The 57,860-nt window shown below is 39.8% G+C and overlaps 1 protein-coding gene and 1 long non-coding RNA gene across 2 annotated transcripts; one reads left to right on the top strand and one right to left on the bottom strand.

Moving 5' to 3' along the window:
* Positions 1-12,603: 12,603 nt before the first annotated feature.
* LOC133386589 (uncharacterized) lies at positions 12,604-15,781 on the bottom strand. The gene is made up of 2 exons (XR_009763202.1): positions 15,457-15,781; positions 12,604-13,181 (listed from the first exon to the last, which is right to left on the bottom strand). It is a non-coding gene; the product is annotated as an uncharacterized LOC133386589 (long non-coding RNA).
* A 6,667-nt stretch (positions 15,782-22,448) lies between these two features.
* Positions 22,449-57,349, top strand: PARD6B (par-6 family cell polarity regulator beta). Its single transcript, XM_061631274.1, has 3 exons — positions 22,449-22,906; positions 33,233-33,455; positions 53,802-57,349. The coding sequence occupies exons 1-3, from the start codon at positions 22,835-22,837 to the stop codon at positions 54,626-54,628; spliced, it is 1,122 nt and encodes a 373-aa protein (XP_061487258.1). The 5' UTR covers positions 22,449-22,834; the 3' UTR covers positions 54,629-57,349.
* Positions 57,350-57,860: the final 511 nt, after the last annotated feature.

The following is a 57,860-nucleotide window of genomic DNA, read 5'->3' as shown; positions in this document are numbered from 1 at the left end:
GAAAGTTCTGTTGTGCAAGCAGAAATCCTTGCACTAATGGAACAAGAAATGTACCCCTACTTTGGATTCAAGCCAAAGAAAGAAAGATTCCTGTGAGTCTAAGCACTGAAATACAAAAGAGGCTTTCTGCTGCAGTTCTACATGATTTAGTGTTCTGGCATCTCCTTGTAGTAAGCTTGTGCTCAAGCTGGGTCATTCTGCTGAATTTCTATACTGAATGAGACTGGATCATTCAATCACTTTCCGTGCAGAAGCGTAGCAGAGCTACCTGTTCTTAGAGGGGCTGCTTATTGCATCTCTGTATGAGTCACTGCTCTGCCTCCTTCATATCAGGAGGCATGTTCAGAACAGAATCTCACACAGGGATAAAAATGACAAAGGACGTTTGGCAACTGCCACTCTATACCCAACAATTTCTATATAGACAACAAAATAAGAGATAAATTAATCAGCCATAGAGGCTTCCACTCCCAGTTTATAAAAAAATGGGGACAATAGTAAATATCGTATTTATATTAAGCATGTTTTGTGGCTTTCATATGAGTTGTTTCGTGTAGTTTTTAAGGATGTTTTGTTGTAATATATTTTAAAGTATGTTTTTATGATGTTTAAAGTGGCTTTAGTGCTTTTGTTTGCCATCCTGGGCTCCTACTGGGAGGAAGGGCAGGATATAAACCTAATAAATAAATAATAGTTGCACAGAAAGAGCAAGTGTCATGTGTATCCCCACAAAAATGTTCCAATATCTGCACAAAAGTGATTTCCAGAAGTCCATGGAACCCAAGCAAGGATTAAGTGGTTAAATATAACAAATGCTGCTCATGGATCTTGGAATTTAAATTCCAAGCCAAGGTAAGTTAGCCAAGCAAACAATAATCATTGTCTGCATGATAATCATGATGATGATAGCAATGGAATGAACTTATAAAAGACTGAAAACCTACCACAAATAAGTTAGGACAATGGTTAGAGGGGGAAAAAAGCTGTTAACAGCAAAGCATGACTTCATGTCTTAATATTTGAAATTCTTAGTTCAAAAGCAGTGGGTGTAACCTATTCATGTCTCTTTATAAAATGCAGCAAGAAGGAATTTTTTTAAGTCATAGACTTGAACTGTTATTGTTTTATGTAAGTTTGAAAATTTATTACCTTCTCCTTTATTAAACACCAATAGACATTATACAACCATTAGTGAACGTGCAAAGAAATGTGTGTAGATGATTGCTATTACTGCATAGAAAATGGATGACATTCAACATCTGTCACAATAACCACATAATACAGAATTATTTAAAATTCATAGTGAATTTATTACTTGAATGATTTCACTCTTGTAAATCTGTTCTAAAATCCCAGAGGCCTGTGTAAAAAGGCATAGCGCCCTCTGCTGGGTTTTTGCTCTAATTTTCAACACTGTTTCCGTGCTATGGTTAAATAAATGCCTGCCAAGTCCCGTGTAGTGAGGACTTCCAAACTTTGCATTAAATCTCAAGGTAGTTTTCGTAGCAGAATTATTCCTTCCAGAAAGTTTTGGCTTTGCTGTACTGGGAGGCATTTGAAATCACATGCCTGTGGCTGACACAAGACAAAACACATTCCATCTTTAAGCGCCTGTGGACGCTCGTATCAGAGAGACACTAGCTAGCTCAGGTACGTAAGGAGAGACTCCCCTAATTTAATCAGAGTATATAACAAAAAGGTATATGGAGCAGTAGAGATTCAATGTGTGGTGAGCTGGGTGCAGGCCTGTTTAGCACGTAGCATCCTCTAGGAGGAATGTGCACAGGGCCCTAAGATTCACCTTGTATTTGTATGTGCGCATTTAAAAAAAATCCCTATCTGTTTTTCAGTTGCTTGGTGTGATATCCACTTCAGTCTGTTTCAGGTTCCAGTTATTCTGTGTTCCCCATTCACCGTAAATGAAATATCTTTTTGGCTAAAGGGGATGAAATTTACAGGTACAAGAACCCCTCCAGAATGGACCAAACCTGCCAAATTGCAGACAAATGGGTCCAGGGGCTTTTGGAGGGAGAAAGTAAAAAAATGATTCACTTTCCTCAATGAGGAGGAATGGGGGGGCTGTGTTAAACTCTATATGGGCTTAATATAGGATCAGGGATTTGTACCAAAAGGCCATCTAGCTTAGTCCTCTGCTGTAAGATGTGAACTCTGGTCTTTCCAGCTCACACTTAACTGGCCTACACCTTCACCAGCTCTAACATATGACTCTGAACAGTTCAAAAGTAGCTCCCAGCCACAAAAAGAAATGTTGAAAGGTATGTTGAAAGGAATGCAGAAGCATTCTTTGTGCATGATGACCAGAGACCTGTCCTCTCTCTTTACTGTAGCAACTTTATGGGAGCCTAGATACACGTGGGTAACTTGGCAGTGATAGTAGCACAACCTACCTATACCCAAAGAAGGAGTATTGGGAAATAATGGACTGAGTTGGGAGAGAGATGGCAGGAATCACAGTTTGGCTTGGAAGCAAGATCAGTGAGAATAGCCTGGTCCTCCTACAATCTGCTGGACCAGGATGGTGGTTTGAGGAATGCAAAGAAGCTGGGGATTGATGGGAAGGAGTGACTATTGAAAAAAACAAACACCTTGACAGCATCTCTTAATTCCACTGAATCACCAAAGGAACTTCAGGATATCCCCTTGGATTAAAAAAAAAAAGTGGCAATAACATTGTCCACAGGAGTGAACAAGAACTAATACTGAAGAGGTATCTTCAGGAAAGACCAATTTCATATATCCATTCAGATGTTAAAAACAAATGAGCCAAGCCACAAAAAACAAAATCTCTGTAGGGCTGCTAGCAAATCTGACCTAGGAGAACATTTAATCTTTCCAACTTCTAAAAAAGTTGAACTGAAGTAAAAGCCATCCCCCAAGACTCTCTCAATGTGCTTTCAGATGACCTTTTTATTGAGCATTCATCCTGATTTGCTTGCAGGGAGGTTTGATTATATTGTGTCAGAAAGTATTATCCCACACTTTCCAGTGCATTTTCCCATCACTTTGTTTATTACAAAAAAGTCCAATCTTTTGGGGAAGTATACTTGTTACACAAGACTTCCAAATCAACTTTAATTGAGCAACCTGAATTTGCCAGTATGTGATGAAATCCCACCCCAAAACAGCAACAGTCTGGAAACCCCTCTACAGCAAAATTCTCTTCCGGAAGAAATTCAGATAATAAATTTTCCTAACATTGCACCTCAAATGGTGGCAATCCCTAATATAATGCCTCAGATTAAGAAGAAAAACACAATGTCTGAAAAATCTTCTGACCATAGATGGGTACCAAGGATCAGTTCGAATCACAATTGAGGTCATGGTCCTCTAAGCAATTTCAACACATGCCAGCTACCTGCCTGTGGCCAGCCAATCGCATGCACATACATACTGCTGCAAGGAAGTTTCAGCTTCCAGCACATATTGACAAAATAGTATTTATGGTGGCATGTCAGTTCCTGAATTCCACTTGTGGCAAGTGGTGAACATATCTGGCTGGCAAAAGGCTTGGACAAACATGCAGGGAATTAAGAAGATGTCTTTTCACAATAGTTAACCCTTGCAGTTCTTAAATTTTTTAGTGTTTTGTATGTTTTTAAAAAAATTTGTTGTAGACTGCTTTGAAGTTTTTAACAAAATAACAATATACAAATATATTTATAAACAAATAAACATGCACAGCATTGTCAAGTGTTTTCCTCCAGTTTTTATAGTTAACCCCCCCCCCATGGTTGTGTGAATCAGCATCAGGAACTCATGTGACTGACTGGTGTGCAGATCATGTTGGGACAAATTCTATGCAAAATCTTGTTATGTGCCTCCAAGTTGACTACGACTTCTGGTAACTCTATGAATCAGCGATGTCCAAGAGCATCTGTCGTGAACCACCCTGTTCAGATATTGTAAGTTCAGGTCTGTGGCTCCCTTTATGGAATCAATCCATCTCTTGTTTGGCCTTCCTCTTTTTCTACTCCCTGCTGATTTTCCCAGCATTATTATCTTTTCAAATGAATCATGTCTTCTCATGATGTGTCCAAAGTAGGATAACCTCAGTTTCATCATTTTAGCTTCTAGTGACAGTTCTGGTTTAATTTGTTCTAGCACCCAATTATTTGTCTTTTTCGCAGTCCATGGTATCTGCAAAGCTCTCCTCCAACACCACATTTCAAAGGAGTTAATTTTTCTCTTATCCGCTTTTTTCACTGTCCAACTTTCACATCCATACATAGAGATCGGAAATACCATGGTCTGAATGATCCTGACTTTAGTGTTCAATGATACATCTTTGCATTTGAGGACCTTTTCTAGTTCTCTCACAGCTGCCCTACCCAGTCCTAGCCTTCTTCTGATTTCTTGACTATTGTCTCCATCTTGGTTAATGACTGTGCCGAGGTATTGATAATCTTTGACAAGTTCAATCTCCTCATTGTCAACTGTAAAGTTACATAAATGTTCTGTTGTCATTACTTTAGTCTTTTTGACGTTCAGCTATAGTCCTGCTTTTGTGCTTTCCTCTTTAACTTTCATCAGCATTTGTTTCAAATCATTACTGGTTTCTGCTAGTAGTATGGTATCATCTGCATATCTTAAATTATTCATATTACTCCCTTCAATTTTCACACCTCCTTCATCTTGGTCGAATCCTGCTTTCCGTATGATATGTTCTGCCTATAGATTAAATAAATAAGGTGATAAAATACACCCGTCTCACACCCTTTCCGATGGGGAACCAATCAATTTCTCCATATTCTGTCCTTACAGTAGCCTCTTGTCCAGAGTACAGGTTGCGCATCAGGACAATCAGATGCTGTGGCACCCCCATTTCTTTTAAAGCATTCCATAGTTTTTCGTGATCTACACGGTCAAAGGCTTTGCTGTAATCTATAAAGCACAGGGTGATTTTCTTCTGAAATTCCTTGCTCCGTTCCATTATCCAACGTATGTTTGCGATATGATCTCTGGTGCCTCTTCCCTTTCTAAATCCAGCTTGGACGTCTGGCATTTCTCACTGCATATATGGTAAGAACCTTTGTTGTAGAATCTTGAGCATTACTTTATTTGCATGGGATATTAGGGCAATAGTTTGATAATTACTGCATTCCGTGGGATCCCCTTTCTTTGGAATTGGGATGTATATGGAATGCTTCCAGTCTGTGGGCCATTTAGTTTTCCATATTTCCTGACAGATTTTTGTCAAAATTTGGACAGATTCCGTCTCAGTAGCTTGTAGCAGCTCTATTGGTATGCCATCCATTCCTGGTGATTTGTTTCTTCCAAGTATTTTAAGAGCAGCTTTCACCTCGCATTCTAAAATTTCTAGTTCTTCATCATACAGTTCCTCCTTGAATGAATCTGTCATCCTGTCATCTCTTTTACAGAGTTCTTCAGTGTATTGCTTCCATCTTCCTTTTATTTGATCTCGGTCAGTCAGTGTGTTCCCCTGTTGATTATTCAACATCCCTGCTCTTGGTTTAAATTTCCCTTTAATTTCTCTAATCTTTTGGAACAGGGCTCTTGTTCTACCCTTTTTGTTGTCCTCTTCTATTTCTATACAGTAACTATTGTAATAGTCCTCTTTGTCCCTATGTACTAGTCACTGTATTGTTGTATTTGGGGTTCTGACTTTGTTTATATCTCCTTTTGCTTTTGCTTTCCTTCTCTCTTTAACCATTTTAAGGGTTTCTTCAGTCATCCATTGAGGTCTTTCTCTCTTTTTAACTAGAGGTATTGTCTTTTTGCATTCTTCCCTGATAATGTCTCTGATTTCATTCCATAGTTCTTCTGGTTCTCTGTCAACTAAGTTTAAAGCCTCAAACCTGTTCCTTATTTGATATTTATATGCTTCTGGGATGTTATTTAAATTGTATTTTGGCATTATGATTGCTTTGTTGGTCTTTAGCTTTACTCTGATTTTTGATACAACCAGTTCATGATCTGTACCGCAGTCTGCTCCTGGTCTTGTTTTCGCAGAAAGTATGGAACTTCTCAATCTTCTGCTACCAATTATATAATCAATTTGATTCCTATATTGACCATTTGGTGATGTCCATGTGTACAATTCCTAATTCTTCTCTGTTCCATACTTTTGCATTCCAATCCCCCATGATTATCAGCACATCTTGTTTTGGTGTGTGATCAATTTCTTCCTGTACTTCTGCATAAAATCTCTCCAATTCCTCTTCTTCTGCATTTGCCGTCAGAGCATAGACTTGGATGATGGTTATGTTGATAGGTTTCCCATTTAATCTCATTGATATAACTCACTCAGACCTTGCATTGTAGCTCCTAATCGCTCTTGCTATATCACTTCTCACTATTAAAGCAATCCCATTTCTTCTTAACTTCTCATTTCCTGCATAAAATATTTTGTAGTTGCCTGATTGAAAATGTCCCATTCCCGTCCATTTTAGTTTGCTCACACCAAGTATTGTAATGTTGATGAGTTCCATTTCTTGCTTGACAATTTCCAGCTTTCCCTGGTTCATGCTTCTCACATTCCATGTTCCTATTGTGCATGTTGTACAACTCCGGACTCTCCTTTTGCATCTGTGTGCATCAGCCTCTGGGCTTCCTTTCGGCTTTGACCCAGCTGCATCATTAGTCACAGCACTACTCGTACTTGTCCTTTGCAAAATCTGGCATGTGCTAAATACAACTGCTCTTTAATACATGTCCATAATGCCATTCAATCATGTTTTAAATGTGCAAGCATCACAAAGCTGCTAAAAGTTGGTGGATGTGGTATGCAATAAATATTGGCTGAGTTCTAAACTGGGCTGCATGCTGAACCAATCCAACAATCTTATTACCAGTGATTTAGCAGAGAGGAAATACAGGAAAGGAGGACTCCAAGACTTTTTTCCAGAGTAGGAGCACTTACCATATATGGAGCAAGAAATGCCAGATGTCCAAGCTGGATTTAGAAAGGGAAGAGGCACCAGATATCATATCGCAAACATACGTTGGATAATGGTACGGATCAAGGAATTTCAGAAGAAAATCACCCTGTGCTTTATAGACTACAGCAAAGCCTTTGACCGTGTAGATCATGAAAAACTATGGAATGCATTAAAAGAAATGGGGGTGCCACAGCATCTGATTGTCCTGATGCGCAACCTATACTCTGGACAAGAGGCTACTGTAAGGACAGAATATGGAGAATCCAATTGGTTCCCCATCAGAAAGGGTGTGAGACAGGGTTGTATTTTAGCACCCTATTTTATTATTATTATTATTATTATTATTATTATTATTATTATTATTATTATCTTTATTTATACCCCGCTCTTTTTCCAAACTGGAACTCAAGGCGGCTTCCAGATAAAAACAAGTACACATCGTTAAGAAACTATAAAACTATAAAACATATAAACATATAAAATCAGCATTAATTTGTTTAATCTATACGCAGAACATATCATATGGAAAGCAGGATTGGAACAAGATGAAGGAGGTGTGAAACTTGGAGGGAGAAACATCAATAATTTAAGATATACAAATAATTGGGTGCTAGAACAAATTAAACCAGAACTGTCACTAGAAGCTAAAATGATGAAACTGAGTTTATCATACTTTGGACACATCATGAGAAGACATGATTCACTAGAAAAGATAATAATGCTGGGAAAATCAGCAGGGAGTAGAAAAAGAGGAAGGCCAAACAAGAGATGGATTGATTCCATAAAGGAAGCCACAGACCTGAACTTACAAGTTCTGAGCAGGGTGGTTCACGACAGATGCTCTTGGAGGTCGCTGATTCATAGGGTCACCATAAGTCGTAATCGACTTGAAGGCACATAACAACAGGAGCACTGAAGTCATCTGATTGAGCTCCAGGGTAATTGACAAACCCTCCTTGCCCTGGCAGGTAAATGAGGTAATCATGATTTCAAGTTTGTTTGTGAAAGAATAACATAGGGGAAGTCAGAGAATGAGCAAAATGATTAAGCAGAAGCTGGATACTTCTTTCTTCTTTGAAGGGGCACATCTTCACACCAGCAGTTTAAATTGGTAATGTTTCTTTACAAGATGGTTGATATTTCTAAGTCCAAGCACCTGAAGATGTTTTGTTAATGCTCAATGTCCAACCTGTGCAGTCAGAAGTAAAGACTCCAATGGAGACAAGGAAACTATGCATAGGACTGCAATCATGCTGATCCTAATAAATTGAGTGTTATGCTATGTACTGCTGCCCTTTGGAAAGGGGTGGTAATAATGGATCAACACAGCTGCCTGTAGGGTGTTGCTGCACTCAGGTCCTGTTTGTGAGCTTTCCTTGGCCACTGTGAGAACAGCGTGCTGAATTAGATGGTCATCGGCCTGATCCAGCAGGCTCTTCTTATGTTCGTTTTTGGAATTCCCTTAGGGATGTAGATATGTGGGCTTTAAAATGTACCATTATGTAAACTGTAGGTGATATTCAATGCTAGTTCTACTCAGAGCAGACCACTGAAATTAATAGACATGACTAACTTAGGTTCATTCATTTAAATAGGTCTATCCTGAGTAGGATGTAATTGAATACAACATTCGGTCACATCTTACATGCTCTCACTCAACACATATGCCATTGTCACCATACGAAGGGCCATAGCTCAGTGGTCGAGCATCTGCCTTGCATACAGAAGGTCCCAGGTTCAATCCCTGGCATCTCCAGGAAGGACCAGGAGAGAATCCTGTCTGAAATCCTGGAGAGCCACTGCCAGTCAGTGTAGACAGTGCTGAGCTAGATGGACCAATGGTCTGACTCAGTATAAGGGAGCTTCCTAAGAAGCCATGCACAGTGCTCTGCCTTTGATCCTAATAAGAATGACACTTAGTGAAAACTATGAACCTCAACTGATCCACACGCCTACTGTACCAGGAGGAAAAGAGCTTGTATGTAAATAGCCACAAACTCACACAAAACTCTTTTCTCTTAACATTCAGGGCGGAATTCCCTGAGGCTTAAGTTAACAGAGGATGAAAAAGCACTTTTGAGGATGGAAAGTGTTAAATGCTCTCTGTTGCCTGCAATCCTGCTATTTTATTTTTTCAAACTAAATTTTTTCAAACTAATTTCAAACTAATTCAGCAATAAAATTCTATACCTGAAAAAAGATAAAGGTAGTTAAGACATAAACAAAGGTGAAAGGCAGGGGCGTGTGATAAGCAAAGCTTTGAGAACTTGATTGTTTCCATTTTCAAGGAAATCTAGAGTTGCAGAATGTCAATTGGGGTAGGCCCCAAAACCAAAGCAAGGAGGAAAAATGTTTTAAAAGGCCCTGCCACCCTGTCACTTTCAAATAAATGCAATGGAAAAATCCCCTCCGTCCTAAGCCAAGCAGCATGAAATTGGGAGATTGGGACTCTTACATGTAGAATCTCCATTTGTTCTCCCATGACAAAAGGAAATATAAATACAGAAGTAAAAGGAAAAAAATGAACCAACTGCTGCTGGGATAGGAACATGCAAGCTTTAAAATTCCATGGAATTATTCACTGTGCAGAGTGGAAAGATAGGAAATTTTCAGAGAGCAAAGTACACAGATATAAGCTGCCATTTAAATTGAGAAAAAAAGTGGATTGTTCAAAATACTTTCTCCCCCCAACAAATATGATGCACTGAGATCTCACTATATTTACTCAAAAGAAAATTGCTTTAATTTGCCTAGGCCCTAGACTCTTGCAAGAGTAGTTGCCAGGCATAGTTGTGTGTGTGTGTTATGTGCGTTCAAGTCAATTACAACTTATGGTGACCTTATGAATCAGCAACCTCCAATAGCATCTGTTATAAACCACCCTGTTTAGATCTTGTAAGTTCAGGTCTGTGGCTTCCTTTATGGAATCAATCCATTGCTTGCTTGGTCTTACTCGTTTTCTACTCCCTTCTGTTTTTCCCAGCATTATTGTCTTTTCTGGCTAATCATGTCTTCTCATTACGTGTCCAGGGTAGGGTTGCCAGGCTCAGGGCCTGAGACTGATCCTGTATCTTTAGAAGAAGAGAAAATCAGCCAAGTGCAGGTGTTCTTGCAACACTGTAATGGGAAAAACCACAAGGTGGAATTCTCCCTTCCCCCTGCACAACTTTTAAAGATACAGAAGACCTCTTGGTTGCTCCAATAAAGTTGGCCTTTATTTTTACTGTATTTTTAATGGTATTTACTGTACTTTTTTTTTTGCTTGTTGTAAACTACTTTGATGTTTTTAAATGAAATAGTGGTATACAAATATATTTATAAGTATAACTAAATGTTGGAAACAGTTTGTAGACAATTTAGCTCTGCCTAGTTTAGCCTTCCTTCCATCAGTATCAGTTAATTAACTGTGCACATTTCCCTGAAACACAATCCAGGCTCCAGATTCTCTGCTCCTTCCCTTTCTTTCTTTGACTTAAGAGAAGCCTTGCTGCTGGTCTGCACTGAGCTCCTCTGGGGAATGGTATAAACCCTTGTTAGGCTGAAGTCCTATGTACATGTAACTAAAAACAGTTGGGGACCTACTTCCAAGCAAACATCCATAGGATTGCATAATTAATAAATATGTTAAATAATCAACATGTGTGGAACCTGAATCCCATAGCCAAGGGGCGCTTCAATAGACCACACATGTTGTTGGCCATGGGATGGCTTTTACATAGATCAGTGAGAAATGTGCCTCTTGATGATTTTGAAGCTGGAGAACTAACTGCAGTAGATGGAAGGAGCAGATTTTTGCAGGACCAGAATATGATCAAATGCTCTTCAGCCTTCACTGTAGAAGCCAATTTTCTAGCATGCATTGATCCAACAAGCACTTAGGGCAGGGACATCTGCAGAGCCCAAAACTCCAGTGGACGAGATTACAGAGGCAGACACAAAAGATAACACACGAAGGGTATAGATATTGCAGGTTGAAAGGGGGAGCGTGGGGTGGGTGTTCAATGTCAGGATTTTGACAGATGGGCAAGGCAGCTCACCTATCAAACTTGTGATGACATAACCACACCATGTGATTGACAAGTGGGTTGCTTCACCTACCCATTAAAGTTGGCCCACAGGTTGGGGCCAGATAAATATTTGGCCCCCGGAGCTGAAAGGTTCTCCACTCCTGGTATAGAATAAAATACAGTAAAGCAGGCCCAGTCCTCAAAGACCTCATCTGGGGCAAATCCCTTAAGGCTGTAGTTGAGAATCTACTTATCTGTGCACTTGTTACTTCTGGATTGCAGCCTAACATCCAGAACATATTCAGTTTTATAGATCTTCATGCTGAAATATCATGAGCATCACTGCAAAGGAATGTACTCAAATGGTTATGCGGGAGACTACATTTTTCACATTTATGAACACATGTCGTAATAAATGTGCTTCTTTGTCTCACTGATTTCTGAGAACAAGTGATTCATAGGAGGTTCCTAAAATCTGTAATTAGCTAAATGTACATAAGGTTTTGATCGCCAGTTCATACGTCCCTTAAGAGCAGTGCATAACTGCAAGAAGAAAAAGATAGGAAGGTGATATTATAGAGGAAAATAGCTATGCATCAAAACTGTAAATGCATGTTATATATATAGCATTAAAAATCTGCATATTTCATAAACTTCTTTTTATTAAAGTAAGCTTGGAAACCTGTTGGTCAGACCAGCAGTCACTTGAAAATTTGCACTAGGCTGTGTCCAGTGAAGTGATACTCAGAGTAGAACTACTGGAATTAACGGCTAGGCTCCAAGTATGACTTAGATGGAAGCAACTTGTTTACTATGCATTCATCCTGATTTGTTTGCACAAAGTTTATAGAGAGATTATACCACATCAACTGTTTATTGAGCATTTGTTCCGATGTGTTTACTGGGAAGTTATACATTGCCACAGCTAGCAATTGTTATCCCACAGTTTCTAGTCTGGACACAGCCCTATTTTACCAAGCCCAACCATCTTATAAATAGGATTTTCTCTCCTTATTTACATAAAGAAATTCTGTAATGTTTGGGTTTTGGATAAGAAGATAAAGTTTTAATTTCTCAGTATCTTAAATACTAAACATAAATAACATTTTTTTGAAAACAAAGGCACAAAATTACACCACCATGCTTTTTGTTCTTTCGACAGTAGTAAAGGCAATTCACACTAGCTGAGTAAGGTTTTCTTTCAATTCAGTGAGCTATACTTACTCCATAATCCTGACTTGTTTAATCCGTATAACATTGGAGGAAAGATCACAAAAGTTAAGATATGATCTAGCCAACATGACCTAGCCAACAACAGTCCTATTATGGGAGAGGCGCAAACATCCTTTGGGAGGAAGGGTGGGCTATACATTCAAATAATAATAACAACAACATGTGCTTAACTTATATATCCCATTATAATCAATGGGTGGTATTCAGTGCTAGTCCAACTCAGAGTAAACCCATTAAAGTTAATAAACATGACTACAGCTGCAATCCAATACATACTTACCTGGGAGTAAGTCCCATTGAGCCCAATGGAGCTTACTTCTGAGCAGACATTTATTGGATTGCAGCCTAATTTAGGTTAATTAATTTCAATGCGTCTATTCCGAGTAGGACTTAGTTGACTACAACCCAATGGGAGAATTAATAAGACTCAAAAGAGCTTAATGTTTGCCAGCTTTATTAACCTTTATTTTATTAAATACATTTCAGAAAAACATTAAAATCATTAAGGAATATACAAATACATGAACAATATCGTTCCCTACATACAGACCATACCTTCAAAGCAAACCTCCTGCCCCCTAGAATCCTAGGAACTGTAATTACCTCTCACAGAGTTATAATTCCCGCACCCTTAACAAACTACAGTTTTAGTAACACTTAGCTGAATAGAACCCCAATTTTATAGGGCTGCTTGTCATGAGCATTGTGTATGTGGCAGCTTCTTGAATTATTGGCATGAGTTAAATCAGCATCTGAGTAAAGTGGTTATGCTAGTTGTGTGATGTGATCCATGTGCAGGATTGTTGGCATACCACTAATGTAAATGTTATTTCTGAGCAACTATCTTAATCTGGTTCCAGAGGGGTACCTTTATTAGTCCATTGCAGCAAAAACAAGATTCTTGCGGACCAACCTTTATTAAGGCATAAGCTTTCATGGATTGGAGTATACTTCATGAGATGCAGTCATCAGGTGTCATTCTCCAGCAGTGAATATCAATGGGAACTTCACCACAGAACAGCTGAAATTAAATGAATAACAAGGTTTGATTCTGTTCGTGTGGATCTCAACTGGGTGCTAGGTAACATAGGAAGCAGCCTTATGCTGTATCAGTCCATTGGTCCATCTAGCTCAGTATTGCCTATGACTGACAGCACCTCTCCAGGATTTCAGACAGAGGTTCTTTTCCCCATCTGACTAGGGGTTGAATTTGGGGCCTTTTGCATATTATGCATGTGCTCTACTACAGTCTTTCCCTATAGATGCAGTGGTTCCCTTTTATTCAGCCAAAATGACTGCATTATCACAAAAAACTGCTGTTGTGAATTATCTCTATAACTATTTTGTATTTCCATTCATTTGCATGTCATTACTGTCTAGCCCCATCTTTGCCATTCCCCTTCCCCTTACACATGTGTATATTGAAAGAGCCAATGTGGTGTAGTGATTAGAGTGCTGGGCAAAGGCCAAGGAGACCTGGGTTCAAATCCCCACTTACCTTTGATGTTCACTGAGTAATCTTGGGCAACCACTAATTCTCCACCTATCCTACCTCCCATGATTGTTGTGATGCTAAAATGGAGCAGAGGAGCTATGTGTGCTGCCTTAAGTTTATTGGAGGAAAGGAGGGATATAAATGTAGTTTATAAACAAATAGTTTAACAAATAGTTAATATGCAAGTGGGCTATAGTTCACAAAAGCATATGGCATAATAAATCTATTAGTCTCCCAGGTCCCATATGACTCTCTGGGCGATGCTGAAATTAATTGGCCTGCTCTAAGTATGACTTAGTTGGCTAGCATTCTTTGTTGTTATAACTGCAACAGAATAACATGGCTACTCCTCTGAAAATTCTTACTTGTAATAACAGAATCTTAGCATCACTGAGGAAATGCACAACTGTAGTGATTCAGGAAACCATTGTCTCTATTTAGACCCAAATGAACAGAATAGAAATTTAGCAACACTAAGATGATTGTGTTATCACCAATTATTGCTGCTGAGTGGTCGTTTTGCATATATTTAAACTCCAATGGAATGATAAAAACTGCACTTTTGTTTTCTATTGTCACTTAACTGCAGCCTTTATATTCCTTCCCCCATGCCCATGGGTATATAAATCTGATAACTGAGGATCACATTCCATGCATATGTTGAAGTGGACTGTAGTTCACAAAAGGTTGTGCTGGATTTGTTGGTCTTTAAACAGTACTAATCTTCCCGAAGTTGAAATCATCAATTTGCTTGAAGAGCAACTGGCCCACTACAAGCAAAGAGCAGATACAATCTATGGTTATGACCACGATGACTGGCTTCATACTCCTCTCATTTTTCCTGAAATATTGACTTAACCACAGGGCAAATAGAAGAGACACTGAAATATTTCCATCTTCCGGATGGCCCCTCCCTTCATCAGAACCTATCTTGTTTATTCCTGGGGGACCAAAGAATTTGAATGTCTGAAAAGGAAGAACCCAGCTGACTGTGAAAATGATTAGTAATTAGACTGATAATGAAGAACACAGTTGCCAGCATTATTCTTGTTCTTGGCTTGTGGACATGTATATACAAGTATTTAAAGTAACACTTGCTCAATAATTTGTTTTTAATAATATTATTTGTTATTTAATTTTGAGAATTGTATTATTTTATTGATGTATTATGTTCTATTGATGTATTGTTGTATTCATATTTTTTTGTAAGCCACCTTGAAGGCCTTTTGGCCATAAGGCAGGGTATAAATTTAATAATAATAATAATAATAATGCTACAAATCCTTTTGTTATCTTAATCTGGCATATGGAAAAGGTCATGTGTAGTCAGTTGGCCTACCCAGGATTTTCTGGGCCCAAAATAATACTTTCTAGTTCTGTAAACTAAGGGTGTAATCCTAAACTCATTTACATAGGAATAAGAACTATTATACTCAATGGGGATTATTTCTGAGTAGGCTCTTATAGGATTGCATTGTAAAAATCAAACTTTTTCAAGTGTTTGAAATTTACAGTGCAATCCTAGGCATGTCTACTTAGAAGTAAATCCCACTGGATTAAATGCAATTTACTTTCTGGTAAGTGGGTCTAGGATTTCAGCCTTATTGAGGCAATATTAATATGCAATAAAATACAACTTCTCTCCAATAAATTCCAATCAACTTTGGTACTAACAAATTGATTTTAAGAATGACCATGGTAAAGTTTTGCATTAGGAGAAACCAGACCTCCTGCTCTGCCTCTGAACAGGTTGGTAGAAACAGAACATTCCTTTCTTTGGAGGAAGTAAAAAAAAACAAACCTTTGAGTAAATCTTGACTCACGGGTTTTGCAGAACACAGAGCCTCTGACTAAAATAGCTCTCTAATCTTGTACTTTCTCTCCAGGACCAGAAGACTTGCCCATTTCTTCACCATTATCAGAAACTGAACTGTTCCTTGCTTTCCTTCCTTGATTGGCTACCAAATCATTTGTGTTACGTAAGCAAAGTAGGGTTTAATATTTTTTGACTGAGTTGGCTCTAACCACTTTATATCAATGTACCTTGCTGACTTCAAGAAATCTTTTCCACACCCTCCTTTTATGGAACTCCAACCATTCCAGGAATGCAAAGGGAGAGAAATAAACTTCCGTCATAGAAACCTAATAAATCTGCAGTGATAAAACCAGTCACATGATGGATTTAAGCACCCAGAGCTCTGCTTTTGCATCTCAGAAGCAGGTTGGTTCAACTGACATGCAAATCCTTCTCAGTGTGGCCTGTGATCTCCTCTATTTTCCATTGTGCTGTCCAGCAAAAAGTTAGCTTTGGGAAATGGAAGCAGAATCAGCCTGATTCTTCTCTTATGGATTCTGGTAATCTAAAAATGAAATGGATTCAGACCTCCATGCTTCCTGCACTCTCTGCCATTAGACTGATTTAAATGGCAACATATGATAAGCTTGAAGTAAGCATCCAGAATGGCCAACCCACAAACCAGTTAAGCCAAAAATATTTGGATTTTCAATATATTTACAATGCAATACTATGCATATTTGCTCAGCGGTAATAGGACTGCAACCCTATAGGACTGGAGAAGTGGTGTAGCTCAATGACAGAACATCTACTTCGCATGCAGAAAGTCCCAGGTTCAATCCCTGGCATCTCCAGTAGGAGTGTGAGAAATCCTGGACAGCCAGTGCCAGTCAGTGTAGATAATACTGAACTCAGAATAAGGGAGCTTCCTTTTAAACTGCTGCCCCAATATAATGTTATTTATTCATTATAGGTATCAAGTTCATCAAATACATTCTCAATTACTTCACTTGTTTTACTTCACATAACACAACTTGTAAAAGTAGAATAGACGTGGAAAAAGCTATATGAAAAGGCTGCTATGTACAGCCCAGCAGACATTTTACAGATCTTAACTTGTTTATGTATCTGATGAAGCAGAGTCTGGTGCATAGTATCACAATACATCTGTCAGACTTTAAGGTGCCCACTTTCAAGAGGGGCAGCCATATATTAATATGTTATATAAAAAGGTAAATAAATTTGTAATACCTTAAAGGGGAAATAGAACTTTCAAGAACTAGAGTGTTAAATTTCAGTTGTATACAAAATAAACACAGTGACCATTCACAACAGTAATACAGGCCTTCTATGAAGGAAGTTTATAACTTGTTTAGAATGGTTGCCTGACCCACTACAGGTGTTAATTAACAGAAAATCTAGGATGATTGTGTTATCACTAATTACTGAAACCACCATCATCCTAGATTTCCTATGTTAATTAACACCTGTAGTGCAGTAGGAAACCATTGTATCTTTTCAAGTCCAACAGATAGAACCAAAGGTCTAAATGTGTTCTAAATTCAGCTATTTCACCCTAAAGTCTCCCTTTAAAAATCTTTTATTGAAGAAGAGCACCTTTTGGCAAGTTGTAGAAAGCTCAAAGAGACTGAAATGTTCTCCCATTTTCCGAATGTTTCTGGTTAATCTCTTATGTCAGATTTGTTTCCATATATTCTTTCGTGTAGGGATTGCCTTGTTTATCCTATGGAGAAAGCATAGTGGCATTGCTGGCAAGTGATCACATATATCATACTGGAAGAGAGCAAGTAAATGAGTCTCATATGTTGTAGGTAGCTGATGTTATTAGATCCTGTAATATTCTGGCTGAGTGGAAATGAGAAGACTTAATTGTTTTAATACAAAACATACATTTTAATATACATTATTTTAGAAAACACTTCATTACTATTTTTCTGAAGGACTTATTACAATATACACTATATAAAGACTTATTTTTACACTCTTATTTTACACTCTTAAGTAGCACCAAGAGCAATAATTACAACCCACTGGGAAAATTCAGTGGACTTGGAGGAGGCCATTTTTTAACGGGCAAGTTCCCCTACCATATGAAGGTAGTTAGAAGTCATGCAAAACCTAAAACATTTTATGCCCATTTTGTTGTATGTCAGTCATACATCACAGACCCAACTTTCCTCCCCATTAACCATTATATGTTTTTGCTGGTCTACTAGGAGAAATAATTCCAACTCAAAGAAAGTAATTCAAACTCAAAGGTTGATGGTTGTGAATTCTATGCATTCTAACTAATGTATTTATTATTTGATTTATATCCCACCCTTCTTCCCAGCAGGAGCCCAAGGCAGCAAACAAAAGCACTAAAAACACTTTAAAACATCATAAAACAGTCCTTAAAATACACCAACACAAAACTACTTTAAAAACTTTTTTAAAAAAAGCTTCAAAGACATCTTTAAAAGGGGGTTAAAATATTGTTTTTTAAAAAAGGTTTTAAAAAAACATTAAAAAGCAATTCCAACACAGACGCAGACTGGGAACTTGCTTGTGTATGATTGCTTTCTTAACTTTCTTAAATTCTTAACTGTTAGCCCAAGTTATCTATACTGGAAAATTCTGTATTTATTTTAAAAATTATTTTAAAAAATAAAACATATAAGATCTTATGAACATAAGGGAACACAGGATGCTGCCTTATGCTCAGGTCGACCATTTGACTGGCAGTGGCTTTCCAGAGTTTCAGACAGGGATCTCTCCCAGTTCCATTTGGAGATGTCACCTGGAGAGAACTGACCGTGGAACTTTCTGCATCTTTGATTGAGGCCTCTCTCCATTTGCCTTCTATTTTATATTGTTATGTTACTTTAGTCCTGCTCTGTAGTTTTTAATAGTGTTGACTCTCAGTTTGTTGTTTGGTATGAAGGTCACACTTTTATTGTATTTAATGTAATGTATGGATACTTTTATTAAAGCTTATTGTACACGGTCCTAGAATCACTGGAATGAAGAGCAGTTCAAGAGACTTTTAAAAAAAATAAAGTATTATTTTTCTCTGTGTCAAGAAATACTACAGTTAACCCTCAGTTCCAGTTTCATCAGCCAAACTGTTGGGTGCACCTCCATGGCAAACCTGAAAAAGAACATGAAATTCTCAGGAGCAATAAGATAATGAGGTATTATTCTTCCGTCCAGCAGTGGGAGTGGGTTGAATGTTCTCTGGTAGAGGATTCCCACTGATCCACATTGGATTTATTGAGGTGACTATCTCCCCTGCTCCCATTTACTTTCTCCCGCGTAAGTAAATGGTTTCTTAATTAAAGAAAAAGCAAAAGACTGTATTTGAGGACACTGCTACAGCAAAGACCCAGCTCTCTTTGTCAGTGGATCAGCTGGATGGATTAATGTGCCCATATACAGGGTGCCCTCAGGCATATGGCACATACATACATATACTATAGATAGACAATCCTGTCCTTCCACAGCCTCCACCCTCATAAAGACAAGTCATTTTACTAGAATTGAGTAAATACCAAATCACTTGTATTATGTTCTCCACACTGTACAACCTGCCTTAAATCCAGTCATTGTTTCCCATTTCTCTTTCCCCTCCACCTCCATTCAGATCTCCAGAGACTTCTGCTCCCCTTTCAAGCAATGTTTGGTTTCATATCATATCTAGGAAAAATAAACTAAATGCACAGTTATAATATGGGGGATACTGGCTCAGCAATACTACATGCAAGAATCTTGGGGTTGTTATTGATTACATGCTGAATATGAGCCAACAGTGCAATGTGGCTGCAAAAAAGGCAAATGCCATTTTAGGCTGCAATAAGTATAATTTCTAAATTGTGTGAAGTACTAGTTCCCCTCTATTTGGTACTGGTTAGGCCCCATCTTGAGTACTGCATCCAATTCTGGACACCACACTTTAAGAACGATGCAGACAAACCAGAGCAGATTCAGAGGAGGGCAACAAGGATGATCAGGGGACTGGAAACTAAGCCCTATGAAGAGAGACTGAAATTTATTTATTTTATTTATTTATTCAACTTATTAGTCGCTTATCTGGCTGAATTGTCAGCCACTCTAAGCGACGTACAAAGCAGAACATGCAAACATCAAAATATTAAGAGACTAACAATAAAAACTAACAATAATGGAAAAGCTAAAAAAACAGGAACAGCAAACCAAAAACATTCATCTTCCTGGTAAAGGACAGTCCCCAAACAAATGTCACTAAGAGCAGGGGTGGGGGGCAAGGTAGGTGGAAATGCTTGCCCCTTGAAGGTCCCAGCACAGTCTCATCCCTGCAGCAGCATGACTCAGCCTGCAGCTCCTGATAAGGCCCAGGCAGAGGGGTGGGGCAAGACAGGTGGAAATGCTTGCCCCTTGATGGTCCCAGCACAGTCTCATCCCTGCAGCAGCACGACTCAGCCTGCAGCTCCTCCTGATACGGCCCAGGCAGAGGGGTGGGGCAAGGCAGGTGGAAATGCTTGCCCCTTGATGGTCCCAGCACAGTCTCATCCCTGCAGCAGCAATGGGATAGTTTCATTTCTTCTCTACATCCTAGTAGAGGATGGGGTGAGGACTGCAGAAAACAAGCTATAGGCAGTATTTATTAGAAGATAATATATTAAAATTGCATGATTTTTGCCATTAGCTTTGGATGCTAAGTTGGTTTTTGTCTGAGCAGGTTTTGGATGGAAGACCACCTGGAAACACTATAACTGGCACCTTGATTTTCATCATGGAAGGAAGGTGGAATATAAATGTTCTGATAAAAGTCAGATCCATTATTTTGCCAGAGTGACAGCAGCTTAAGAACACTTGCACTATTAAGACAGGGATGGAGAATCTGTGGCCCTTCAGAGTTTGCTAGACTCCAGATACCATCAGCCCCGGAAAACATTGGTGATGTTCTGGGATGATGGTAGCGGTTGACCAGCAGCATCTGGAGGGCCTCAGGTTCTCTATCCCTCCTGAAGGACAAAGCTGTGCATAAAATTTTAATTCTAGTATCAATTCATTTCTGCCATGAGAAGCACATTCATCACAGTGGGCCCTTTTGGGAGTTTGGGGGGTGATGGCCCAAGAGAAGGCATTTACTGTGGCAGCCCCTAAACTGTGGCACTCTCTCCCCATTGAGGTGCAACTTCATTGTACAACTGTCGGCGAATGCTGAAGATACGCCTCTTTACCCTGGTCTTTAACACATGAGATGTATATTTTTAGGACCCACCCTATTTTCTGTGATGATGTTTAGGTTGTTTTTAACTGTTTTTAATTGTTGTAACCTGCCCTAGGACCTTTGCGTGATGGGCGGGTAATTAATTATTATTATTTTTAATGGTATTAGCCCCCCCAGTCATGTGTATTACTTCAGTTGAGAAGACACAACCAACATTTCTCTTCTCCCCTCTGTCATTCCATTCTTTAGAACTGATTCTACATTATTATGTTAGAGCAAACAAACAAATACCCCAAACAGTGGGCTGCATCCAATTTTAGTCCTTCTCAGAGCAGACCCATTGAAATTAATATACATGAGACCACATAGAATACAAAAATGTATATAATAAAAACAACCAAGGAGGCCTGTAAACACCTAACATTATCTGGTTACCAGCAATAAAATTATCATCAATAGTTAACTTGGTATAATCCAAATGATTTAATACCTGTAAAATAAGATTTATATGGAAAATGCCTTTGGGAGTTTTATGTCATAAACCAAGAAGACACATTTTAGATTCAAGTTATTGATCATCAGCTAAAGCCATCCTAACTAATTATCTCAAAAATTAGCACCAGGCTTTTCTCCAATACATATATTCTTAACAAATGAATTTACAGAGTAATAACTGTGTTATTAGTCCTGAGAAGACTGAGGGGAGATGTGATAGCAGTCTTCAAGTACTTGAAAGGTTGCTACACTGAAGAGGGCCAGGATCTCTTCTCAATCATCGCAGAGTGCAGGACATGGAATAATGGGCTCAAATTGCAGGAAGCCAGATTTCAACTGAACATCAGGAAAAACTTCCTAACTATTAGAGCGGTACGAGAATGGAATCAATTATCTGGGTAGGTGGTGAGCTCTCCAGTAATGGAAACATTCAAGAGGCAGCTGGACAGGCACCTGTCAGATATGCTTTAATGTGAATTCCTGCATTGAGCAGGGGGTTGGACTTGATGGTCTTATAAGCCCCTTCTAACTCTTTGATGTTATCTTCATGGAGTCTTGAACTAGAATCAGAGATGTGGGTTCAAATCCCTGTATAGCCTTAAGGTTCACTGGGTGACCTTAGGACAAGTCAATAACTCTCAGCCTAATCCTACTTTGCATGGCTGTTGTGAGGCTAAAAAGAACTGTATACTCCTTGTCTTGCGCTCCTTTGATTAAATATGGGATATAAATGGAATAAATAAACACAACACATTCCATATTATGAAACACCCAGCAACTCTTTTAATTAGATGGGGGATGGCATTATTCCTTGTGCTTTGCTAGAAAGAAAGAATTATTCCTTCTGTACAGTGCCCCCCATATCCACAGGTTCCACTTAGTGGTTTCTCTCTCCCCCAATAGGGATTTCACAACAATTAATAAATAATACTGTGGGTTGTTTTACATTATTTGATTGGTTTTCATTATTATTAGATGCCCTCGGGGGTGCTAAAGCACCAGAAAGGCAGTATATAGTTTTTATATAAATAAATATATTAAACATTTCATTCCCCAGCCCTATCCCTCCACCTCAGAGGGTGGCTAAGCGCCCTTCTACTAAAAAACAAAAACCCTAACCGCCAAGCGCGCATGCGTTCCCTCCTTTCTTTTTTCCCTCGACATCCAGCCCAGCAGGTATTCCCCTCTCCTCCCCCGCGCTGCCACTGAGCGCGCAAGCGCATTCATAGGCCACTGCCGCGCCTACAAATAGCAGGTGCTGTTTTTTTTTTGTTCTTCCTCCTCGCGAAGCAACAGGTGCGCATGCGTACTAGGGGATCGCAGGTGCGCCGGGGCTTTCCCTCCCTCTTAGTTCCGCGGGCGCCTTCGTGCGCGCATGCGTTGTCGTGCGTGCCTCTCGCTCCGCTCACTCCTCCTTTCCTTTCCCCCTTGCCGGAGCTGCAGGTGCCAGGAGGAGGCTGCAGGGCGGCCCCTCCTCCCACCCCCTTGGTTTTACGAGGTCGGGCTCACGACGATCGTTTCTCAGACGAAGACGAGAGGCGGAAGGTTAAGGTTGAGGGGGCGTCGGCCGTTGTGCTCTGAGGTGTCCTCTGACCTACTCTCTTCATATCGCTGAGCAGTCCTGGCCGACCGATTGACTAACCGACCGACCAACCAACGGACGGACTCGTCCGCGGCATGAACCGGGTCCAACGCGGAGGCGGTGGAGGAGGAAGCCGCGGCCTCGGTACCATGGAAGTGAAGAGCAAGGTGAGTGTCGTCCTAAAACTAGTCCGTGCCTGGAATGAGGCGATGGGCGACGGGGACGGGTTGGCGTCCCGGGTTTGCGGACAGCTTAGTGAGGAATATTCGGGGGGGAGGGTTTACGTCTTGAGGGACTTCAACTTTTGTGGGAAGAGGCGTACTGGAAGGAGAGTAGGCACCCTTTCAGAGTTTGTATGTTTTCCGGGGAAGCTGCTGCTGCTGCTGGTGGTGGTGGAGAAGGTTACCAACGAATTGGGTAGCCGTACTTAAATAAGATTAACCTGTTTTCAGTAGCAGGTTTATAAGCTTAGAGAAGCGTTTCTGAGCATGTACAGAGGATATTTCTTTCAAGACTGAGTAACCATAGCTAATCTTCCCTCCCCCTGCAAATCGCCACCACACACCTGAAACTAAGTGTGGGAAGGTATTCTGGCTTTGAATAGCGGCCACAGCTAGCAGGCGGTTGTGAAGCCCCAGCAGTTTTTTTCTCTCTTTCTAGATTTTAAACGGAAAGGCATCCTGATATGGGAAACGCATTGCTATGCACATTTTGCTGTCTTGCTTGTGTGGGGGAACGATGGGGGAGCTTGTCCTCACGATTTCTGTTTTTTTGGTGAGGGAACAATCTCAGGGTTCTTTTAAGGGTTTTATTTTTTCTTCTCTGGCCCCAACAGCATGTTAGGTGACATTTATTTCTGATTAGATGTTAGATGGAACATGACCTAAAGTCAAGGTGGTAATTTTGCTTCTAGAATGTGTCATTAGGGTTAAGTGAGTAGTTACAAAAATGCACTGTGAGGAGGCATTTGGATAAGATGACATTGTCCATGAGTTACCTATTAGTGATGTTGAGCTTACAGTTGGGGTGTGCTTACAAAATTTTATCTCTCCCCCATCTTTTCAAACTGTATAGTTGTAAATAGTTCTGTTCCGAGTGCAATTACAGAATTAGGGGGCAATGGTTATTCGTGATTAGCATGAATGAATAATAGGGTGTGATCTTGCGCAGGCATTACCTGATTGTCTTGGCTTGGCTTTACCAGTCACCCCCACCCCTACCCCACAAGTTACAGCACTTTCCCCCCCTTGTGTTAGTAACTTTTGCTTTACCCAATCAAAAGGATCCCATATGGTCTAGGCATTTGTGTTTCTGCTGGTACTCGATAAATGAGGTTATAAAACTCTTGAGGGACTGTTGCCCTGTGTTTGAATGTTGTCTGAGAAAGTGGTCTTGGGCTTGGTTTATGTGAAGTATATGGTGACTGTCAACTATCCTTTTCCCATACATAATTTGAGTGGCGATTTTTCATGTCCATAAAAGTCCTACAGTGTGCAGTACAGTTGTTACCGATGGAGTATTCTGCATGGAAAAAGTGATTTGCTGTAACATCCAAAAGCTGTTATTAGTGACTGCCTAAACACTTGTTTTTGGTGTTAGTGCATTTATAACGTGATTGCAAGTCAGAATAGCATTTTTAAAGTACTTGCTTCCAATTTCTTATGGAGGAGAATGCCATTTTTGAGCAAATGAAACAGCCTTTTGTTTCCTGGAGCCCCTGATTTGTTCAGCCATGTTATTTCAGCTGTAACTTTGGCATTGATCACCAGGGCAGCATGAGGACTTCTCACATTGTACAACTTTCCTGATAGGAACCAAGAGTAGATAATAGAATATAGGTGGAAGCTAAAGAGACCCACACATTGTACTGGCGATAATTTTGGGGAATCATAGGCTGTTTTACACTGTTGGAATGTTCAGAGTACCTCTAATTTGGCTAGTTGTGTTTATACAAAATGCTTACCCTGGGGTGTTTTCAGAAATTCTTTGTCAGTGAACACACCCTGGTGTACTTTGTTATAGATTAAAGTGCTCTTTCATTATTTGTATAGTCATGCACACATTAAATAGGTGAGCTATGCTACTGCATGGCCTCTGAGTAACAGGATATGTCTTACCATAGACTGTGGCTGTAAAGAAATGTTTTATCACTCATTTAGTACTACTTGCTAATTATTAGTGAGCATCCATGTATTGCTCAGGTCTTGTAACTTGCCATTTTTCGTAAACATTTATGGAAAAACTATACTTCTGATGGCTAGTTACGTATGGAGGGCCAGGGTCTCTTGATCATCCTGGAGTGCAGGACACGGAATAATGGGCTGAACTTACAGGAAGCCAGATTTCGGCTGAACATCAGGAAAAACTTCATAACAGAGCAGTACGACAATGGCACAAATTACGGAAGGTGGTATGTTCTCCAGCACTGGAGGCATTCAAGAGGCAGCTGGACAGCCACTTGTTGGGTATGCTTTAAGTTAGATTCCTGCATTCAGCAGGGGGTTAAACTCAATGGCCTTATAGGCCCCTTCCAACTCTATTATTATTCTGTGGCTGTAATTGATATGCTTTATATTAAATGCTGCCCTGGGCTCCTTCTGGGAGAAAGAGCAGGATATAAATCTGATAAATATATAAAAATAAATTAATTAATTAAAATACTTTTAAATGAAAATGGCTGACAAGAAAGAGGAGAGTATCTTTTCTTATTCTTAGGTTGAGACTTGAAAAAATATTGATCATGATTCAATGGTTTAGATTCAATGTAAAATAAACTGTCCTTGCTCATTTTCCCTGTTTTTCTTGATCTCCACTTGGCATTCCTCTCTCTTCACTAAATCACTAGATCCATCCCTACCCCAGTTGGTTCATATTTTCTTAGTGCCATAGTTAGTCCAGTCTTCTTTACTCATATAATAATTCAGTGCTCATCACAAGCCACCTAGAAAATTCTATACCTCATAGCTAAAACCACACCCTTGTATTCCATATGGATGTGCACTACCTGCCATTCTACGTTCTATACTCAGTCACTGATGTGGATGAGAACTATCCGTTTATGCATAATAGCAAATGCCAATCTCTTGAAGTTCTGACATTCTTTAACCGCTTGGATTGTGAATACAGCAGGGTGATTAAGCAGCATTAAGGGTTAACTAATCTGTAGTATGCCTTTAGGTATACAACCTCAAGCAGTCTCTAGTGAAGCATAGTGAAATTAGACAGGGAAATTCCTTATCAAAATAAAGTAAGGAACTTAAAGCAGACAACTGGTGCTCAGTTTTCCATATACATATATTTAATTCTGGGATATTTGAGGACTCTCAAATGTTACCAGCAGTTTTTTCAGCAGTTGATGACTTTAGAAAAGATAATTCTGTATTACGGATTTGAATCAACCAACATTCACAACATAGTATGCATGGGATTCTTCAAGAAAAATAAGTTCTTTGTTTGCAGTCTTAGGTTAATGATACGATATAGAATTGTTTTTATGCTTTTGTTATCAATACAGATCCTTCCATTGCCTTTAATTTGTAAGGCTTGTGATTTCTAATTGTTGATTAGTAGGGGTGTAGAACCTGTGGCCCTCCAGTTGTTGGACTCTTACTCCTGTCAGCCCCAGCTATCATGGCCAGTGGTCAGGAATTATGGGACTGTCATCTGGAGAGCCACAGTTTTCCATCCCTGCGTTAAGGTATTTTCAGACTGTTTAGGTAATAGTGTGACAAGCATTTTTATTTTTATTTAGTGGTTGAGTGTTTCATATTATACCCCTCAAGCATGGAAATGCTTTTGTTGCCCCTTTAGTTAAAAAAAAAAAAAAACATGGCAAGGACCCCTTGTGCAGCAGTGCCTCTTCATGTATTAATGAAGGAGATTTGGGCATCATATCTCTCTGCCCCCCAACATGCCCCAGTTCCCCCCACTTTGCTTGCTGAACATCTTTTGAGAGGGGCCTTGGCTAGTGCACTGAGGAGACTTCCAGTGACATAACTGTCCTGCTGGTGGAGTGGCGCTTATAATGCTTTCTGAGGCTCCTCAGTTGGCTTCTGGCTGAGGTTAGGATTGCTCCCTTAGATAACTTTAAATATTTAAGATAACATTACAATAATGTTTAAAAACATGTAGGGTTGTATTCAACAAAGTCCTGCTCACAGTAATGCCATTGAAATTAATGAACCTAAGTAAGTCATGTTTATTAATTTCATTGAGTCTACTCTAAGTAGGACTAGCATTGACTACTACCCTTAAACAGCATTGGGTTAGTCCCCCACATCTGCTATGTATGCACTTATCCATTACATATTTATTATTTATTATTACATTTATATCCCACATTTCCCCCAAGGAGCTCAAGGTGGCGTACAAACCTTCCCATTTTATCCTCACAACAACCCTGTAAGGTAGGTTAGGCTGCAAGACAGTGAATGGCCCAAGGTCACCTGGTGAGCTTCATGGCCAAGCAGGGATGGCCAAGCAGTCTAACCACTACAGTCAGGATATTGCATTCAGTCAGGCACACATAAGTATAGTGCTAAAGATAAAACTAGTTTTACAATGCCTGGAAAGGCCCTAATCCATCTTCTTAAGTTCTTGCTCCGTGCTTCTCATATTAAAACAAATATGTCATTCCTTGCTCTGGACAGTCAGAATTTCCTTTTCCTTCTTTATTGTGATAATTTCAGTCTGTACTTATTTGGACCTGAGAAGTGTATAGTTAATCGTTTTGAACTATATGTTAATCCTGGAAAACTTCAATAATGTATTTTATTTAAAATATTCATGGCAAGGGCTAAGTTCCCGTAAATTTTACAATTCTGAAGAAGCAGAATGCAAACAGAAAAGACAATGTTACTCTGACATCATAAATCCTTTACTTTTATGAAGGAAGTCAATCTTACAGCACGTGTTTAGTTAACTTTGTGATGCCCAGGTGTGACGAAACAAAATGACTCAATGTAGGCTTAATAGAATATACAGAGAACAGAAATACTTGTGGTTAATTCCTTATGTCTCTAGGCTAATGTGAAGTATTTGTGGATTATTTTAAAACTAACCCCATTTGATGTGTTAACAGTGAATGAATAAAGTGCTAGAGAGCAAGAGGGTAGCATGCTCTATTTTTAAAGGCCAACATAGTTCCAAATAGGCAGCACTTTCTTGCTCTTTGATGTTAGAAATGAAGGCAGAATAGGATATGAGCAAGTACTATAGTTGAAGGTTACATGCTGAACGCCAACAGGTTCATGGGAGTTACTTTATGTTTCCTTGACCATTTCATCAATATGTTGTGCTTCTTTTCCAAAATTGGTCATACAGCTTCAGTCCTACTTGGCAATCTGCAATTTTAACTTTTCTATGGTCTGTGTCAATTAAATTTTAACTTGAATCACCTCTAGTTTCTGTCAAGTGTTTGTGTCCTTTAAAAAGTATATCTTTTAAAATAGCCCACTTAAGTAAAGATAATACTTTGTTCTCAACCTCCTAGTTGCTTCTTTGTATTATTTAACTTTTAGTCACTCATCATAGAATAGTAGAACTGGAAGGGGTCTATAAGGCCATTGGGTCCAACCCCCTGCTCAGTGCAGGAATCCAAGTTAAAGCATACCCAACAAATGGCTGTCCAGCTGCCTCTTTTGTTGTTGTTATATGCCTTCAAGTCGATTACGACTTATGGCGACCCTATGAATCAGCGACCTACAATAGCATCTGTTATAAACCACCCTGTTCAGATCTTGTGAGTTCAGGTCTGTGGCTTCCTTTATGGAATCAATCCATCGCTAGTTAGATCTTCCTCCTTTTCTACTCCCTTCTGTTTTTCCCAGCATTATTGTCTTTTCTAGTGAATCATGTCTTCTCATGATGTGTCCAATGTATATATAGTAACCTCAGTTTCATCATTTTAGCTTCTAATGATAGTTCTGGTTTAATTTGTTCTAACACCCAATTATTTGTCTTTTTCACAGTCCATGGTATGAGCAAAGCTCTCCTCCAACGCCACACTTCAAGAGTTGATTTTTCTCTTACCCTCTTTTTTCACTGTCCAACTTTCACATCCATACATAGAAATTGGGAATACCATGGTCTGAATGATCCTGACTTTAGTGTTCAGTGATACATGTTTGCATTTGAGGACCTTTTCTAGTTCTCTCATAGCTGCTCTCCCCAGTCCTAGCCTTCTTCTGATTTCTTGACTATTGTCTCCATTTTGGTTAATGACTGTGCCAACGTATTGATAATCCTTGACAAGTTCAATGTCCTCATTGTCAACTTTAAAGTTACATACATCTTCTGTTGTCATTACTTTAGTCTTCTTGACATTCAGCTGTAGTCCTGCTTTTGTGCTTTCTTCTTTAACTTTCATCAGCATTCGTTTCAAATCATTACTGGTTTCTGCTGGTGGTATGGTATCATCTGCATATCTTAAATTATTGATACTTCTCCCTCCAATTTTCATACCTCCTTCATCTTGGTCCAATCCTGCTTTCCGTATGGTATGTTCTGCATATAGATTAAACAAATAAGGTGATAAAATACATCCCTGTCCCACACCCTTTCCAATGGGGAACCAATCGATTTCTCCATATTCTGTCACAGTAGCCTCTTGTCCAGAGTATAGGATGCACATCAAGACAATTAGATGTTGTGGCACCCCATTTCTTTTAAAGCATTCCATAATTTTTTACAGTCAAAGGCTTTGCTGTAATCTCTAAAACACAGGGTGATTTCCTTCTGAAATTCCTTGCTCCGTTCCATTATCCGACATATGTGTGCAATATGATCTCTGGTACTTCTTCCTTTTCTAAATCCAGCTTTGAAATCTGGCACTTCTCGCTCCATATATGGTAAGAACCTTTGTTGTAGAATCTTGAGCATTACTTTACTTGCATGGGATATTGAGGCAAAGTTTTATAATTCCCTGGGATTCCCTGGGATCCCCTTTCTTTGGAATTGGGATGTATATGGAACACTTCCAGTCTGTGGGCCATTGTTTTATTTTCCATATTTGTTGACAAATGTTTGACAAAATTTGGACAGATTCCGTCTCAGTAGCTTGTAGCAACTCTATTGGTATGCCATCTGTTCTTGGTGATTAGTTTCTTCCAAGTGTTTTAAGAGCAGCTTTCACCTCACATTCTAAAGTTTCTGGTTCTTCATCATACGGTTCCTCCGTGAATGAATCTGTCATCCTTGCATCTCTTTTATAGAATTCCTTAGTGTATTGCTTCCATCTTTTATTTCATCTCGGTCAGTCATTGTGTTCCCCTGTTGATTATTCAACATCTTTACTCTTGGTTTGAATTTCCCTTTAATTTCTCTATTCTTTTGGAATAGGGATCTTGTTCTACCTTTTTTGTTGTCCTCTTCTTTCTATACAATAACTATTATAATAGTTCTTTGTCCCTATGTACTAGTCGCTGTATAGTTGCATTTAGGGTTCTAACTGTGTTTCTATCTCCTTTTGCTTTTCTTCTTTTTTCAACCATTTTAAGAGTTTTTTCAGTCATCCATTGAGATCCTCTTTTTTTAACTAAGGTATTGTCTTTTTGCATTCTTCCCTGATTATGTCTCTGACTTCACTCCATAGTTCTTCTGGTTCTCTGTCAGCTCTTGAACACCTCCAGTGTTGGAGAGCCCACCTCTTCCATTGCTTCCATTGTTGTATTACTACAAAGTAATACTACAATACTAAAAAATACTACAAAAAAGTCTCTAGTTGACTTTAAAAAAGATTAAGAGACAAAAGCACAACATAAAACCAAGAAACAGTTCATTTCAGTAACCCATAAACAAACCCAGCAGAAAAAAACAACAAAACCTAAACAGACACGAGAAAAATGTAGCAGAAAACACCACAAAAAAATCAGTAGCAAGATATTCCATCAAGTAATCTACTGTAATGTTTTGTGTTTTTATTGTGTATTTTATTATGTATGTATGCTTTTTTATTGTAGCCGCCCTGAGTGCCCTATTGTAGGGTAGAAGGGCGGGATAGAAATATTTTAAATAAATAAATAAGCAATTGGCCAGCTTGACATAAGCTGTCAAATACCTGGGAGAAGAAAGAGGTCTTAAACTGGAATCTAAAATATGTTAATGAAAGTGCCAGGCAGCCATCATTGGGGAGAGTGTGCCACAAATGCAAAGCCACAACCGAAAAGGCCCTCTCACTTGTTGTAACCCTCTGAACGTCACCCAGGAGGGGGGCTTCAGATGAAGACTGAATGTTCCAAATAGATTCACATCAGGAAGGGAGCTCCAAAAGATGTTGGAAATATCAATTGCATTACATTCTGTTTCAGTGTTAGTCTGTGTTTCAACTAAATAGTTGAGAAGGGACTTGAGCACACATTTGTAGATATTTTAAGATGCATCAGTTTTTGCACAGTAGCATTTATTAAAAAAAATCGAGCACAGGCCAGCCTTAGCTTTGTCAACATATTTTAATTCCATGTTTGCTTGAATTTTAAAAAAGCTTCTGGCTTAATTCGTAGGATGCATGCATGTAGGTCTTTTTGTATCACTAATGCCATTCTTGCTCCTTTTGATCATTGATAACTTCCATCTGTTTATCTTTTTGTATCTCTATGTTTTCCTTTCTTTGACTATTTGGGTTTTAAAGGCTGAATGATACTAACACATTGCCTTACTTTTAAACTTGGGTGGACTTTGCCTATGGAATTAAACCCAGCTGCTCCCAGTTATTGCTTCTGCACAGAAAGAATGAGGTGTGTAGAAAAATCAATGCATTTTACTGAGTGTTCACAACTAAAATATTTAGGCAAGGAAGCAACTAAGCAGGCTGTCTTATATTTGCAGTCACCTCTCCCCTATAAGTGCTTAGGATACACAAATAAGTAAACGGAATAGCTTGAATGTCTGTTTCATTGCTGAAGTACCTTCTTGGGATGAGGTGTGTCAAATGTACAGCCTAGTCTCAGGCTTTATGTGTGGTGCTATCACCATCACTACGCTCTGTTTAATAATTTGTGAATTGTTCAGAGCTAGAAAACTGCCAAAGAAAGATGAAAGGTATCCCTTTGGCATTTTCTTTCTATTAACAGCATGGATTTTAAGGTATGTAATGGAGCATTTTGCGGTAGAACTGAGTATGGAAATTGCAGTTGCAGTGGAACTAGGAAGGAGTGGTGGTTGTGCCTTGTAAATTTTTGTGTGTTTATTTTAATGGCAGGAATGTTTTTGCTGGTGAGAATGGAAAGAGGAGGTCTTTTGAAGTAGATAGGATTTGGAAAAGCATGCAATAGCATATGGTAAGGGAGCTTCAACAGTGGATCGTTGGCATCTGCAGAAGGGTGGGCAGGTGGTGATACTGATTAGGAGGCATAGGCTATGTTAATGTGATGAGTGTCATGCACTCTCAGTGTTGTTAGACATGAGTTATATCTACATGTTCCAAGGCCATGGCTGCAATTATGGGCTATACTGGGATCTATTTATTTTATATTTTTCATTTTTATAATGAGAACAACTTTACAAATAAAATAAGCAATTCTCACAGCTAACAGTATTTTGTTTGTCTTCAATTGCAGGTTGTGTATGGAGCAATTACTTGGATATGTATTACTGGGCTCCTGCTGGGAGGAAGGGTGGGATATAAACCAAATAATAAATAAATAAATATGTTTTCAATAGTTGTCTTTTTGTGATGGATGTTAGCCCTCGGAAGATTGGATTGTTTCCTTTTCATGGCATGAAATGAAATTTGTGTTGGGTGGCATGTAGGGTTCTTTGAGGCAATTCTTGTTTTCCCATGGGTTGATGGTTAGCTTTCCATGCATAGGGAGAAAACTTGCACTTGGTGGCTATCTTTGGCAGTGTCTTATATATGTACCTGTGTGCATGTTCCCCACAGTCTCCTCTTTGATGGCTGTCTGGAGAGGGGGAAAGCGCACACTCTTAGATACTCCCAGAACACAGCAAAGCAAATTCATATGCAAAATACTTCTCAATTCATGTTACATTTTTAGAATTTGTATCTGAAATGGAACTTTATTACATTCATATCCCAGCATTCATCCAAAGAGGTCAGATGGCATCCACTTATTTTATCCTCACAAGAACTTATTGGGTGGCTTCTTAAATGAATGAGGACTCTAACCTCAGTTTCCCGAGTCCTTTTTCAGCCTTATTCACTATACCACATTACAAGGACCGTGAGATCTTCAGACTATTGAGTCATAGATGGTGGGTGTTTGTCCTTCCACCCTTGCAGTATTAGCCTCTTTGTTTTTAAATTGTTTTTTTTAAGTGTTTTTAAATTTGTATATTTGTTTTTAATATTTTTAATTGTTGTAAACTGCCCAGAGAGCTTTGGCTATGGGGCGGTATACAAATGTAATAAATAATAATAATAATAACCTGGCATCAAATTGTGTATGTGTGTGTGTCTGTGTCTATGTATGAGGAATTTGTTATGTGAAAACTTCCTATTATCAGCTTCGTCATTAAATTCATCTTATTTTTTGTAGTTTGGTGCAGAATTCCGAAGATTTTCTTTGGAAAGGTCCAAGCCTGGTAAATTTGAAGAATTCTATGGATTACTGCAGCATGTTCACAAAATACCCAGTGTTGATGTCTTAGTTGGATATATAGACATTCATGGAGATCTCTTGCCTATCAACAATGATGACAATTATCACAAAGCAGTTTCTACAGCTAATCCTTTGCTTAGAATTTTTATTCAAAGAAAAGGTAAGCATGTGTTTAGTCATATAGCCTTTAATAACCTACATTTCTTAATGTTTTTTTTCCTGATCATTGCTAGAACTGCAGTTAATACTGGCTTGAGAAGAGGTACATCATAACATGTATTCGCACTGGTGAATTGTTTTGGTACCTCTTTATTGTGGAAGAATATTGCAGTTATGTAGTGTACAGTGGGATTCCATCCTGTTTTATTTCCTTTGCTGTGCCTAGTGAAGAATTGGGAGGAGGGGTAGAAGAGGAACATCATTTAGAGATGGTAGCTAAATCTGCCCATGTGTCTGGCTGCATGTACTTATTCCTCTATCACTTTTTTAAAAAAAACTAAACTTCATTACACCCAAGATCATGCATTTTAACTTTGCTGAGAATCTTGTTGCCTAGTTTATCATGGAGATAAATGGAATCTGTTAGTGTTGAAATAGAGATGCTTTAATAAAATCACCAGCAGTGCTTACCCAAAAAAAGCATGTCACTGATAAACTAGGAAATGTAGATTTACTCTGAAGTCTTCACAAAATTTTAGCACCTTCTACTAGCTACCACTCACTAGAAAAGACAAATGATGCTGGGAAAAACAGAAGGGAGTAGAAAAAGAGGAATGCCAAATAAGAGATGGATTGATTCCATAAAGGAAGCCACAGACCTGAACTTACAAGATCTGAACAGGGTGGTTCACGACAGATGCTCTTGGAGCTCACTGATTCAAAGGGTCGCCATAAGTCGTAGTCAACTTGAAAGCATATAACAACAAACAACAACTAGCTACCACTCATTGTTCCTTAAAACTAATAGAGATCTAATTTCTCCATCCTTGTGTTCTCACCTTCAGAAAAAAAGTTTCATGGTTTGTTAAAGTCAAAGCTTCCTGTGTTTATCAAATTAGGAAATTGCAATTTTAAGCGTTTACAAACCAAGATTGATACAGGATGGTTGAAGGAAGACAAAATGTTCATTTTTGGTCTGGAAGAGCATAATTTATTGGACTGAAATCTTACATCTGAACTGAGCCACTGTTTGTCCACTTTATTATCCTGGAAGTCTTTGCTCTGACAGGCAGGAGATATGCTACCCAAAATATGAGGAGGGTAACTGGGCATATTTGGAGGATTTGCAAGCAATTGGCAGTGGGAGGAATCCACCCCTCCAACCACAACTACATAGCAGCACAATATTGCTTTGTCTTATACTAGAGGCAGCCGTGCATAACAGGCCTAGAAACAAATCAGTGAAGAAATATGTGGACATACAGAGTTAAGCATCAGCCAGCACAACTGCTTTCTGGAAACACAGTGAGTGACAATGTAGGACTTGTGGGATCCGAAACAAAGGCAAGGATATAGAGGGAGGGAGGAAAGAAGCAAGCAAGAAAGCACCAAGGAAAATAAAGATGGTGCAAAGCCAGATGGTGGCAGACCAGTAAATAACATAGTGTCACTAGCAAACAAGTTCCATAATTCGGGTGCTGCCATGTGAAGGCCTTATTACCAGTGACCACCCACCTAGAAACATAGGAAGAAGCTCCCTTGAACTGAGTCAGACTTAACGGTCAATCTAGCTCAGCATTGTCTACACTGACTGGCAGTGGCTCTCCAGGTTTTCAGACAGGGAGTCATTCCCAGCTTGATGCTGGGGATTAAACCTGGGAGCAAGGCAGATGCTCTACCACTGAGCTACAAAGGCAGGAGCACACGGGAAGGAGCCTTGAAGGGAGCACAGGATTCTTCTGACTTATTTTAGGGCAATTTCCCCTTCTCACTACAGCCTTGGACAGCACAGCCCACAGTATTAAGTAGGTCTCCCTGACCCTTTGGAGAGACTTTTCAGGTGACATAAGGGGGCTACAGGGAGGGGGAGATCTGTTGCACTTGCTTGCCTTCTGCTAGCTCGTTGTTTAACACTACTCATATAATAATACAAGCAAATTAAAACACTGATGCACTCTTGAAAGCCAGAATAGACTGCAGTAACCTTGTTCAGTGTACACATGGTGGCAGGTTCACTTGGCTGCTATGAAATACCCATTGGATATCATGATGGGAATACCCAAAGAGTGAATGGTGACTGTACATAGAATATCATGCCCAGGCACTAAACAATGAATAAAAATTCCATGACCTGTCTTTGTGAATAGCCAGGACCTTAAGTCATTGTATTATACCCTGAAATCCAATAGCTTAAAAACACCCAGACAGTGTCATTCCTGGGTTTTCCAGGATCACAAAGGCTCTATTCTGGTTTTGAGAGAAGACAGCAGTATGGCATTACCACACTGTCCCTCATACTGTTGCAGATCGTACTTTCTGTATTTGGGGGAGCATAGTCCTTTTCAATTGTTTTATATAACATATTTTAAGGCATTCTATTTAAAAGGTCATATTCCAACAATAGCACAAAATGGTATTTCTTCTGCTATAGGCTTGCTTCGTTTTCAGCTGTCTTTTTTCTGCTCCCTTATATTTTGTAGTATTTATTAAAAAAGACAGACACTGGGATAGAAGTAGATGGACTGATAAGGTCAGGTTCAGCAGTTTTGCTTAAGCTCTTTAAAACTAAAACAATCTAAAACCAATAAAACAGTATAAAAACACAAAATCACATACAAAAATTAAACAATTTCATAGGACTCAAACACATAAAGCCAGGGTTCAGTCTTAAGGGTTAGCTAATGATACATTCATATTTTCCATACATTATCTTAAGATACAGTTTTATAGATTACCCAATTTCCCTTAATCATATCAATTACTAATAAACAAAGCAGGAACAGCCACTGCATTTCTTCCTATGGTTCCAGAGAGAGAGTGGAGTTTTCTCTCACCTTTAGGGTGTGTGTGGGGGTGGAGGTGTATATTCCTAAATATGATAACAGGCCCCTTGTAGTGTATCAATTTAGTAGCTTAAATTGCAGTGTTTGTCATTACTAAAATGCTAGTGTATTTCTTTGGCTTAACACATGGCAAAAGTTTGTATTTAGTTCATTGCCTGTGGGATACTTTGTAAAGGGGTTTATAATAAATCTGAATCCAGTTTTTCAAACCTTTGGAACAGAAAACAGTTTCAATCCTGTTCATAATTATTTTTTGTTCATTACATACTCGACTGTCTTATGCAGTAGACTATGGATGAGTGAGAGACTTGCCATAGGGATATGGCTAATTTGGAATGCTGTTGTGATACTATATCTAGTATTTATTGTATATAGATAATTGGAGAAAATGTAGACTAGAGTCCATACTAGCGTAATTGAATTATTTAGTTACACTGGAATATTATGGAGAAGGTTAAATAGATATTGCATAGTTTTGGAACAGGTAAAAAGGAATTTAGTGGCCAGGCTTCTGTAGATTAAATTTAATCTAGATGTATGGAATTGGTCATTCTGCAGGAGAAATCTGACCTCCATGATTGTTTCAGAAATACTTTGGGTTGTATTCAATTAAGTTCTACTTAGAGTAGACCCATAGAAATTAATGAACCTATGTTAGCTATGTCTAACTTCAGTTGGTCTACTCTGGGTAGAACTAGCATTGAATACCACTTTCTTTTTTTAATATCCACGCAGTTGTCATGCCCTTTAGAGCAATGCAAGAAAAAAAATGCTTGCCAAGCTCATAAGATTGAAATAACTAGCTAGTACAGTTTCCTTGCTAAGAAACATCCTGCCTTTAATGTTTTCAAAAAGGAGTCTAAAAATCTCCATCAAAACTAGCTTCTGCAAACTTATATAGCCTTCTTCTTTTCTAGTTTCAATAAGCAGCATTATCCAGGCAGACTCAGGATGTTTTTGGCAGACACATCTGGAAGACAAGGTGCATATTACTAAGCATAATAGATCATTTTCAGGTGGTGGATGGGGTGGAGAGAGATAATATTGGGAAGGGACAGAAGTGTAGTGCTTAGAACATGTGTCTTAAGAAAAAAGTGCTGTATCTTAAAAATTTATTATACAAGTAGTAGAACTAGAAGTTAGTTCACTACAAAACAAGCACAAAATCCATGAGGTTCTCAAATCCTGTATATGCTATCACTAGCTGGCTAGCTGTGTGTTGTAATCAGTTATGCAGAACATTAAGCAATATACTTTAACAAGTTCAAATAGTATTTGTGTGTTCACAGCAAAAGCTAGTAACCACCACGCATTAAATAATAGTTCACAGTGTAAGTGATTGTATACATAACCATTTTCATCTATAAAGTTCCAAGGGCAATCTTTCTTTGAATAGGTATGACAGGTATACTCTGTGCTTTCAGAAGAGCTAAGTAACTGGCAACTGAGCATAGACAACAGAGCACAGTTCTATGCTTGATAAAGGCTCTTGTGTGGGTTAGGTCACTAGAGTTGTTTCAATAAAATCTTTCCCTAATGTCCCATTCTTTGCGTCCAGCTTGGAAACATGCTGATTTGGTTTCACATCAGTGAGCATACTTACTAAAAGCAGTTCACCTTTGTGCTATATAGGCATTTACCTTATTTATGGTAACAATTTTCTGGTTTCTTGCCAAAAGGTTTTCATTGCTGTAAACTGATTGGTTGATGTCAGAACAATTGTCCCTCTGTACTGAAGGATATTGCTTAAAAGAATTTATTCAAGGGTTATTGAGAGGCTGAATAGTCATGCTGCCTGACTGAGTTTACAAAGATCAGGTTTATGATCAGGCTCTACTCTTTCCCATTTTTTGTTTATACTTGTGGCACAATCTCAAAACTAGTGTTATAGTAAGGAGTATGTGGCAACTAACTCCTGTCCAAAGGAAGTTACAGTGCTATGCCTAACATAGCAATTTTATTGCAAGCTCTGCTAAATCTTTATTTAGAAGTGTCATAGTACATCAGTGACTCCATTCACACATTACAGTGAGTCATGGTCTGCAACAAAATATGGCTTATACCTTGAATGAGCAGCAGACTGATACATGCTGATCAAATTGTGTCCACCCCACTCTTCCCTTTGCTGAGCCAAGAGAAAACAAACCATGAATCATAAGCCAAGCACAGACATCTGCTTCTGCTCATTGTTTGGAGAGAAGCAAACTATGAGCACTAGCTTGCGTTAACACTAAGCCATCACCCTCATTTGCTTCCTCCCAGTTCAGTACAGGGGAGGAGTGGGGTAGACATGATGCAGCATGCATCAGGACCCAGCTTATTAATGAGAAACCACAGTTTGTTTCAGGCTATGGATTACCATGATGTGCAAACCAGGTCAATGATTTTGCAAAGGTAGAACTGGACAAACAGGGAACATTGATTTGAAACGATGTTCTTGTAACACAGAAATGACCTGAGATAAAGTGAGAATACAATCTGCTATAATGGGTTTCACCAAAGATTGTGAGAAGTTCTGTAAGAGTAATGTTGGTCAGCTATGAACAAAATATACTAGCTGAGCAACATTTACTCTTGCAGAACTTCTCACAATCTTTGGTAAAACCCATTATAGCAGGTTGTGTTCTCAAGGCTATCTACTCTGTTTATACTTATAATACCCTTCCTTCAGCTGTGTAGTCCTTGCATTGCTGTAGTTTAGAAACATGGAATATACACACAGATGCCACATGATGGGTATCTTGGTCTCTGTTTTTAATGCTGCACAGCATTTTAAAAACTGTTTCCTGACAAGTGCATTATCCTAGCAAAATGAAACACCACATCTGTATTTTTGAGAATATGAGAATCTCTCTCAATGTATAAATAAATTGCTCTTCCTTAATTCTTAATCTAAAAGCTGAGTAAAATTAAGAATTAAAACACAAGAACCTTTGATTTATTCAACTTGACTTTTTAGTTATCTTGCTCTTAAAGGGAAAACTGCTACTCATAAAGGCAAACAGTGAGTGAACTTTCAGCTTGGGCTGAAGTTGAACACTGGGAAATTGTGTTTATAGCAGCAGATTTAACTTTAACCAGGGTTAAAAATTCTCTTATTAGTGCTATCTTGGAATAGCTTTTATAAGTGTGTATTTCATTCAGTAGCTGCTTTTCATGTACTTCTACTATTCATTCCTCAAGATAATATGTAGCAAGAGATTTGTGGATTAAATATCAAAATGCTGAGATAAAATATTCAGTTAATTTTTGGCTTTAATATGGGTTCACAACTCATTTCCAATTAAATTGGGAGAATGATAGAAGTGTAAGCATTTAAATTTCAGACTACAATTTTTTTGCTCTGGCTTGCCAACTGTTGTGACCCAGCTGAGAGAAGAGTTAGATCAGGGAGGGGAGTCAGATGAGGATGAGGGTCCTTGGGAAGCTGAAGAAGGGAAGACGAGCGGGGAGGGTTCTGGCAGCCCCCAAACTCCCCTGCCCAGCACTTACACCGAGGAAGCTCCTGCCCCACCTATGAGTCCAACACCCAAGCAGTTGGGAGGTGACTCTCCACCCACGCTATCTACTGCCGTGCAGGAATTCCCACCAGGCACTTCAAACGCTTCCCAGCCAATCAGCATCCTGCTTCCAGAGACTGTGCCATCACCTAGCGAAGCCCCGCTGTCAGATGGGTCATCTAAGACTCACCCCCCCTTGCCCCATACAAGGAGGTGCAACAAGAGAGTCTTTCAGAGGGTGGAACTCAGGCGGAGCTGCCGTTTACGAGTCAAAACCTTCCCTACTTAAGCCAGTGTCTCCCAAGGCACAAGTGCTGAGACACTCTCCTCAAACGCTGCAGAGACTACTTAGCCAGGCTAGTTAGGGAAAGTAGTGAGTCAAGAGTAGACAGGTATACGAAGTGCACTGCTATGTAACTATAACACTAATAAAAAGAGAAAAAGACATCACCTCGCAATAGTCTGAATCCATCACCTTTGGGCAGGACACCCGCCAGCCTTAATCAGTTCCTGTCCTTCCTGCTCAACTATTGAGAGAGCTGTACTTGGAAATCCTTTCTTGTAGAGGAACATAAGAAGAGCCTGCTGGATCAGGCCAGTGGCCCATCTAGTCCAGCATCCTGTTCTCACAGTGGCCAACCAGGTGCCTGGGGGAAGCCCGCAACACTCTCCCCTCCTGAGGCTTCCGGCAACTGGTTTTCAGAAGCATGCTGCCTCTGACTAGGGTGGCAGAGCACAGCCATCATGGCTAGTAGCCATTGATAGCCCTGTCCTCCATGAATTTGTCTAATCTTCTTTTAAAGCCATCCAAGCTGGTGGCCATTACTGCATCTTGTGGGAGCAAATTCCATAGTTTAACTATGCGCTGAGTAAAGAAGTACTTCCTTTTGTCTGTCCTGAATCTTCCAACATTCAGCTTCTTTGAATGTCCACAAGTTCTAGTATTATGAGAGAGGGAGAAGAACTTTTCTCTATCCACTTTCTCAATGCCATGCATAATTTTATACACTTCTATCATATCTCCTCTGACCCGCCTTTTCTCTAAACTAAAAAGCCCCAAATGCTGCAACCTTTCCTCGTAAGGGAGTCGCTCCATCCCCTTGATCATTCTGGTTGCCCTCTTCTGAACCTTTTCCAACTCTATAATATCCTTTTTGAGATGAGGCGACCAGAACTGTACACAGTATTCCAAATGCGGCCGCACCATAGATTTATACAACGGCATTATGATATCGGCTGTTTTATTTTCAATACCTTTCCTAATTATTGCTAGCATGGAATTTGCCTTTTTCACAGCTGCTGCACACTGGGTCGACATTTTCATCGTGCTGTCCACTACAACCCCGAGGTCTCTCTCCTGGTCGGTCACCGCCAGTTCAGACCCCATGAGTGTATATGTGAAATTCAGATTTTTTGCTCCAATATGCATAATTTTACACTCGTTTATATTGAATTGCATTTGCCATTTTTCCGCCCATTCACTCAGTTTGGAGAGGTCTTTTTGGAGCTCTTCGCAATCCCTTTTTGTTTTAACAACCCTGAACAATTTAGTGTCGTCAGCAAACTTGGCCACTTCACTGCTCACTCCTAATTCTAGGTCATTAATGAACAAGTTGAAAAGTACAGGTCCCAATACCGATCCTTGAGGGACTCCACTTTCTACAGCCCTCCATTGGGAGAACTGTCCGTTTATTCCTACTCTCTGTTTTCTGCTTCTTAACCAATTCCTTATCCACAAGAGGACCTCTCCTCTTATTCCATGACTGCTAAGCTTCCTCAGAAGCCTTTGGTGAGGTACCTTGTCAAACGCTTTTTGAAAGTCTAAGTACACTATGTCCACTGGATCACCTCTATCTATATGCTTGTTGACACTCTCAAAGAATTCTAATAGGTTACTGAGACAGGACTTTCCCTTGCAGAAGCCATGGTGGCTCTGCTTCAGCAAGGCTTGTTCTTCTATGTGCTTAGTTAATCTAGCTTTAATAATACTTTCTACCAGTTTTCCAGGGACAGAAGTTAAGCTAACTGGCCTGTAATTTCCGGGATCCCCTCTGGATCCCTTTTTGAAGATTGGCGTTACATTTGCCACTTTCCAGTCCTCAGGCACGGAGGAGGACCCAAGGGACAAGTTACATATTTTAGTTAGCAGATCAGCAATTTCACCTTTGAGTTCTTTGAGAACTCTCGGGTGGATGCCATCCGGGCCCGGTGATTTGTCAGTTTTTATATTATCCATTAAGCTTAGAACTTCCTCTCTCGTTACCACTATTTGTCTCAGTTCCTCAGAATCCCTTCCTGCAAATGTTAGTTCAGGTTCAGGGATCTGCCCTATATCTTCCACTGTGAAGACAGATGCAAAGAATTCATTTAGCTTCTCTGCAATCTCCTTATCGTTCTTTAGTACACCTTTGACTCCCTTATCATCCAAGGGTCCAATTGTCTCCCTAGCTGGTCTCCTGCTTTGAATGTATTTATAGAATTTTTTGTGGTTGGTTTTTATGTTCTTAGCAATGTGCTCCTCAAATTCTTTTTTAGCATCCCTTATTGTCTTCTTGCATTTCTTTTGCCAGAGTTTGTGTTCTTTTTTATTTTCTTCATTTGGACAAGACTTCCATTTTCTGAAGGAAGACTTTTTGCCTCTAAGAGCTTCCTTGACTTTGCTCGTTAACCATGCTGGCATCTTCTTGGCCCTGGCGGTACCTTTTCTGATCTGCGGTATGCACTCCAGTTGAGCTTCTAATATAGTGTTTTTAAACAACTTCCAAGCATTTTCGAGTGATGTGACCCTCTGGACTTTGTTTTTCAGCTTTCTTTTTACCAATCCCCTCATTTTTGTGAAGTTTCCTCTTTTGAAGTCAAATGTGACCGTGTTGGATTTTCTTGGCAATTGGTCAGTTACATGTATGTTTAATAGCACTGTGGTCACTGCTCCCAATCGGTTCAACAACACTTACATCTCGCACCAGGTCCCGGTCCCCACGAGGATTAAGTCCAGGGTTGCCGTCCCTCTGGTCGGTTCCATGACCAACTGATCTAGGGAATAGTCATTTAGAATATCTAGAAACTTTGCTTCTTTGTCATGACTGGAACACATATGCAGCCAGTCTATGTCCGGGTAGTTGAAGTCACCCATTACTACCACCTTTCCTAGTTTGGATGCTTCCTCAATTTCATATCTCATCTCAAGGTCTCCCTGAGCATTTTGATCAGGGAGATGATAGATCGTTCCCAGTATTAAGTCCCTCCTGGGGCACAGTATCACCACCCACAACGATTCTGTGGAGGAGTCTGCCTCTTTTGGGGTTTCGAGCTTGCTGGATTCAATGCCTTCTTTCACGTATAGAGCGACTCCGCCACCAATACGTCCTTCCCTGTCCTTCCGATATAGTTTATATCCAGGGATAACTGTATCCCACTGGTTTTCTCCATTCCACCAGGTCTCCGTTATGCTCACTATATCAATGCTCTCCTCTAAGACCAAGCACTCCAGTTCTCCCATCTTGGTTCGGAGGCTCCTAGCATTAGCGTACAGGCACTTGTAAGCAGTGTCTCTCTTCAAGTGTCTTTGGCACTTGTGGTTAGGCCTGTGGTAATTTTGCTCTTCTGAATTTATATCCTGTGCCCCTGCTCTCACAATGCCTACTTCTAGGCCTACCCCTTTTAAAATTTCATCATTTCTTTGGTTTTTATCCCAGGGGGGAGGTTTATTCCGAACCGGACCTTTCTCAGCTCCTGTCGGGTTTCCCCCCTCAGTCAGTTTAAAAGCTGCTCTGCTACCTTTTTAATTTTAAGTGCCAGCAGTCTGGTTCCATTCTGGTTCAAGTGGAGCCCGTCCCTTTTGTACAGGCCCGGCTTGTCCCAAAATGTTCCCCAGTGCCTAACAAATCCGAACCCTTCCACCCGACACCATCATCTCATCCACGCATTGAGACTGCGAAGCTGGGCCTGTCTGTCTGGTCCTGCGCGTGGAACTGGTAGCATTTCAGAGAAAGCCACCTTGGAGGTCCTGGCTTTCAGCATCCTACCTAGCAACCTAAATTTTGCTTCCAGGACCTCACGGCTGCATTTCCCCATGTCGTTGGTGCCAACGTGCACCACGACCACTGACTCCTCCCCAGCACTGTCTACCAAACTATCTAATAGGAGTTATTAGTATTTGCATAACTTCGCACTTCCAGGTGAATTTTACTTACTGCTTTTATTCCCATATTTGTTTAAGGTTAAATTCCAGGAATCATTTTCTGTTTTTTATTTATTGAATTTAAATCCCACCCTTCCTCCTGAAGGAGCCAAGGACGGCAAACACAGCAGCACAACATTTTAACAAACAAAAGAAGCAATCAACAATTATACACAAAAACATCCTGAAAACAGTTACAGATAAAAATGTGCATGGCCTCACAGGAGCTGCCTCTGCCCAACATTCCCCACATCCCAGGCCATTCCTGGGATCCTCAGGAGCAGCTTTGGGGGGCACAAAGAGTGGTGGAGGGAGACAGGGAATGTCTTGTGTGAGCATTTTGTTGGATACATCACATCCTGTTATGTTCAACTAGTAAAATTTCCACCAATGGTAAGACTGGGTATATAGCTGTGCAAATGTCTGCATATCCAAACTCATTCTTGTCCATCTGATATATAAAGCCCATAACAACTTGGATACCATAAGGATTGCCTGAGCCCTTATATCCCAGCGCAATCACTGAGGTCATCCGGAGGAGCACTGTTTGTTGCCCCCCATGTTACAGAACCCTGACTGGCCTCAGTCAGAAGGCAGGCTTCTAAAGTCACTGGGCATACAAGCTACAGTATTTATATAATGGGGCAGGGCACACCCTCAACTTGTGCTTTGCTCCAGATGGGGAAGGGTGGTCTGGAGATAGTGGGGTGGATGTCACTGCATTGTCATGGCAGACCAGTTCCTGATGAAGTTTAGACTTACGGCTCCAATCCTCCCCGGTAGCGTTGGTGGACAGATTAAGATGGTCTGCCCCTGGAGACTAATGGAATCCACAGGATACCTGAAAGCCTTGGGGGAGTTCTATGTAGATAGAGCAGGTGACCCTGTTGAAGCCTTTGTCACGCTGTGGAACAACGAGGTGCATTGGGCTCTTGACACAGTTTCCCCTGACAGTTCTCTCTGGCATTGGAGAGCCTGGTTTGCATCTTGGTACACCAGTGACCTAAGGGCAATGAAACAGGCTGCACAACGGCTAGAGCGCAAGTGGTGTGAGACTGATTGGGCACAAGAACTGTCCCTACTGTGTGGTGGTAAGGACGGCGAAGAAGGCCCACTTCTCTGCCACCATCACATCCTCAAGTAGCCATCCAGTGGAGCTTTTCTGTATTGTCAGGGGTCTGTTGACATCAGCTCCAGGAAATGGAGTTTTAGATCCTTTGGAGGCCCACTTTGAATTGTTTGCAAGGCACTTTGAGGGTAAAATTGCTCGCCTCTACAGCGGACTTGATGCCCCATCCACATCTACTGTGTAGTCCCCAATGAGGTGTCCAGGGCAACATCTGCTGCAACTTCTTGGGAATGGTTTCAGTTGATGCAGCCTGATGACATAGACAAGGTACTTGCGACGATGCGGGTAGCAACGTACCCCCTTGACCCTTGCACTTCTTGGCTTATTAAAGCTTGCTGAGGGGAGTTGACCGAGTGGATCCAGGGTGTGGTTAACACGTCATTGAGGGAGGGAGTGGTTCCAGCTGCCCTGAAAGAGGTGGTGATCTGACCGCTCCTGAAAAAGCCCACCCTGAATCCATTAGTTTGTGACAACTACCATCCAGTCAAAATACCCCCTTTTTTAGAGGGTTGTGACGCAGTTGCAAGTACTCTTGGCCCATTCCAGTCTGGGTTCAGGCCTGGTTATGGGACAGAATCTGCCTTGGTCTCCCTGATGGATGACCTCTATCGGAAAAAGGAGAGGGGGATTGTGACCCTATTATTCTTACTTGATCTTTCAGTGGTTTTTGATACCATTGACCATGGTATACTTCTGGGCTGACTTGGTGAGATGGGTATCGGAGGTACTGTTTTACAGTAGTTCCGATCCTATGTCCAGGGTCATCTTCAAAGAATAGCACTGGGTGATTGTCTTTCGCCCCCTGGCAGTTGTGCTGTGGGGAGCTGCAGGGTATCATGTTGCCCCCGTGCTGTTTAAATCTATATGAAGCCCTTGGGAGCAGTCATCAGGAGATTTGGGGTGAGATGTCAGCAGTGCACTGACGATACCCAGCTCTATTTCTCTGTGACATCTGAATCTGGAGAGGCTGTGCAAGCCCTGGACCGCTGCCTGGACTTGGTTGTGGGCTGGATGAGGGCCAACAAACTGAGTCTGAATCCTAGCAAGACGGAGGTGCTGTGGGTTGGTGGTTCCTGAGTTCGGATAATTGGTCTGTTGCCTGCTTTGGATGTGGTTGTACTCCCTCTGAAAGAGCGGGTCTGTAGTCTGGAGGTGCTCCTGCATCCATCTTTGTCACTAGAGGTGACCTCAGTGGCTAGGAGTACCTTTTACCAAGTAAGACAGCTGCGGCTGTTTCTGGACTAGGATAGCCTAACCACTGTTGTCTATGCACTGGTAACTTCCAGGCTGCATTTCTGTAATGTGCTCTATGTGAGGTTGCCCTTGAGGTTGGTCCGGATGCTGCAGCTGGTGTAAAATGTGGTGGCAAGACTGCTCACTGGGGCAGGGTATTGCCAACATGTCGACCTGCTGCTGAATGAATTGCACTGGCTACTTATTAGCTACTGGGCTAAGTTCAAGGTGCTGGTTTTGGTTTACAAAGCCCTATACAGCTTAGGACCAGGATACCTGAAAGGTTATCCCTTATATGCCAGTTAATTTCTGCTCTCTGCAGGTGAGGGCCTCCTGCAGATACCATGTTATCAGGAGGTCCATTCTGCACAACATAGGAAGCGGACCTTTGGTGTAGTGGCACCTACCCTTTGGAATTCCCACCCCCCCCCCGAAAATATTAGACAGGCACCTTCCTTCTCTGTTATCTTTTTGGTGCCTACTGAAGATCTTCCTCTTGCAACAAGCTTTTTAAGTAGAGACCTTATCCCAGTCTGTGTCTGTTGGAATTGCTTCTTAATGCCTTTTTAAAGCTTTTTTTTTAAACATGTTTTTAAAGCTTTTTTAAGGAAAAGATGTTTTTAAAGATGTTTCGTTTTAATATATTTTAAAGTCTGTTTTTATGATGTTTTAGAGTGTTTTTAGTGCTTTTGTTTGCCACCCTGGGCTCCTACTGGGAGGAACGGTGGGATATAAATAAAAAAAAAATAAAATAGGATAGTATCCTCTGTGTGTATGTGTGAGAGAGATTCCATCATTTTTACATATTTAACTAGTCTTAGAAAATGTTAAATGAAGCACTGAGTAGATAACTTTGCTCAATATGTGCATCAAGTTACAGTACATTAGGAATGATAGCTAGGAGGAAATTGCATACAGATTTTATTAAAGAAAATGGGCTCAAATGTTTACAAACTTTCTGCTTTATAAAAGTCCTATTTGTTCCATAGTTCCATAAAACAAGTAGTTATTCAGTTCTTCCTCCAAGCAAATTTTTATTCATTTATTGGAACAGATTACAAGTTTTCCTGCTTAAAGACAGCTACAGGCCCACAACGTTTCAGAGCCAAAAGCTAGTAGTTAGTGAACAGAGCATTTTCATAATATACAGTAAAAAGGAAATGACCTTGTTTATAGTGTAAATATTTGTAATTTGAGAACAGAGCAAATTGCAGGCCTCAGATAGTTAAAGATAATAAAAATAGCGTACAAGATCTCTTAAGTAGGTACTATGGATAATTCTCATTATATTAGGATGATCTCCTAGAGCAAGAATCTGGATCCCAGTGCCTGTGATGACTGCCCAGTCCCTGGCCAATTTTATGTAATTGGCCAATTATTTAGCCAATTTTAGCAGCATAATATATGGCCTATTGTATCATATTTATAATGCTTGACATTATATGATTCACATAGAACACAGCCTTGAATTCAATAATCCAGTGTGCATGTAACTGTGAGCCATGATCTAAAATAAGCCAAGGTTTACTGTGAATGAGCAGCATACTGGTGCATGTTGCTCCTTCTCCCTGTGTTGTGCCAGGAGGAATCAAACCAGAGTGCAGGCTTAGTGTTGTATGTAAACAAGAATTTGTAGTTTGCATCTTTACACACAAACCACAAGTGGAAGCCAGGTTTTGTTTTGGGTTTCTGCCCATGGTTTGTTTGAAGAGAACACAGCCGTGAGCACTGGTTCATGTATAATGCTAAGCCAGTGCTCTGGTTTGTGTCCTCCAAGCAGTCTCAGGGTCAAAAGCTGGATGAAAGCCTGATTGAAATGAATCCAGAAAATCATTCTTATCCAAGAGTGCCTAAAGCTGGTTGGCAACCACCCAAGCTCTCAAGAAATTTGCCTAGGAAAGGGACATAAGTGACTAGTCTATACTTTATTTTAAATTTAAACTAGTTTTTAAAGTCTTTTGCTCTGTCTATTCGCTTGTCAAATAACCCATGGGGTGTTCCTTTTCATTCTAAAAGTATATCACAAGTATACCTTCCTTTTTCAATTTTTTAACTTGCAAATTTAACAATGAAAGAAAAGAAAACAAATGTTAAAGATACAAAAAATAAAGAGCATATATGAATACTTATAACAATAATAAATCTCCATCAATTTACATTATGGATACAGTACCCATCAGTTCATGCATCTTGAGTTAAGCATAAATTTGAACCTTCCAGATGTCCAAATAGGTATCCATTTGAAATTGATAGGTATATGAAATATGTTCAAATGTAGCCAGGGCAGTGAAGTTTTCAGTCTATTAAGTAATAGATGGTGGGTATTTATCCTTTCAGGCTCAAAGTAGTCTCTTAGCAAACATAAGAGCCCTCAAAGTCCATTTCTGTTGTCCTGCTGTTAATCTCCATACTACAGGAATATAATTTAACATTGTTTGAACATCTGCAAATATCAGGGATTTCATCAGTACAAAATTAATATGGACAACTTCAGAGCAGAAAAAATATATCACTAGACAAGCCCACATCAACTCCAACATCTGTCCGTACTAGACAGTGCCTTCGTATACAAATGTTGTGGAGTCCAATATACCCACTATATTAGCTTTTGCTGAATCAGTTTCAGGTATAAGGAAACATTTGTATAAATTCTACAGCAATTTTCTATTGTTTAGGCAGTATAATACATTCTAATTTCATACTCCACACTTCTCTGAGTTCCTGAATTTCTACTTTACAAAGATCCATTAAACACATATAAACGACTGTTATGGGTTTAGCTTTCTGTAAGGATAAATTAATTACCTCCAACAATTTAGAAGATGCTGAAGCACTCAACCCAGATGAGCCATAAATAGATACTAGCAAATGTTGTAATTGAAGATTACATTCCACTGTCATCGGTAATTTGTATTTAAGCTGTAAAACAGGAAATGACAAACATTCTCCATTCTTCAGCTGATCTAATGTATGTATCCCACATTCAAGCCATTTCTTCCACAAAAGCTGCCTCTCTTATCTTCAAATCTCAAATACCCCATAAAGTTAATTTCGCACAGGCATATTGTAGCTCAGCGATTCCCAATGTGGGTGGTAGCGCCCCCCTGGGGGGCGTTACAGCCTTTCAGGGGGACGTTGGCATGCCTACAAACTTTAGGTGGGCATTTGGGTTCATTAGGCGGGCATTGACATTTGGCGGTCTGATGCGACAGTTGAAGCATTTAAGTTTAATTTTATTTAATACACAAATCATTAATATTTAAACTGTTTTGTCCCCAGTTAGAATGTATTTAATAGTCTCAATTCATGGAAATAACACTATAACTTAGTGTGTGCTCTTTAGTAAAGAAATTCTGAATAGCGGCCAGTGTCATATCAAGGAATGAGGATATTAGCCACGCCCTGGCACTAGGTAATGTTCCGATGCTGTCTTGAGGGATGTTGGAACCAATCACAAGAGAGTGTTTGATAAGCTGGGTGTATTAGTGGAGGGCACATTCTTCCAATGGATGAGTGCCGTGTGCAAACGGGTGACACAGACACTCAGTTATTCGCTGGTTTTCTTCAGGAATGAGACACACTCGCTACCCGTTGTTTCTGTGATGTTTAAATGAACTTGTTTAACGAAACAATGCCGGTAAACTGAATGAGTTTGTTGTTAAGTAACACAGTGTATTCTATTGGTTCATACTGTGTGGACTTAATTAGTTCTTTATATTGCCTTTCCATCTTCTTATCTTGTTGAATGAGGATTTAGTGCAGTGAATCGCATACTAGTGAAGAATCGAAACCGTTTGGATATTGTTAGTTGTGGTGACTTCAGACTATTACTATCCAAGTGTATACTCCAGATATTGTGAAGTTAGCCAAAACTCATCAAGCTCAAGGATCACACTAGTATTTTATAATAAATCTAATTTTATTTACTTTTCTATAACTATGTGTGTATATTAATAAATCCTACTAAGAATTTATTGTGTAATCTTAGTGCAATAAAAAGGCATGATAAAAACGATCAGTAATAATAATTGAAAATACCTTTTATGCATTACTCATATTTTAAGGGAAGAATAGGAAGCATTGGCATATACTTAATCTGAGGGGGGCGTTGGGCATAAAAAGATTTTGCAAAGGGGCGTTGGGTCAAAAAAGGTTGGGTAACGCTGTTGTAGCTGATGAGCCACTATATGCCACGTCTCTCTAGTTGCTAAAATTGAAAGTGGTATCGATCCTTTCCTTTCATTATACATAGACCCCCAACACTAGCCAAAGAGTGTGTTAAATAAGCCAACTCTATAATTACCCAAACTGGGGTATTCATAGAAGGAGAAACTTTCTAGTCATTTGTACATGCTAACAAATGTGCCTTATGATATAAGCATACTTTCCTAATAGTGATTTTCAAACTCTCAGTTGTCTTGAAATATTATCTGAGGTCCTTTAAATTAGAAGGCCACTAATGCCAGACAAGCTTGCCTGAAAAACAGCTTGCCTAGTACTACTGATCTTGCCCTGCAATCTGTAGCCACAAAGTAGGATGTTATTAGCTTATACAGAAAAACAAGTGAGATGCAATGAGTCTCACAAGTGCCTGTCATCAGCTGAGTATGCACTTTAGAACAGAACCAGAACGCTGACTGGTATGTAATTCAGAGGCTCTTTGCCAGATAAATTGTAGAAAGGGTTACCTGAAGGTATAACAACCACAGTTATGTAAAAAAAAGCGCTTTCTGTAATGGGAACGCTGCTCAAATAATTCACACAGTCACTTTTAGGGCTTTTTTCTGTGCAGATTTTTTTTGACTAGATATAGAGAAGGAAGCAAGTTGTAGATTTTTTCTCAACAATTTTATATGAGTAGAAACTGGTGGTATTTATACTGGTAACCATATGGGGAAGGACTTTTATTAACTTGGGAGGCAAATGTATAACCAGATCAGTAGATGAGATTTTCAGTTGGTCCTTGAGGAACCAAACTTTTTTTTCTGATGTGGTACTTCCCTTAAAATAGAACTTCTAGTTTTCTAAATTAAATATGTGTAAATTCAAGCAATGGATTTAAATGAGGCTTATCTTGAAGCACCTTTTAAACAAGCCTTTTGCTATAATAACTATATAAAATCATTGGAAGAACATTCTTCAGCTTGAGTTCCAGGAGACTGGAAGTACTAGTTTGTGGTTAAACCACTTGTATCTTCCAGTATTTAAATACCGTATATTCCGGCGTATAAGACGACTGGGTGTATAAGACGACTGGGCGTATAAGATGACCCCCAACTTTTGAGAACATTTTCCTGGGTTAAAAAGTCATCTTATACGCTGGAATAACAGCCCCCCAACCACAGCCACAACTCTTCAACCCGCTTGCCCCCATAGCAACCCGCCCCCAGCCGCATGAAACACCCTGATCCCCGTTTGAAAAGCCAGCGTCCCTCTCCCCTTTCTTCCCTGCGTGGCCAGCGCCCCCTCGCCCCATAGCCCGCACCGACCTTTGCCCACCAAGAAGTGGATGTCGCTGAGCACCTCGTTCTTGAAGAGGAAGGCGAAGCGCTCCTGCACCGTCGGCTTCGTCGCCTGCCAGTTGTAGGCCGGCTCCTGCGGCGCCAGCAGGCCGGAGGCGGCGGCGGCGGGCGCCGAGGAGGAGGCCGCAGGGGCAGCTGTCAGCAGCGGGTTCCCGCCTCCGCCGCCTCCCGCTGCTGCTGCCACCGCCCGGTGCTTGTGCGTCAGCGGAGGTGCCGGCGCGGCCTGCGGCGGCGAGAGCAGCAAAAGCGGCCCGCTGTTGGCTGCCCGAGGAGGAGCAGCCACCGCTCGCCGGAGCAGCCACCGCTCGCCTGAGCAGCTGCGGGCGGAGGAGCAGCAGCAGCGGCGGGAGGCGGCGCAGGCGAGGCCGCCACGGAGGAGAAGGACGCGGGGAGGCGGCGGCTGCTGCTGCTCCCCACCCCGGCCGCCATTTTGCGGCGGAGGAGGCCGCGCAGGAGATGGCGGGAACGGAGGAGCAATGGGGATTCCCCTCAGGGGAGGGGATGCCGGGCCAGGCTGCAAGCAGGAGAAATTCTGACGTATAAGACGACACCCGGCGTATAAGACGACCCCCAACTTTTGTGAAGATTTTCCTGGGTTAAAAAGTCGTCTTATACGCCGGAATATACGGTATGTTACTTATTTAGTCTTTTGCCAGTCATTATACCTATTCTGAATGAGGGGAAAGGAGCTTGTGGAATGGTATTTGTTTTCAGAAGATTAAAACCAGGTCACTTGGTTACCATCCAGATCTTTAGCAGCACTAGGTCCACTGGCTGTTTGCCTTTCCTCATTCTTTTTATTCTAATATACTGAAACTGGAGAAGAAAAATGTAACCTAGAATTGCATGTTGACTAAAGAATTCTAAGTACATATCATATAAGCCATTGACAGTTCTTTGGAAAGCTCTGAGTTGTGCTCTTCCAGTACTAACTTCTGTGCTAAAAGTCCTAGAGCCAAGGACATTATGGATGAGAGCCATGTTTCAGATTTAGTGATTTGTACAAAATAAAATGCAATACAGACATGTGCAGCCTCCTCTCATACGTATGCGTGAATATTTATCTTATTAAATTTGTATCCTACCCTTTCTACTACCGAAAGGAACCCAGGGTGACAAACATCAAAATATTAAAACAATACTATTTAAATTAAAATAAAATATATTTAAAACAATTAAGAACCATCTAAAAGCATTTGTACTCCTATAAAGGGGAATGTGTGCCTTTTGAACCAAGTAGTTATGGGATGGCAGATTGTTTTTATCTATCCCTCTTCTAGGATGGGCAAAAGCAACACAGAAAGCCCTCAACAATAGGAGCAGCTTTGGCTGTTGGAGATCCTCGCAGATCTCTGGACAGATATTAGAACCAGACTAACATCTCTGGGGTAATCTCCCAGTTTTGCTTTGTGGCTACTTTTCCTCTGGAAAGCCTGATGAGACAAAGCTGAGTGTTTTAGAAAATCCAGCCATTTGGGATATTCTGTGGAGAGGGTGCAGGAACCAGATCAAGACCAGAATTGAGCCAGATTGAAATGGCAATGGACTTGATTGTGAATGTGGTTCTGTTTTACTGACTCAGGCTGCAATCCATGTCTACTCAGAAGTAAGCTCCATTGGGTTCAATGAGACTCCTAGGTAAGTGTGTATTGGATTGCAGCCTTAGTCTCATTGTTACCTTTATTACCTTTTCCCTCATAATAGGCTGGCCTACTCAAGAAGTGCTATTTAGCAGATCAGGAGAGAAACATTACAGAATGCTAAACTATTTATTCGATTTCATTTTTGCCGCCCTGGTCTACTGGGAGAAAGCGTGGGATATAAATTAATAAATAAATGAATAGATGGACAGAACCATACAAGCTGACTGGGCTAATTTTGTACTCTGAAGATTATTAACATGTTGCTTCTCTTCCCCCCCCCCTTTTGTGTGTGTGCAGAAGATGCAGACTACAGTGCCTTTGGGACAGATACCATGACAAGGAAGAAAAATGTTTTGTCAAACGTGTTGCGTCCAGATAACCATAGGAAAAAACCGCACATTGTCATTAGTATGCCACAAGACTTCAGACCAGTATCTTCTATTATAGATGTCGATATACTTCCAGAAACCCATCGCAGAGTTCGGCTTTATAAATATGGAACTGACAAGCCTCTAGGATTTTATATACGGGATGGTTCTAGTGTCAGAGTGACACCCCATGGGCTAGAGAAAGTACCAGGGATTTTCATATCCAGGCTTGTTCCTGGAGGACTGGCTCAAAGCACAGGCTTACTGGCTGTCAATGATGAAGTTCTGGAAGTGAATGGTATAGAAGTTTCAGGGAAAAGCCTTGATCAGGTTACAGATATGATGATTGCTAACAGTCGTAACTTAATAATTACTGTGAGACCAGCAAACCAGAGAAACAATGTTGTTAGGAACAGCCGGACTTCTGGTAGCTCAGGACAGTCTACAGATACCAGCCTTCCAAGTTACACTCCACATACTGTGCCGATGTACCACCCTGAAGAAGAGGAAGACAGTGATGAAGATGATATCATTATTGAAGATAATGGTGAACCACAGCAAATTCCAAAAGCTGCTCCTTCAAGTGAAAGCAGTGAGTCACTGACACAAACTGAAACCAATCACGAATCAATGCAGAATGGTTTCATTTCTTCCAGAGACTTGTATTGTTCAACTGGCAGCATTAACATGGAGTATGAAATCCAAGACTCGGACCAAAAGATCTTGGAGGAAGATGGGACAATCATAACATTGTGAAATTCCAACAGTTTATTTACATTTTAAAATTAAGAGGCCACAACAATTTTTTAGTTGGCTGGACTCATATAGGACATACTTCTCACTACTACACTCAGTGGCTTTATATCTGCAAATTGGAGCGGAGAGTTCTACTGTGAATCAAATAAACTGTTCCATTTTGATACTCAGCTGAGCGACAAGTATTTTTGGAACAGGGACTGGTTTTTGTGTTTCAAGACAGGACAGCATTCCCATGACTAAAAATGATGCAGATCTAATTTTCAAAATTTCAATGTCAAGAAGGACCCCCACAATTCATGGTTTCTTGTCTTGGGATCGGGCTTCATGTGTTGTTCATGGAACATATTTTCATTTAATTGTAAACTTGAGTACTGTCATATGAGAACAAGACTGAACTGCATTGCAATACAACAATGTTCATGAAAAAAAGTAACTAAACATAAACTTCAACCATTTTAGCTCATTTCATTCCAGTCATATATAAATTAAAAGATGGAATTCTTAATTATGATCAGTGCAGCAATCCTATAGATATCTACTCAGAAGTAAGCTCTACTGAATTCAGCTGGGCTTACTTCAGGTAAGTGGGCATCAGATTGCAGACAGTGTGTTGACTGACTTCAGTTATAAAATGTATTTAAGTAATTTGCAAAATCAAGAAGGGAAAGAACTACCCATTGGATTTCCTGATGCATTAGGTAGTTGAGAAATATAACTTTTTTAACACTTTGTTCTTATTTAATCCTTAATTATATTGATCTATTTCTGGTTTTGGAGGGATAAATCTCCACTGCTATTTCATATGGATCAGGTAGAACATTAAAAAGCTATGAAGATACTTGTCTAATCCTACCATGTATACCTGGTACATTTACCCTTTAATGAGATAAACTGATCTTGAAATGTTATGATACAATCCATCTCCATTAAAACCACTTGGATTTTCCACTGACTTCAGTGGGATTGTATTGTACCCATAATGTGAAAGTCTTAAAATATTCTTCCTGTTGTACCTTAACTAGTTCTCTTGGTTTATGGCATCTGATACTGCTGCATCTGTTAATGCAATGAATATCAAAGTATAAGTTCCAATGACAGATTTGACTATCAGGAGTCCTATGATTGCATATGAAGGCTCTTTCTTCATGGAAGAGTTCCCTAAAAAAGGCAGATTTTATAATCGTAAATAAAGCAGTCTGGATCTTCTATTTTACCAACTTAACCTTTGACAAAAAGATTTCTTTTTATAAAGCTCGTGGCAAAGGCCATCATATTTATCCTTCGGGCATGTGCTTATACCTTTCTCATCGCATAATTGTGATTGTGGGACAGTCAATTACAAGAGTGTTTCACAAATAGATAATGACTACCTGGTTGCACACTTTTTATGGATGTACTACTATAGATCTTACATGGTTCATTATATTGTAGATGAGATGTAAAATTGACTTAACTTACACAGAAGCATGGAAACAAAAACATTAGTGAAAGAGTTGGATGTTAATTTATTGTTAAAACACACAGAGGGTTATTGTGCTGCTTAACTCATTGTTTGATTTTTTGATACTTGTACTACAATCATGCATGAACCTTTTGGATATATTACACTGCAGTTACAAACTTAAGGAAATGTTTTGTTAAACTGTGTTTAAATTTTACTCCTTAAGATGCTAGCCTCAATCAGCTAGCTTGTATTATGGGATGGAGTGTGTTCTTTATAAAGCATATATATATACAAATATTTGTAATGCATAAAATCTTGGCTTGAAGTAATTATGCCTAATAAAATTAGACATTGGGAATTTGACAAAATCAATGAAAACTAGAGAAGGATAAGCAAAAGGCTCCTTACATTTTGCTATTAAAACGACAGGCTGCACTGCATTTAATTGCAAAGTAATGCAGTTGCCATGATGGTAAAACTGTTTATCACTACCTTATTTTTACTTAAATCTTTTAAAATCAATTTGAAACAGAATATAGTAAATTTTAATTATATATATATATATAAATGGTACTGGGCTTCAGTACAACTCAAAACTGTTAGACTTTCATATACTACCTCTTAAACTTCAACAGCATCTTGTGGAAGAGGATTGTCTTCTACTGGATGAATACATGAAGGCTTGATGTGTGTACAATTTTTAACTGTAAAACCCAGAACTGATTGTAAGATGCTCAATATTTTACTATAAGTTCTAATATGTTGTATGATCTGTGTGTGTGTGCGTGTGTGTATAAATATATATATATATACACACACGTATAAATACACATTCTGAATTTTTAATTGAATCTTATATTGATATGTATGGACAAGTAACTTTGCAGAATCAAATTTATTTCGATACTTGTTCTAATTTACAAAAATGAAAAGAATTTAACTCTCCCCTCCAGCAGTTTGAAGACTGATTTACCTTTTTAAGTGCACCTTATCTGAAAAAGAGCAAAATATGGCTATAGTACATTTTTCTGGAACTATTCTATAGTTCTGGATGAAGTCAAGCTGAACTGTGAAATCTTTGATCTTCCACAACTATATTATTAAGGATGATGTTGTGTACTTCTGTGACTTGTGCGTTTTCTAATTAAAACCTTTATGCAACATGATTTTTACATGAACATGTATAATATGTGAAATGTCAGTATTTTTCTTACCACTTTAATGTATGATGTACATCGGTACCACTAAATGAACTTTGATTTACAAAAATCAAATTGGCATTACTTGTGTTTAGTCATATTTTTTACTGACTCAGTAATAAAAAATTATAACTATTGCTAATTTTTAACTTAAAGCCTTCAAGAATGTTTTATTATGCACACCAAAGATGTCAAAATGTTGTTTGCTGATCCTCTCCCATGTCAATATATAATTTCACTGGAGCCATCCCAGACATCTAAAGCAAAAATGGTTTGTATATCTTATTGCACAGAGCTTATCCCTCCCAGAGCTTGGAAGTAACTCGTTAAAAATAATGAGTTACTTCTAATTCGTTTCTTTTTTAAGTAACGAGGGCATAACGTCACTACATTTTGCTAGTAATAGAACGACTAGCAATTTCCCTACTTTTTAGCAGTAACTGTAACGTTTCTGACATTATATTTGGACGTCACTCGGGGCGAGAGGAAGAGGAAGTCTTCTGCTCATGTGATTGGTGGACAGAAGACATGTGCCTCACACTGGACTCCAGGGGCCGTCTCCGGCCTCCGGCCATAGTTGGTTTGA

The sequence above is a fragment of the Rhineura floridana genome, chromosome 6 (genome assembly GCF_030035675.1).
Source record: "Rhineura floridana isolate rRhiFlo1 chromosome 6, rRhiFlo1.hap2, whole genome shotgun sequence".
In the NCBI taxonomy this organism is placed as follows: domain Eukaryota; kingdom Metazoa; phylum Chordata; class Lepidosauria; order Squamata; family Rhineuridae; genus Rhineura; species Rhineura floridana.
This window is presented reverse-complemented; position numbering and strand designations above follow the sequence as displayed.

What these genes read in the sequence shown, in the direction of transcription:
- PARD6B (XM_061631274.1), top strand. Translation starts at nt 22,835, where the DNA reads ATGAACCGGGTCCAACGCGGAGGCGGTGGAGGAGGAAGCCGCGGCCTC. An exon ending in CCATGGAAGTGAAGAGCAAG is followed by an intron (nt 22,907 to 33,232) that starts GTGAGTGTCGTC and finishes TATTTTTTGTAG; the next exon opens with TTTGGTGCAGAATTCCGAAG. An exon ending in AATTTTTATTCAAAGAAAAG is followed by an intron (nt 33,456 to 53,801) that starts GTAAGCATGTGT and finishes GTGTGTGTGCAG; the next exon opens with AAGATGCAGACTACAGTGCC.